The sequence below is a fragment of the Dendrobates tinctorius genome, unplaced genomic scaffold (assembly GCF_039654945.1).
Source record: "Dendrobates tinctorius isolate UK_male_01 unplaced genomic scaffold, ASM3965494v1 ptg000055l, whole genome shotgun sequence".
NCBI classification, from domain to species: Eukaryota; Metazoa; Chordata; class Amphibia; order Anura; family Dendrobatidae; genus Dendrobates; species Dendrobates tinctorius.
The window spans coordinates 6,477,296-6,536,298 of NW_027361723.1; the positions used below are offsets into that span (position 1 = coordinate 6,477,296).

The window sequence follows — 59,003 nt, forward strand, 5'->3', positions numbered from 1 at the left end:
GTGTGCCATGATAACTAGAAAGAGATCAGAATTTTGAATGCAGCTCTGGGTGTGATTAGAGACCTTACAGAAAACTGAAGAAGATTGAATGTCTTCAATAAATAGACCTGGTTGGATGAGAGGCAAATCTTGGATCTCACTGAAGTCTGAGGATGACGCCTTGTGTCCTGGAGATGGTCGCACTTTCATATTTATACTGCAGATTTTGCTCTTTCCTCCATTCGCATCTAGAGCTGCATTCACAGTTCTGTTTCACTAAGTCGCACAGACAGTTGTGATTTACCAGCTCATGTCTAAACGTCCCACAATGCACTGCTCTCTGGTAACTGGAGAGCAGGACAATAGTGAATGCAGCTCTGGGTGTGATTGTAGACATGGGATAGGTAAAGCTAAATATTTGCCCATTTATTTAAAGTTCTAGAAGTTTCCTTTATAATATTTCAGAATCCCAGAACAGTATAATCGACAAGGACATTCTGTTTGATGACATTTATTAACATGACAGCGGTAATAGTCATTCCCTCTGATAAGCTTTATCTGGATCATATCCGTGTATGTCCGATGTCGGAGCCTGGGATACACCGGCAGCAGCCCGGAGCGAGGCGGGTGGCACTGTGCTAAATATACATGGCAAGAGTGGCACTGAGGAGACCGGAGATGGCAATGAGCAGGAAAGTGCCGCCTGCGAGGACCCCGCTGCCACTGCCGAGATACAGGCTGTTCACATCTCCGAGCTTCTCACTGTTGCACAGGTCCGAAGTGCAGCAGGTTTCTGTGGCTGACACAAAGGTGACGTTCATGGAAGCATTAATACAGGCGGCGGAGCAGAACTTATTCATATACGTCATTATAACGCCATCGACTGCGGGAGAAGAAGATAAGAGATGTGAGACACGGGCAAAAAACATACTCCAGAGCTGCACTCACTATTCTGCTGGTGCAGTCACTGTGTACATACATTACATTACTGATCCTGAGTTACATCCTATATTATACTCCAGAGCTGCACTCACTATTCTGCTGGTGCAGTCACTGTGTACATACATTACATTACTGATCCTGAGTTACATCCTGTATTATACCCCAGAGCTGCACTCACTATTCTGATGGTGCAGTCACTGTGTACATACATTACATTACCGATCCTGAGTTACCTCCTGTATTATACTCCAGAGCGGCACTCACTATTCTGCTGGTGCAGTCACTGTGTACATACATTACTGATCCTGAGTTACCTCCTGTATTATACCCCAGAGCTGCACTCACTATTCTGCTGGTGCAGTCACTGTGTACATACATTACATTAATGATCCTGAGTTACATCCTGTATTATACCCCAGAGCTGCACTCACTATTCTGCTGGTGCAGTCACTGTGTACATACATTACTGATCCTGAGTTACCTCCTGTATTATACTCCAGAGCTGCACTCACTATTCTGCTGGTGCAGTCACTGTGTACATACATTACATTACTGATCCTGAGTTACATCCTGTATTATACTCCAGAGCTGCGCTCACTATTCTGCTGGTGCAGTCACTGTGTACATACATTACATTACTGATCCTGAGTTACATCCTGTATTATACTCCAGAGCTGCACTCACTATTCTGCTGGTGCAGTCACTGTGCACATACATTACATTACTGATCCTGAGTTACATCCTGTATTATACCCCAGAGCTGCACTCACTATTCTGCTGGTGTAGTCACTGTGTACATACATTACATTACTGATCCTGAGTTACATCCTATATTATACTCCAGAGCTGCACTCACTATTCTGCTGGTGCAGTCACTGTGTACATACATTACATTACTGATCCTGAGTTACATCCTATATTATACTCCAGAGCTGCACTCACTATTCTGCTGGTGCAGTCACTGTGTACATACATTACATTACTGATCCTGAGTTACATCCTGTATTATACCCCAGAGCTGCACTCACTATTCTGATGGTGCAGTCACTGTGTACATACATTACATTACCGATCCTGAGTTACCTCCTGTATTATACTCCAGAGCGGCACTCACTATTCTGCTGGTGCAGTCACTGTGTACATACATTACTGATCCTGAGTTACCTCCTGTATTATACCCCAGAGCTGCACTCACTATTCTGCTGGTGCAGTCACTGTGTACATACATTACATTACTGATCCTGAGTTACGTCCTGTATTATACTCCAGAGCTGCACTCACTATTCTGCTGGTGCAGTCACTGTGTACATACATTACTTTACCGATCCTGAGTTACATCCTGTATTATACTCCAGAGCTGCACTCACTATTCTGCTGGTGCAGTCACTGTGTACATACATTACATTACTGATCCTGAGTTACATCCTGTATTATACTCCAGAGCTGCGCTCACTATTCTGCTGGTGCAGTCACTGTGTACATACATTACATTACTGATCCTGAGTTACATCCTGTATTATACTCCAGAGCTGCACTCACTATTCTGCTGGTGCAGTCACTGTGCACATACATTACATTACTGATCCTGAGTTACATCCTGTATTATACCCCAGAGCTGCACTCACTATTCTGCTGGTGTAGTCACTGTGTACATACATTATATTACTAATCCTGAGTTACATCCTGTATTATACCCCAGAGCTGCACTCACTATTCTGCTGGTGCAGTCACTGTGTACATACATTACTGATCCTGACTTACCTCCTGTATTATACTCCAGAGCTGCACTCACTATTCTGCTGGTGCAGTCACTGTGTCCATACATTACATTACTGATCCTGAGTTATATCCTGTATTATACTCCAGAGCTGCACTCACTATTCTGCTGGTGCAGTCACTGTGTCCATACATTACATTACTGATCCTGAGTTACATCCTGTATTATACTCCAGAGCTGCACTCACTATTCTGCTGGTGCAGTCACTGTGTACATACATTACATTACTGATCCTGAGTTACATCCTGTATTATACTCCAGAGTTGCACTCACTATTCTGCAGGTGCAGTCACTGTGTACATACATTACATTACTGATCCTGAGTTACATCCTGTATTATACTCCAGAGCTGCACTCACTATTCTGCTGGTGCAGTCACTGTGTACATACATTACATTACTGATCCTGAGTTACATCCTGTATTATCCTCCAGAGCTGCGCTCACTATTCTGCTGGTGCAGTCACTGTGTACATACATTACATTACTGATCCTGTATTATACCCCAGAGCTGCACTCACTATTCTGCTGGTGCAGTCACTGTGTACATACATTACATTACTGATCCTGAGTTACATCCTGTATTATACTCCAGAGCTGCACTCACTATTCTGCTGGTGCAGTCACTGTGCACATACATTACATTAATGATCCTGAGTTACATCCTGTATTATACCCCAGAGCTGCACTCACTATTCTGCTGGTGCAGTCACTGTGTACATACATTACTGATCCTGACTTACCTCCTGTATTATACTCCAGAGCTGCACTCACTATTCTGCTGGTGCAGTCACTGTGTACATACATTACATTACTGATCCTAAGTTACATCCTGTATTATACTCCAGAGTTGCACTCACTATTCTGCAGGTGCAGTCACTGTGTACATACCTTACATTACTGATCCTGAGTTACATCCTGTATTATACTCCAGAGCTGCACTCACTATTCTGCTGGTGCAGTCACTGTATACATACAGTACATTACTGATCCTGAGTTACATCCTGTATTATACTCCAGAGCTGCACTCACTATTCTGCTGGTGCAGTCACTGTGTACATACATTACATTACTGATCCTGAGTTACCTCCTGTATTATACTCCAGAGCTGCACTCACTATTCTGCTGGTGCAGTCACTGTGTACATACATTACTGATCCTGAGTTACATCCTGTATTGTACTCCAGAGCTGCGCTCACTATTCTGCTGGTGCAGTCACTGTGTACATACATTACATTACTGATCCTGTATTATACCCCAGAGCTGCACTCACTATTCTGATGGTGCAGTCACTGTGTACATACATTACATTACCGATCCTGAGTTACCTCCTGTATTATACTCCAGAGCGGCACTCACTATTCTGCTGGTGCAGTCACTGTGTACATACATTACTGATCCTGAGTTACCTCCTGTATTATACCCCAGAGCTGCACTCACTATTCTGCTGGTGCAGTCACTGTGTACATACATTACATTACTGATCCTGAGTTACGTCCTGTATTATACTCCAGAGCTGCACTCACTATTCTGCTGGTGCAGTCACTGTGTACATACATTACTTTACCGATCCTGAGTTACATCCTGTATTATACTCCAGAGCTGCACTCACTATTCTGCTGGTGCAGTCACTGTGTACATACATTACATTACTGATCCTGAGTTACATCCTGTATTATACTCCAGAGCTGCGCTCACTATTCTGCTGGTGCAGTCACTGTGTACATACATTACATTACTGATCCTGAGTTACATCCTGTATTATACTCCAGAGCTGCACTCACTATTCTGCTGGTGCAGTCACTGTGCACATACATTACATTACTGATCCTGAGTTACATCCTGTATTATACCCCAGAGCTGCACTCACTATTCTGCTGGTGTAGTCACTGTGTACATACATTATATTACTAATCCTGAGTTACATCCTGTATTATACCCCAGAGCTGCACTCACTATTCTGCTGGTGCAGTCACTGTGTACATACATTACTGATCCTGACTTACCTCCTGTATTATACTCCAGAGCTGCACTCACTATTCTGCTGGTGCAGTCACTGTGTCCATACATTACATTACTGATCCTGAGTTATATCCTGTATTATACTCCAGAGCTGCACTCACTATTCTGCTGGTGCAGTCACTGTGTCCATACATTACATTACTGATCCTGAGTTACATCCTGTATTATACTCCAGAGCTGCACTCACTATTCTGCTGGTGCAGTCACTGTGTACATACATTACATTACTGATCCTGAGTTACATCCTGTATTATACTTCAGAGCTGCAGTCACTATTCTGCTGGTGCAGTCACTGTGCACATACATTACATTACTGATCCTGAGTTACATCCTGTATTATACCCCAGAGCTGCACTCACTATTCTGATGGTGTAGTCACTGTGTACATACATTACATTACTGATCCTGAGTTACATCCTGTATTATACCCCAGAGCTGCACTCACTATTCTGCTGGTGCAGTCACTGTGTACATACATTACATTACTGATCCCGAGTTACCTCCTGTATTATACCCCAGAGCTGCACTCACTATTCTGCTCATACATTACTATATATAATCCTATTCCTAGCCCCTCTCACCCCTATGATATATGGATGCCCCCAGTATCAGCACCGTACATTTTGCAGTGTTTCCCATGTTAGACAGATACTATTAGATTGTATAATATTACACTACAGAATTTTTTTTTATTAGTTCACTTAGAATATAATAGATTAAAGCCAAAAATTTATGAACTTGTTGAAAATATTGTGGGGGCTAGGTGGTAGTAACAGATATAAGTGGGGTCACATAAGCCTGGGTGGGGTATTGGTTCAAAGCAGTAGCTTAGGTACTGGGGGGATAGAGGGGGCGGTCACCCCAGGCACCGCGCTCTGAGGGGCCCACCTGGAGCTATGCTACTGTTAACTGTAGGGACGTCTGCAATGCGCCAGTACAGTTACACTCTGCATTGGGCCCCCGCCTGTCAACGCTGGATGCCGATACAGTTGAAAGCACTGATGAAAGGCAGCGTCACACTCCCTCTCCTATCATTCCCTCTCTGCACCTAATATCTCTGACGCAGGCACTGGCAGCGGGTGCGATGATGTCATTACTTGGCGCCCGCTGTCCTGAGATGTGCGGGAGCTCGGAGCAGTGAGGGAATGAGGAGCAGAGGTGAGTATTGAATATATTTTTAATTTTTTTTAATAGGGATTCATTATGCTATAGAGTCTGCCTATGGGGAGTGCATTATACTATATGAAGACCTATAGGGAATGCATTATACTATATAGAGTCTGCATGATACTATATGGAGATCTATGGGGAGTGCATTATACTATATAGAGTCTCCCTATGGGGAGTGTATTATACTATATCGAGTCTGCCTATGAGGAGTGCATTATACTATATGGAGGCCTATAGGGAGTGCATTGTGTTATGATTGAGTCACCGTAGGAGGCAGACACAAAAATAGAAGCTACGTCCTGAAAACCAGAGAAGTTGGCAACTATCAGATTGCAGACCCCTGAACCTATCAACACAACTAGCAGTAGCCGTGGGGGGTTCCTACGGTGCCCTAGACCCCTCCATCACAGCCGGAGAGCTAAATAGCCTAAAGACAGAAAAGGAAATCTAAACTGCCCCAGAGCAGACCCCAAAGTAAAAGGCAGCCCCCAACATATAATGATGGTGAAGCAAGATGAAAAAACACTCACACAGATAGAAAGATAGGCTGAGCAAACGATGGGGCCCAAGCTAACTAAACAGAACAGGAAAGGAAGGTTGCTGTCTGCAATCTGCCAAAACCCTATCAAAGACATAAGCCAACAAGCTGATATGGAAAAAGACCCTGAAGCAGCTAGGCTTCAAAAACTAAATCAGCACTCAGGTATTTTCAGAAGACAGAGCTAAAGGAATTCAGCTCACCCCAGCAGGGAATGGCAGAAATCCAGAAAAACAAAGCAAAACAAAGTCAAAGCACAAATGCAAAAAGCCGAGCAGAAAACAGCTTTAGAAGAGCAGGAATTCAGACTGGTCTCCAAGGATCCCACAGAGAAATCACCCGCAGGGCAGAAGGGCGTCGGCAGCCTTATATCCAGTCAGTAACTCCACTCAGCCAGTCATCATCATCAGGCTCAGGTGTTTGATAATTAGGCTCACTACCTTTCTTCACCAGAAGAGGGAGTTCCTCGGGCCTCAGTAGTGAAGGGGAAAATGAACTCACAACAGCATTGTACTATAGAGACCTATGGGGGGTGCATTATACTATACAGAGTCTGCCTATGGGGCGTTCATTATACTATATAGTCTGCCAAATGGGGGGCTGCATTATACTATAGAGGCCTATGGGGAGTGCGTTATACTATACCGAGTCTGCTTATGGAGAGTGCATTATACTATACCGAGTCTGCCTATGGGGTGTGCATTATACTATATAGAGTCTGCCTATGAGGATGCATTATACTATATAGAGTCTGCCTATGGGGGTGCATTATACTATATAGAGTCTGCCTATGGAGAGTGCATTATACTATACCGAGTCTGCCTATGGAGAGTGCATTATACTATACCGAGTCTGCTTATGGAGAGTGCATTATACTATACCGAGTCTGCCTATGGGGTGTGCATTATACTATACAGAGTCTGCCTATGAGGATGCATTATACTATATAGAGTCTGCCTATGGCTCAGGTGTTTGATAATCAGGCTCACTACCTTTCTTCACCAGAAGAGGGAGTTCCTCGGGCCTCAGTAGTGAAGGGGAAAATGAACTCACAACAGTACCTCCCCCTTGAGGAGGGGTCACCAAACCCTCATCCATGTCACCAGGGCGATCCGGGTGAGCCCGATGAAAGGCACGCACCAATCTTTTGGCATGAATATCAGAGGCAGAGACCCAGGAATTATCCTCCTGACCATAACCCTTCCACTTAACCAAATACTGGAGTCTCCGTCTAGCCAGACGGCAATCCAGTACTTTCTCTACCTCATATTCCATGTTACCTTCAACCAATACAGGGTCTGGAGGTGCCACCCCCGGAACAACAGGTTCAACAAACCTCTTCAACAAAGATTTATGGAACACATTATGGATTTTAAATGTGACAGGAAGAGCCAAACGAAAAGAGACCGGATTAATAATCTCCAAAATCTTGTAAGGTCCAATAAATCTAGGCTTAAACTTAGGAGAAGCCACCTTCATAGCAATATTTTTTGATGATAACCACACCATATCACCAACCTTAAACTGGGGACCAATGGTCCTATGTCGGTTGGAAAACCGCTGGGCCTTTTCCTGGGAGAGAGATAACTTATCCACCACTTGGTCCCAGATCTGGTGCATTCTCTCCACCACAGTGTCAACACCTGGGCAGGCAGAAGGCTCCACCTGCCCTGAAGAAAATCAAGGATGAAACCCAAAGTTACAAAAAAAAGGTGACATCAAAGTGGCAGAACTAGCTCTATTATTTAAAGCAAATTCGGCCAAGGGCAAAAATGAAACCCAATCATCCTGATCAGCAGAAATAAATCATCTCAAATATGACTCCAAGGTCTGGTTTGTTCTCTCTGTCTGCCCATTGGTCTGAGGGTGAAAAGCAGAGGAGAAGGACAACTGAATTCCCAGTTTGGAACAGAAAGTTCTCCAAAATCTAGACACAAACTGAACTCCTCTGTCAGATACAATGTTCTCAGGAATCCCGTGCAAGCGAACCACCTGTTGCAAAAACAGGGGCACCAACTCAGAGGAAGACGGCAACTTAGGGAGTGGTACAAGATGAACCATCTTAGAGAACCTATCACAAATCACCCAAATAACAGTCATCCTTTGAGAGACAGGCATATCAGAGATGAAATCCATTGAAATATGGGTCCATGGCCTCTTGGGGACAGGCAAAGGCATCAACAACCCACTAGAGCGAGAACACGATTTAGACCGGGAGCACGTCCCACAGGACTGCACAAAATTCCTGACATCACGAGACAAGGAGAGCCACCAAAAAGACCGACTCACCAGATCTCTAGTACCAAAAATACCTGGATGACCAGCCAAAGCAGAGCAATGAACTTCAGATATCACTCTCTTCTTCCACTGGTCAGGAACATACAACTTTCCACTGGGACAACGCTCAGGTTTGTCCTCCTGGAACTCTTCCAGAGCACGTCTCAAATCGGGCGAGATGGCAGAAAGAACTACCCCTTCGCCTAAGATGGTAGCAGGCTTGGTCACCACAGGAGAATCAGCAAAGAAGCTCCTAGAGAGGGCGTCTGCCTTGACATTCTTAGTTCCAGGAAGAAAAGAAACCACAAAATCAAAACGTGTAAAAAACAAGGCCCACCTAGCCTGTCTAGGGTTCAAGCGCTTAACCGACTCTAGGTAAATCAAATTCTTATGGTCAGTGAGGACCACGACTTGATGCTTAGCTCCCTCCAACCAATGTCTCCACTCCTCAAATGCCCATTTCATGGCCAACAGTTCCCGATTTCCCACATCATAGTTACGTTCAGATGGAGAGAACTTTCGGGAAAAGAAAGCACAGGGATTCATTTTAGATGTTACAGGATCCTTTTGGGACAAAACAGCTCCTGCACCAATCTCAGAAGCATCCACCTCTACCTGGAACGGAAGTGAGACATCAGGTTGCCGCAAAACCGGGGCGGAGGTGAATCTTCGCTTCAGCTCCTGAAAGGAAGAAACAGCCTCCGGAGACCAATTTAACACATCAGCACCCTTCTTAGTCAAATCAGTCAATGGCTTGGCAATACTAGAAAATTTTGCTATAAATTTCCGATAAAAATTAGCAAAACCCAAAAACTTCTGGAGGGCCTTCAAAGAAGTCCGAATATGTTCCACATGAGAATCCCAATCCTTGGAGAAGATCAAAATATCATCCAGATAGATAATCAAAAATTTATCGACAAAATCTCGGAAAATATCGTTCATGAAGCACTGGAAGACAGAAGGGGCATTAGTGAGCCCAAAAGGCATCACCAGGTACTCAAAATGTCCCTCCGGAGTATTAAACACCGTCTTCCATTCATCCCCATGCTTAATGCGAATAAGATTATACGCCCCCCTGAGGTCAAGCTTGGTAAACCAGCAAGCACCTTTAACTCTGGAGAATAGATCAGAAATCAGGGGTAATGGATACTGATATTTAACCAGGGAAACCCCAGAACAATGGTATCATGCAGATTATGCAACACCAAAAATCTGCAATTTTCTTGATGGTCTGGGGCGACCCGCATTACCACCTGGGTCCAAAACTGAGGTTTATTTTTAGCCAAAGGAGTAGCATCAATCCCCCTCAAAGGGATAGGCGTCTGCAGAGGTGTCATCGGAAATCCACAACGTTTAGCAAAATCCAAGTCCATTAGGTTTAGGGCTGCTCCTGAATCCACAAAAGCCTTGGCGGAAAATGTGGACAGGGAGCAGATCAGAGTAATTGCCAGAAGAAACTTAGGTTGAACACCACCAACAGAAAACGTGTGTGCAAAGCGTTTCTCTCGTTTAGGACAGACAGAAATAATATGCGAGGCATCTCCACAGAAAAAACACAACTTATTACACCTTCTGAACTCCTGACGCTGCTCTCTGGACAAAACTCTATCACATTGCATAGGTTCAGACATTTGTTCAACAGGTGGCAACACCTCTCGTGCAGCTTTGCGTTCGCGCAAACGCCAATCAACCTGAATGGCTAATGACATAGAATCGTCAAGACCAGAGGGAACTGGAAATCCCACCATAGTATCTTTTACGGCTTCTGACAACCCCTTCCGAAAGAGAGCAGCCAAGGCATTATCATTCCAGGTAGTAAGTACTGGCCACTTTCGGAATTTTTGACAGTACTATTCTGCAGAATCTCGACCCTGGTTCAATGCCAACAGGGTCTTTTCAGCCTGATCAATAGCATTAGGTTCGTCATACAACAAACCCAAGGCCTGAAAAAATGCGTTCACATTAGTCAGAATAGGATCATCTGGTTTCAAAGAAAACGCCCAATCCTGGGGATCGCCACGCAGCAAAGAGATGACAATTTTAACCTGCTGCGCAGAGCTCCCTGACGAGTTAGGCTTCAAGGCAAAAAATAATTTACAATTATTTTTGAAATTCAAAAATTTAGACCGATCCCCAAAAAATACATCAGGTGTAGGAATCTTTGGTTCAGCAGCATGTGAATGAGCAAGGTAGGCGGAAATTCCCCGCACTTCCACAGCGAGCTGCTCCACACGATCAGACAATTGCTTTATCTCCATTGAGAGAGAAAAAAAATTCCCCCTACGGCCTCAGAGATATAGAGGAAAAAATATACACACTTTTTTTTTTTTTTTTTACAATTCTTTCCTGCTATTGAGTACCCTAGGATCTGCGGTATGGCGGGTGATTCTGTTATGATTGAGTCACCATAGGAGGCAGACACAAAAATAGAAGCTACGTCCAGAAAACCAGAGAAGTTGGCAACTATCAGATTGCAGACCCCTGAACCTATCAACACAACTAGCAGTAGCCGTGGGGGGTTCCTACGGTGCCCTAGACCCCTCCATCACAGCCGGAGAGCTAAATAGCCTAAAGACAGAAAAGGAAATCTAAACTGCCCCAGAGCAGACCGCAAAGTAAAAGGCAGCCCCCAACATATAATGACGGTGAAGCAAGATGGAAAAAACACTCACACAGATAGAAAGATAGGCTGAGCAAACGATGGGGCCCAAGCTAACTAAACAGAACAGGAAAGGAAGGTTGCTGTCTGCAATCTGCCAAAACCCTATCAAAGACATGAGCCAACAAGCTGATATGGAAAAAGACCCTGAAGCAGCTAGGCTTCAAAAACTAAATCAGCACTCAGGTATTTTCAGAAGACAGAGCTAAAGAAATTCAGCTCACCCCAGCAGGGAATGGCAGAAATCCAGAAAAACAAAGCAAAACAAAGTCAAAGCACAAATGCAAAAAGCCGAGCAGAAAACAGCTTTAGAAGAGCAGGAATTCAGACTGGTCTCCAAGGATCCCACAGAGAAATCACCCGCAGGGCAGAAGGGCGTCGGCAGCCTTATATCCAGTCAGTAACTCCACTCAGCCAGTCATCATCATCAGGCTCAGGTGTTTGATAATTAGGCTCATTACCTTTCTTCACCAGAAGAGGGAGTTCCTCGGGCCTCAGTAGTGAAGGGGAAAATGAACTCACAACAGCATTGTACTATAGAGACCTATGGGGGTGCATTATACTATACAGAGTCTGCCTATGGGGCGTTCATTATACTATATAGAGTCTGCCAAATGGGGGGCTGCATTATACTATAGAGGCCTATGGGGAGTGCGTTATACTATACCGAGTCTGCTTATGGGGTGTGCATTATACTATATAGAGTCTGCCTATGAGGATGCATTATACTATATAGAGTCTGCCTATGGGGGTGCATTATACTATATAGAGTCTGCCTATGGAGAGTGCATTATACTATACCGAGTCTGCTTATGGAGAGTGCATTATACTATACCGAGTCTGCTTATGGAGAGTGCATTATACTATACCGAGTCTGCCTATGGGGTGTGCATTATACTATATAGAGTCTGCCTATGAGGATGCATTATACTATATAGAGTCTGCCTATGGGGGTGCATTATACTATATAGAGTCTGCCTATGGGGGGCATTATACTTTATAGAGTCTGACTAGGGGGGTATTATGCTATATAGAGTCTGACTAGGGGGGCATTATAATATATAGAGTCTGCCTATGGCAGGGCATTATACTATATAGAGTCTGCCTATGGCGGGGCATTATACTATATCGAGTTTGCTTATGGGGAGTGCATTATATTATATGGAGTTTGCATATGGAGATTGCATTATACTATGTTGAGGACTTTCTGGTGCATTATACTATATGGATTATATTTAGGAGGCCATAATACAGTGTGGGAGATAATGTGGAGTCGCTGTACAGTGTGAGGGTCATCATAGAGTTTTGAGCCAATATACTGTGCGGGGGCATTATACTATGTATATTGGAGCTGTACAGGGGGACTCGGGACACTATTAAACGTAAAGTGTGCACTTATTGTTATAGGCAGTGGCGGCGAACATATGGCATGCGTGCCAGAGGGGGCATGCAGAGCCCTCCCAGTGGGCACGCGCGCCATCTCCAACTAGAAGACATCGGAGGAGGGGGGAGCAGCGTGTCACAGAAGCTGGAGTCAGCTGCTACGGATAAAGCCTGTGCCCGCTGCTAAAGACAAATGAATATTTACTGCACTGGCAATGAATATTCATTTCTCTTGCCGGTGCACACAGTTACAGCTGCAGCCACCGGCTTCCAGCAGCTGCTGGGTTGTCACGGGTGCCCGCTCAATAAGGAAATGAATATTCTCCTCTCTCCACTCACATAGGTTTAGAGAGGTGAATATTTATTCCCTTAAAGGGAATCTGTCAGCTCATTTTTGGCCTATGAGATGCGGTCACAGCCATCAGGGGCTTATCTACAGCATTCTGCAATGCATTCTGTAATGCTGTAGATAAGCCCCCGATGTAACCTGAAAGATAAGAAAAAGAAGTTAGATTATATTCACCGGGGGGCGTGGTCAGGTGTGGTCCAGGTCCGATGGGTGTCGCAGTCCGGTCCGGCGCCTCCCATCTTCTAGAGCTGACGTACTACTTCTTACTTCTGCCGCGGCTCCTGCGCAGGCGTACTGATCTGCCCTGTTGAGGGCAGAGAAAAGTACTGCAGTGCGCAGGCGCCAGACCTCTCTGACCTTTCCTGGCTCCTGCGCACTGCAGTACTCTGCTCTGCCCTCAACAGGGCAGATAAAGTACGCCTGCGCCGGAGCCACGGCAGAAGTAAGGTGGACGTCATCTCTAGAAGATGGGAGGCACCGGACTGGACCGCGACACCCATCGGACCGGACCCCCGGGTGAGTGTACTCTAACTTGTCTTTATTATCTTTCAGGTTACATCGGGGGCTTATCTACAGCATTACAGAATGCTGTAGATAAGCCCCTGATGGCGGTGGATGCACCTCATAGGCCAAAAATTAGGTGACAGATTCCCTTTATTGAGCAGGTATGCGTGATCGCTCAGCCACAGATGCTGCTGGCACTGGAGCAAAATGCTGCGAGGACGCACAGGGAAGGTAAGGAGAATGTTTGGGGTTTTTTTTATGCTTTTCTCATGGGGGTCATGCATACAAGGACAGAGATGAGGAACCATGCAGACAAGGATGGGGATAAGAAGCCATGCATACAAGTACAGGGACGAGGAGCCATGCAAACAGAATAGGGATTAGGGGACAATGTATACCAGGCTTATACTCGAGTCAATACATTTTACCAGTTTTTCGTGTCAAAATTAGGTGCCTTGGTTTATATTCAGGTCGGCTTATAAACAAGTATGTACGGTATGTTTTTTAATGTGAGGTCATTATACTGTATAGAGCACTACGTGGGCACATTATATAGTATGAAACACTATGTGGGGCCATTATAGAGTATGGAGCATCATGTGGGGCCATTATACAGTATGAAACACTATGTGGGGCCATTATACAGTATGGAGCATCGTGTGGGGCCATTATGCAGTATGGAGCATCGTGTGGGGCCATTATACAGTATGGAGCATCGTGTGAAGCCATTATACAGTATGAAACACTACGTGGGGCCATTATACAGTATGGAGCATCGTGTGGGGCCATTATACAGTATGAAACACTATGTTGGGCCATTATACAGTATGGCGCATCGTGTGGGGCCATTATGCAGTATGGAGCATCGTGTGGGGCCATTATACAGTATGGAGCATTGTGTGAGGCCATTATACAGTATGGAGCATTGTGTGGGGCCATTTTACAGTATGGAGCATTGTGTGAGGCCATTATACAGTATGGAGCATCGTGTGGGGCCGTTATACAGTATGGAGCATCGTGTGAGGCCATTATACTGTATGAAACACTACGTGGGGCAATTATACAGTATGGAGCATCGTGTGGGGCCATTATGCAGTATGAAGCATCGTGTGGGGCCATTATACAGTATGGAGCATTGTGTGAGGCCATTATACAGTATGGAGCATTGTGTGGGGCCATTATACAGTATGGAGCATTGTGTGGGGCCATTATACAGTATGGAGCATCGTGTGAGGCCATTATACTGTATGAAACACTACATGGGGCTATTATACAGTATGGAGCATCGTGTGAGGCCATTATACAGTATGAAACACTATGTGGGGCCATTATACAGTATGGAGCATCATGTGGGGCCATTATGCAGCATGGAGCATCGTGTGGGGCCATTATACAGTATGGAGCATTGTGTGAGGCCATTATACAGTATGAAACACTATGTGGGGCCATTATACAGTATGAAACACTATGTGGGGCCATTATACAGTATGGAGCATCGTGTGGGGCCATTATGCAGTATGGAGCATCGTGTGGGGCCATTATACAGTATGGAGCATTGTGTGGGGCCATTATACAGTATGGAGCATTGTGTGAGGCCATTATACAGTATGGAGCATTGTGTGGGGCCATTATACAGTATGGAGCATCGTGTGGGGTCATTATACAGTATGAAACACTACGTGGGGCCATTATACAGTATGGAGCATCGTGTGGGGCCATTATACAGTATGGGAAAAAACACTGTGTGCACAACTGTGGAGGTGCCGAGGTAGGTTCCCAAACCATATATAGTATAATGAAAACCTGGCACTCAACTTAAATGCTTAAATGGAACAGTTTATTTGTAGTACCAAACAAAACGTTTCGGTCAGTGCAGACCTTCATCAGTTACGTGCTCAAAGATTGTCTGTACTTAGATTGGAGGGCGCTTTTTGTATGTCCCTGTTAAGCCAAATGTCAGTGTGCTGCTGGAGCGCAGTTAAGTCTTATCTGTCTGGCAGGGAAAGCGCAAGCCTGGTCCTCCTGGACGCTGTGTGGACGCACCCTCCAATCAAAGTACAGACAATCTTTCAGCACGTAACTGATGAAGGTCTGCACTGACCGAAACGTTTTGTTTGGTACTACAAATAAACTGTTCCATTTAAGTTAAGTGCCAGGATTTCATTATATTATACAGTATGGAGCATCGTGTGGGGCCATTATACAGAATGGAGCATCGTGTGGGGCCATTATACAGTATGGAGCATCGTGTGGGGCCATTATTCAGTATGGAGCATTGTGTGAGGCAATTATACAGTATGAAGCACTTTGTGGAGCTATTTTATGGTATGGAGCATCGTGTGGGGCCATTATACAGAATGGAGCATCGTGTGAGGCCATTATACTTTATGGGGCTCTATCTGGAGCCATTGCACTGTATTGAGGACTTTTTGCGCCCGTTATACTGTATGTAGGGCTGTGTGGGGATTACAGATGGAGAATCATACCGTGATGGGGTCATCATTCTTTGTTGGGGGAACTGAGGTAGGAGGGTACAGTAGGGTCATCATACTGTGCATATGGAGGAGTTCAGTGTGGGGGTAACATACTGTGTTTGGGGGCACTTTTGTGTTTGCATCATAGTTTATCTGTTTTATTCAATTTTTTTTTTATCCTTTACACATTTACATTAGGCCATTGGGCCATCATCTGCTTTTTACTGCTCTTACATAACATTATATTATTCCACTATAATTCCAAAAGTTATTCATTTTATTTGACAAGGAAAAACTTCCTCAACTGTAGACCTTTTTTAACAAATATTAAGGTTGGCCTGCAACTTTCTGCAAGCTTTAAACTTTGGCCCTCTGTGTATTTGAGTTTGATATCCCAGCCTTAAAGATGTTCTTCTTATCATGATAAAGGGCTACAATTGCAAAGAGGTGGTAAAAAACAACTTAGCAATTTTTTGATTAAAAATCCTCTCCATTCTTAAGAACAGACCTTCACTACAATTGGTGGCTAGTATCTTAGGCTTGGGGTGCAGCACTTACAAGCTCTTTGATATTGACTCTGTAGCGCGCTAATGTACCCGTTGTCTTTCTAATCTAAAATCTCAGTATTCAGGGCACTTTGCGAAAATTAAGTGGGTTTTGGATTGCAGTTTGTGCACTCGGTCTCTAAAAGGTTCACCATCACTGTTATAGGGGAACTCAAGTGACTGTCATAGGGGCACATGGAATTATTACTTTATAGGGGACAAAATGTGGTCACTGTTTTCTAGTGCACATGCACGCGGCATTGGTATATTCTAGAGGGTTGTTTTATCAGCTAGAGGCACACAGTACCGCACTGCAGGTGCCATAATAGGGGCACATACAGCAGCAGCAGCTCAGTATTGGGGTAGCAGCAGAAAAAATAAGTTTTTGCAGGTTGGGGACAGTGCAGGAAATGTGAACAAGTGTGTCGATGCTGTAATCTTTGCAGACAAGTCCTGACTGGAGAAGTTGTCGTGTTGGTCTGGGCCAGATGGAAAAGACTGGAAATGGCTTTAGCTAAATCAGCAGGATCTGCCTCCGGCTTTGGTGCATAGATAGTGTAAGATAGCGCTCACTGTATGTGTTGGGGAACACTCGCTTGGCAACGGGATTAAGGCACACAGGAATGGTTTCTCACTCAGACCATTAGGTTAATTTAAACACGGCATAAAAACGGATAGAGAACAGTCCGTTTCGTTACATCCACGAACATAACAGGACACCAGTCTGTTCATGTAGCAGGTACACCTCTTTGCCTTCTTGCAACCCCCTTGTGTGAGTTTACCTTCCAGGAGCTCCGCTCCACACGCTGACTTCTTGTTATTCCTGGCTTCCAGGGAAGCTGCTTAACTGGGATCACTGTTGCGGATGATGACTTGCTCCACAGGCCAAATCCAACAGTTCCAGACCTTCAGAAGGATGGTAGCTTTCCCCAACACAGCAGTCGTCACAGAGTCTGCAGGCATGTGGCCTTACTAAGTGGTATTTAGGAAGTCTGTCCTCTTGCAGGACCTTCCAACACAGAGACCATGTGACCACCCAACAGTCTCATTACAATGCATGAGCCACAACCCTTGATGGTAGGTAGGTGGTTGGCCAGTCCCACCCAGCTCTCCGGCCAACCCTGTAAGCCCAGCCCCTTATAAGCAAAACAATGCTCCTGGAACTACAGGTCCCAGAGCGACATTTCAGGCTTACAGCATAGAGGACCTCCTCCTCTGTGACACATAGCAGCCATTCACAACAACGCTCTCACAGTAGTGACACATGCATAGTAAAATACACTCCCCATAGGTCTCCATATAGTATAATACACTCCCAATAGGTCTCTATATAGTATATTGCTGTCCCCATAGCTCTCCATATATTATAATGCACTCCCCATAGGTCTCCATATAGTATAATGCAGTCCACATAGGTCTCCATTTAGTATAATGCAGTCCCTATAAGTCTCCATATAGTATAATACACTCCCTAAAGGTCTCCATATAATATAATGCACTCCCCATAGGTCTCCATATAGTATAATGCACTCCCCATAGGTCTCCATATAGTATAATGCAGTACACATAGGTGTCCATATAGTATAATACACTCCCCATAGGTCTCCATGTAGTTTAATGCACCCCCATAGGTTTCCATGTAGTATAATGCAGTCCCTATGGGTCTCCATATATTATAATGCACTCCCCATAGGTCTCCATATAGTATAATGCACTCCCCATAGGTCTCCATATAGTATAATGCAGTACACATAGGTCTCCATATAGTATAATACACTCCCCATAGGTCTCCATGTAGTTTAATGCACCCCCCATAGGTTTCCATGTAGTATAATGCAGTCCCTATGGGTCTCCATATATTATAATGCACTCCCCATAGGTCTCCTTATAGTATAATGCAGTACACATACGTCTCCATATAGTATAATGCCGTACACATAGGTCTGCATATAGTATAATGCACTCCCCATAGGTCTCCATGTAGTTTAATGCACTCCCCATAGGTCTCCATATAGCATTATGCACTCCCCATAGGTCTCCATATAGCATTATACACTCCCCATTGGTGCGCATTTTTTGAGCCCTGAAATAACTGCCCTATCTATGCCTGGAAGTAACATTATGTGCTCCAACTCCCAGATCTGCGATCCACGTCCATAAGCGGGGTAGCGATGGGTGTTAAGACAGATGACACCTACTACGAATGGCCGCAAGTTGGGGTGCACATTGCGTTCCATGGTCAACATTGCAATAAATGTAATAACAGGCGATGAAAACATCGTATCTTCCCCAAAATGGTATCAATAAAAATGCCAGCTCAGGGGACAAAAACGAAGCCCTTACCCAGCCCCAGATCCAGAAAACTGGAAACACTAGGGGTCTCGGAAAATGACAACAAAACTGCCGTGTCTGCGAACTCGTACTGATCTGGAGACTCCTATTGTCAGGTCAGTTTTACAATTTAGTGAACATGGTAAATAAAAAAACCCCAAAAAAACAATTGTGGAATTGCACTTTTTTAACAATTTCACTGCACTTGTACTTTTGAATGACAACATTCATTTTATCATGTGATGTACTGGAAAGCGGGAAAAAAATTCCAAGTCATCCTGCAAAAAACAAGCCGACATACAGCCATAATGACTGAAAGAAAAGTTATGGAAGAAATGGAGGAAAAAATGGAAAATCGGAAAGTCATAAAGGAGTTAAGTGAACTAATAACATCCGCTGCGGTGCAATTTCTGGGACAGAGTGTCTGTCTGTTGTGCACTTACTTCTCGCTGTCCCGCAGTACGGGGTGGTCCCGCTGCAGTTTGTCACCGTCACACAGGGGTCATCCCTGAGCGCCATAGTGCAGGTGTAACAGAGCGCGGCGGAGCCTGAAAGCACAAGAGCAACAGTCATGGTCGGCACAAACAAGACTGACGACAGCGACACGGGGAGCTCCGATCTCACTGGGTACAGCACCCGTCAGAGGGGTGAACAGCGACATCCACAGCGCCCCTCACAGGGGAGAATAGCGACATCCACAGCGCCCCTCACAGGGGAGAATAGCGACATCCACAGCGCCCCTCACAGGGGAGAATAGCGACATCCACATATTATGGGGGGGCACTGTGGATATCAGTGTTATTATGGGGGGCACTGTGGATATCACTGTTATTATGGGGGAGCTCATGACATTCATAGCACCTGAAGAACAGGAGATCTTTCCATTGGGCAGAACAGAGCAATTATTGCTTGTCAAACCAGTAATGACAAAACCGGTCCAGTCACATAGATGACCCCGTGCCTAGAACAAGCAGTGAACTAAAAACATCAAAATAACAGAAACTGGTTCCTAACACAACAAACACGGCATGATGCACTGTGCCGGACTGTCTCCGCCAGATTCCATGGGTCATAGATACAGATCAGCTGCATTAAGTGTACAGATATAGCACCTGCTCAGAAATCCTTCATGTCCACCTGCGTCCTCCACCATCTGGAAGCTCTATGTTACAAAACAAGGAAAGGCAGAACCACTTTGAGGGTTACATTGTAGTAATCGCAGGTACGTGGGATGCAGTGACGAGACGAGAGATGGGATGAACTTAAGATGCAATTTTTATATATATGTATACCTAGGGGCTATCTTGAGTAACCAACAAGCTAACAACAGTTATCCTTGCAGGGATCAAAACAAGAATACACTGGTAACACGAACACGACTACCCGGTCAAGACCGGTCACTATAGGGCCACGGTATGGCCGACTACGGGTCCTGGGTATTAACTACAACGTGTCACTTATCCTCTCTGACGTCCGGCAGAGTGGTGGTGGGTGCTGCTTCGGCGTTTTAGCCGCTGGGCCCAGCCGACGAGGATCTGGTGGAGACTTCGGGCGTTACTACGCCCAGGTGAAGCAGGGGCACAGCGGGACACTGAAGAGTTCCTCCACGTTACGTCTCCCGGCGGAGGCAGGACGGCGTTGCCCGGGGACCGGGGGGTATAGGCCACAGCCACAAGCTGGGGACGGCAGCGGCGGCCGCGAACAAGCCGCAGCTGCGGGCCAGAGCTGAGCTACGGGGCCAGCAGGCAGACCGCAGCTGCGGGCCGGAGTGGAGCGGCGGCAGCGGACAGGCCACAGCCACGTGCTGGAGTCTAGGGGGTGAGTTGGTGTCTCTCTGCTGGACGACTCGGTGCCATCTCTCCCCTGTCTGCGGTGAGTCTCTCTCCAGTCCCTCCAGTCGCTGCTCTCGTCTTCGTGCTCTGGCTCTCGCTCTGGCTCTCTGGCGCCCTCTAGTCTTCCTGCTCCTTCTCTCCTGCTCGGTCGAGTGCCCCCTGCTGGCATCCTCAGCCTTTTTATACTTGCTCCGCCCCCATCCCTTCTAGAACTCTCACTGGTCCGTCCTCTAATTAGATCCCCGGAAACAGTCCCCCTAGGAACCTTGGTGACAGTCCCCTTGGTTCTGGCCTGGCTACACAGCAGGAACTCCTCCTCCTACACTCCCCCATCCAGTATGCTCACCAGTCCTTGGGCGAGGGCTTGGAGAGTCATGGGATGAAAGTTTTTTCTGCCACACGAACTGATCCTGTTCATAGCTTTCGGTGGTTTGCCAGCTGTTGATCGCTCGGAGCATCGTCGTTCGACTGTGGTGGTGTCCTCTGGGGTGGTGGAAGGTGGTGGGTCGACCGGGTCAGCTGGAATATTATTTCTCGAAGTGTCCGTCTGGACCGTTGGAGGGTCTTCATCGTCGTCCTCATCCCATACTACTGGCGGAGGTTCTGAGATCTGAGGAGGGGCCTCGGGTCGTGCGTGGTCGGTGGAAGTACAGGGTCATAACATATTACGGTGTACGGTATGGGTAGGGTGGTCCCCGTCTTTTTCAGATTGTATTTTGAACACTGGTCCATCAGGGCTTACTCGGCACAATACCCGATAGGGACTTTCTTCCCAGCAGGGTTCCAACTTGCTTTGGGGGCGCTGATCTCGTACGAGTTCCCGATCTCTGGCCTGGAGGTCGATGGATCGAGGCGGAGTCTCCCCTGGGTGTTCCAGTTTTGTGTGGACGATTCGGTGCAGGGTTTGCAGCCGATACCGGTGATTCCGGACCCACAAAGAGACCCCCGTCCATGGTTGTTCCCCCTCCGGATTTAACTCCACCTCCATGATTCCCTTGCATTCCCTGTCAAATAGCAGCGAGTATGGGATGTAGCCGGTGACTCGATGTACCCGGTTGTTATAAACCCACACCAGTTCAGGGATGTATTCGGGCCAGCGGGCCTTTCGGTCGCTTTCCAGGGTGCGTAACATTTGGATCAATGTCCAACTAAATCGTTTGCAGGCCCCGTTGCCTTGAGGGTGGTACGGAGTGGTTCGGGATTTATCGATACCATATAGACGGTGTAATTCTTCCATTACTTTTCCCAGGAAGCACACACCCTGGTCTGAATGGATTTGATGGGGGCAACCGTATACTTGGATAAAGTTTTTACAAATCGCGTAGGCAGCCGACTCCGCGGTTTGATCTCGGGTAGGGGTCACCACGGCGAATTTGGTGAAATGGTCCACCATCAGTGTTCATACACCTGGTGCGCGGGGCCAAAGGTCAAATAGTCTATCATCAAGAGTTCGAGGGGTGCTGTCGTTACTATTGTCTGTACTGGGGCCCGTTGCGCAGGTGGTTTAGTTAGCTCACACAGGCGGCACGCACGACAAACTTCTTCCACTGCGGTCTGCAAGCGAGGATGGTAAGCTATTTGCTGCAACCACTGAAAAGTCTTTTGAGCCCCAAAATGAGCCCCCTTTTCAGGGGCCTCGCAGGCAAGTTCACTGAGTTGGGCTCCCGGTATTACTACCTGCCATGCTATCGCTGATGTTGTCTGCGACACTGCTTTTCGGTACAATAGTCCTCCTTTGATTACCAATTTCTCCCATTGACGTAGCATTAGCAAAGTGTCCTGAGTCAAAGTCTGCCTCTAAGTGTCGTTAGGTATTTGACCCGTGGCCACCCATTGACGCAGGGGCCCAGTCTCTCCATCTTCTTGTTGCTGCTGGATCCATTTATCCCAGGATTGTTCTAACATGCCCCTTGTGGGTCATATGTGGGATTGTTCTCGGGTGGCAGCTGTGAGTCCAGCGGGGGCCAGAGCGAACGGCGTCTCTTCTCCTTCTAGTTTGTCGACTCGGCTTCGCCCCGGGGTCATACGTCGAATCCTGGAGAGGGTGTCAGCATGCACATTCTTCGCTCCCCGTTTATAGATGATTTTGTATTTGAACTTGGCCATGTGGGCCACCCATTGTGGCTCCAGGGCCCCCAGTTTGGCATTGTCGAGTTGGGCCAGCGGGTTGTTGTCAGTTCATACCACTACCTCAAAGCCTGCCAGGTACTCTGCGAAACGCTCCACCATGGCCCACACCACCGCGAGGAGCTCGAGTTTAAAGGAGCTGTAATTGTCGGGATTACGTGTTAGGAGTCGTGGAGTGATCGACTGCCATAAGCGATAACTCTTTCTTGGCTGTCTTGGACTTGTGACAATACAGCTTCTAGCCCGTGTAAGCTCCCATCAGTGTGCAGTATGAACGGCTGCGAGAAATCCGCATAAGCTAGCACTGGGGCGTCTGAGAGTGCGGTTTTGAGATCTCGGAAGGCCTCCTCCTGCTGTTCTCGCCACAGAATCTTCCAACCATTTGCTCCGGCAGGGGTCCCCTTCAGCAGGTCAGCAGGGTTCGGGCTCGACAGGTGAAATTGTTTGCGAAGCAACGGTAATATCCGGCCAACTCCAGAAAGGCTCGTACATCTTTTACCCTCTCGGGAGTAGGCCACCCTTGAATAGCGGTGACCTTTTCCATGGACGGTCTAACACCTTTGGCGGAGACGGTATGTCCAAGGCATTCGATCTGCGTACGGAACAGGTGGCATTTCTGGGGTTTTACCTTCAACCCGTACTTTTAAATCCCACCGAGCACCTGCCCCAACCGCTGCAGGTGGTCCTCAAATGTGGCGGCATAGATAATAATGTCGTCCAGGTATATCAACGTGGCCTCGAAGTTGAGATCTCCCAGACACCGCTCCATTAGCTGCTGGAAGGTCCCTGGGGTGCTGGCCAGCCTGAATGACATACGATTAAAGTCAAACAGTCCCATGGGTAGGATGAATGCGGTCTTGGCGCGGTCTTCCTCTGACATTGGCACCTGCCAGTACCCGCTGGCCAGATCTAGGGTCTAGAAGTATGTGGCCTTTCCCAGGGTGGATAGGGACTCCTGTTATGATTAGGTAAACGAGGAGGATAATGGGAAATAGATTAGGCAACCAGATAACCAGAGAGGTTGGTAGCTAGCGGATTGCAGACCCCTAAACTGACAACACAATTTGAATTAGCCGTGGGACGTACCTACGATGCCCTAGACGCCTCGGCACAGCCACAGAATTAACTAAGCCTAAAGAGAGAAATGGGAAAGCTAAACTGAGTAGAACCCCAAAGGAATAGATAGCCCCCGAACATATACAGTATTGCCAGTGAGACAAGATGAAGCACAAAACACAGGCAGAGAATAGAGTAAGCAAATGATGGGGCCCCCAGGCCCCCCACTAGATCAGAACTCTGGTGTGAACTGGTTACTAAAAAGACTAACATACGCTGTGGCATATGGAACAGGGTCCAGCACATGTCCCGACAGGGAACCAGGCTGAAATAACACCAGCTAAGCAAAAATCAGAGACAAGCAAAAATGGATCCAATGCAAAAAAGATTCAAGGAGACAAAAAACTTATCTGAAAGATGCAGGACGCGGAGCAGGAGACAATCAGACTTCAAAATATGCTCAGGAAGCAAACCAAATCACCGGCAAGAGCTGAGGGAAGGTTGTTCACTTAAATCTCCCCAGTCTGTAACACCTGACCTCCAATCATCCTGCTCAGGTGATTGACTTCTGTCAGCTAGACCAGCTCCATTACCAGGAGCAACCACCAAAGGGAGCCCAAACTCAGAAGCCAGGTCAAAAGTGTTCACAACAGACTCCTCTATCCGGGGCAGCGGGTACGAGTCTTTGATGGTACAGGCGTTAAACTTTCAATAGTCCACACAGAACCGCAAGATGCCATCCTTCTTGCGGACCAACATGACGGGGGTTGCCCAAGGGCTCTGGCTTTCTTGGATAAGTCCGTTCCACAGAATTTGGCCCATTAGTGTTTTTACCTCATGGTATAGTTGTGGGGGAATCTGTTGATATCGCTCTCTGATAGGAGCCGTTCCTGCAGTGGGAATGCCGTGCGTGATGGCCATGGTATATCCGAAATCGTCCTCATGGTTGGCGAATACCTCCTGGTACTGGCCCAAAAGCGCTACTACCTGGAGTATTTGGGCCAGGGTAAGGCTAGAGTTCTGCTCACATTTTCTCCAGGATGGTTCGGCCCTTTTCTGTGGCCGAGGACCCGGTGGTCTGAAGAGATTGGATAGATGCCGCCCATGGGTCCCCTGCCTGCACTCTTAACTGAAGCACCTGAGTCGGAAGCACCTCCTCTAGAGGTCTCACCAGTTTCGCCATTTCGGCCCGCGGTTTCAAGATGATGTCTTGGTCCCTTTCCGCACAGTGGCCAAGGTGCGGGCCACCAGGTCTCCAGGGGGTAGGCGCTCCGAGAAGCACAGCTCCACCTGCATCTTCACTCCTTCCAGGGGCACAGGGGCCCAGATAGGCAAAGCCACTACCGTCTGCCCTGGCGGCAGCATGAGTGGAGGGGCCGCTGGCGCGATCACTTTTCCCTTTCTACTGGCAGTCCTGTAGGACTCGCGCTCCCCGCACCAACTGCTGGAAGACCTGTCCTTGGGGCGTGCAGGAGTTCCACTGGCTCAGAGTCTCTTGTGTGGGTTCATTGAGGAGTAGGCTGCCGAACTCTCGCAATATGTTCATACCCAGTGTAACCAGATGTTTGTCGTTTGCGTCTCCCTGGGTCAGAATCACTCCTCGATGGCCGAGTTGTTTGCTGCATAACGAAATTTGCATCCAGGCTACTCCGACGACAGGGACTGTTAGTTGGTTGGCGGCTAACAACTTGATCACGGACCCCCACTGAGGTCTCACTGCTTTGGGAAAGTGCTGCCGAGAATACAGTTGTGGCCAAAAGTATGGACACCCCTGCAATTCTGTCAGATAATACTCAGTTTCTTCCTGAAAATGATTGCAAATGCAAATTCTTTGGTATTATTATCTTCATTTAATTGGTCTTAAATGAAAAAAAAAACAAAAGAGAATGAAGCAAAAAGCAAAACATTGATCATTTCACACAAAACTCCAAAAATGGGCCAGACAAAAGTATTGGCAACCTCAGCCTAATACTTGGTTGCACAACCTTTAGCCAAAATAACTGCGACTAACCGCTTCCGGTAACCATCAATGAGATTCTTACAATGCTCTGCTGGAATTTTAGACCATTTTTCTTTGGCAAACTGCTCTAGGTCCCTGATATTAGAAGGGTGCCTTCTCCAAACTGCCATTTTTAGATCTCTCCACAGGTGTTCTATGGGATTCAGGTCTGGACTCATTGCTGGCCACCTTAGAAGTCTCCAGTGCTTTCTCTCAAACTATTTTCTAGAGCTTTTTGAAGTGTGTTTTGGGTCATTGTCCTGCTGGAAGACACATGACCTCTGAGGGAGACCCAGCTTTCTCACACTGGGCCCTACATTATGCTGCAAAATTTGTTGGTAGTCTTCTGACTTCATAATGCCATGCACACGGTCAAGCAGTCCAGTGCCAGAGGCAGCAAAGCAACCCCAAAACATCAGGGAACCTCCGCCATGTTTGACTGTAGGGACCGTGTTCTTTTCTTTGAATGCCTCTTTTTTTCTCCTGTAAACTCTATGTTGATACCTTTGCCCAAAAAGCTCTACTTTTGTCTCATCTGACCAGAGAACATTCTTCCAAAACGTTTTAGGCTTTTTCAGGTAAGTTTTGGCAAACTCCAACCTGGCTTTTTTATGTCTCGGGGTGAGAAGTGGGGTCTTCCTGGGTCTCCTACCATACAGTCCCTTTTCATTCAGACGCCAACGGATAGTACGGGTTGACACTGTTGTACCCTCGGACTGCAGGGCAGCTTGAACTTGTTTGCATGTTAGTCGAGGTTCTTTATCCAACATCCGCACAATCTTGCGTTGAAATCTCTTGTCAATTTTTCTTTTCCGTCCACATCTAGGGAGGTTAGCCACAGTGCCATGGGCTTTAAACTTCTTGATGACACTGCGCACGGTAGACACAGGAACATTCTGGTCTTTGGAGATGGACTTGTAGCCTTGAGATTGCTCATGCTTCCTCACAATTTGGTTTCTCAAGTCCTCAGACAGTTCTTTGGTCTTCTTTCTTTTCTCCATGCTCAATGTGGTAAACACAAGGACACAGGACAGAGGTTGAGTCAACTTTAATCCATGTCAATTGGCTGCAAGTGTGATTTAGTTATTGCCAACACCTGTTAGGTGCCACAGGTAAGTTACAGGTGCTGTTAATTACACAAATGAGAGAAGCATCACATGATTTTTCGAACAGTGCCAATACTTTTGTCCACCCTCTTTTTTTATGCTTGGTGTGGAATTATATCCAATTTGGCTTTAGGACAATTTTTTTTGTGTTTTTTCATTTAAGACAAATTAAATGAAGATAATAATACCAAAGAATTTGTGTTTGCAATCATTTTCAGGAAGAAATTGAGTATTATCTGACAGAATGGCAGGGGTGTCAATACTTTTGGCCACAACTGTAAGTCTCTGGCATGGTCGTCACTTGTGACCCTGTATCTACTAGGCATCGTACGTCACGGCCTTCGAACTCTGCCCATATCACTGGACACTTCGCAATCAGATCTTCGGGACTTCCACCACCCCACGTCATGCTCCCAGCTCATAGCCCTGTAGTTTAATGGCCGCCGGGGTGGGTATCTCCCACGCCGCGGGCACTCTCAGGCGAGGTGGCCAGGTTCTCCACATTCATAACATTCCCAAGGCCGTGGGGGCCGACCGCCCCTGGGATTGCGAGGACCCCAGGGAACCAGGCCGTTCACTCGTGGCCTCGGCCCTTCTCTTCACCTCGGCCAGTTTGCCCCTGATGTTCTTCAGCTCCCCTTTCATTTCTTCCACCCATTGGGGCTCTCCAATGGCATTCACGGAGACCTCCGTGCTCTGAACCTTCCCCACGGGGACTGTCAGCCCCTCTTCCTGCTCCCACGCATGCCCCTGGCTCCACACCTCGGAGAAAACCATACGCGGGTTTACCCGGATTTGCTCCCGTAATGCCTGCTTAGTCAGAGGGTCTCGGAGTCCGGACACTAAAAGGTCACATAGGGTGATGTCGATGGGTCCCACACCTACGCCGTCCTTCCGCTCGATAGCCGTGTATAATTCCTGAAGGATGTTCATGAACTGGGTGACCGTCTCCCCTTCCCCTTGCATAGGACTGAACAACCGGGTTCTCAGCTCCCCCACATTCATCGGGTCCCCATGAGTCTCCTCCAATATTTGTAAGACCCTTACAAAGGTGTTGCGCTGTCCTGGGAGTCTCAACATTATGGAATCCCGGGCCTCCCCATCCAATGCCATAAGGGCTACCTCTGGTTCTAAGTCAGGGATCATCGGATGCATTCTAAATAGCCCTCGCATCCGTTCCGTCCAGCTCCACAGCATGGTATTGGTGCCGGAGAACCTAGGCAGGTTGCTCAGCATAACCCCCAAGGATATGCTTAACCGGGGCCCACTGTTGCCCCCCAAATCCATGGCCCCTCCTTGGTCTGCGGCATCTCCGCTCGCGTTTGGAGACTGCATCGTGCCGACTACGCCAAATGTAGTAATCGCAGGTACGCGGGATGCAGTGACGAGACGGGAGACGGGATGAACTTAAGATGTAACCTTTATATGTATATATACCTAGGGGCTATCTTGAGTAACCAACAAGCTAACAACAGTTATCCTCACAGGGATCAAAACAAGAATACACTGGAAACACGAACATGACTACCCGGCAAGACCAGATCTCTATAGGGCCGCAGTATGGCCGACTACAGGTCCTGGGTATTAGCTATGTGGGAGAGGGGGTCCCAGCTGTCCGGGTCGGAACCAAGGGGACCGTCAACTGGGTTCCGGGGAAAACTGTTCCCGGGGGACAGAGTTCAGGGACAGACCGTGGAGACTGACAGGTGGACTGGGGGGAGGAGCCAATACAAAAGGGGCGGGGAACACGAGTCCCAGTGAGTCAGCAGAACGAGACAGAAGTAGCAGGAGATCGTGGGAGTGACTGAGAGCCAGAGCGACTCACCAGAGCCTGGAAGGAGGCCAGAGACAGGAGAGATACTTCCCCTGGACATCAGTGGGACGGCGCCGAGATGACCATCCGAGAACCGCTGCCCCGCGTTGACCAGCGGCCGCCGCTGCCTTCCTCCAGCCCGCGACTGCGGCCTGCCCGCGGTCACCAGAGGCCGTTGCCGCCTCGCTCCTGCCCGCGGCTGCAGCCTGCCTGCGGACACCAGCGGCCGCCTCACTCCAGCCCGCGGCTGCGGCCTGTGTCCCACTGCCCGCAGCCGCTCTGCCCTCACCCGTGGCCACGTCAAGTTCAGTGCCGTCGGCCGCCACCACTGTCCCGCTCCGGTCCATGGCAGGGGCCGAGCCTCTGCTTGTCATGAACTCCCCGTCGCAGCTGCTAGCTGCACAAGTGGCCTGCCACTCGCCACCCCGCACCGCTACCGCTTACCCCAGCCCGGGGGCCACGGCCCACTCATCCAAGGACTCTTCTGGGGCCGGAGATGCCCCAGTGTCACAGGAGCGTCGGAACGCTCGAAGACTACATCGACTCTTCAGCAGCTGGGCCCAGCGGCTGCTCCGCCGAAGAACCACCGTCCAGGACACCGAGGGACGTCAGGACGGCTAAGTTGACTACACTGTGTTCCAAATTATTATGCAAAAAGAGTTTAGGAGTGATAAGGTTAGAATTTTTTTGTTTGTCATTTAAACTCATTGATGGTGATGTGTGTCAGGGCTCTTTATATCACTGAAAGCAATTGCAGATACCTGTGCAAATTAGTTTGGCAGGTGTGTCCAAATAAAGGCAAGACTACTTAAGAAGGCTGTTCCACATTATTAAGCTGTTCCACATTATTAAGCAGCTTACATTTTTTGCCAAAATGGGAAAGAAAAAGGATGTGTCGGCTGCTGAGAAGCAACAAATTGTGGAGTATTTAGGTCAAGGCATGACTACAATCAACATTGCCAAGACACTTCATCGTGATCATCGCACAATCAAGAAGTATGTCGCTGATTCCCAGCGCACACGTGTGCGTGCTGATAGGGAAAAATTGAGGACTCTTTCCAACAGGCAATTGCGTCAGGTTAAAAGAGCAGCTGCAAAAATGCCTTGTCATAGCAGCAGACAAGTTTTTGAAGCTGCTGGTGCCTCCAACGTCCCCCGAACAACAAGATGCAGGGTCCTTCAGAGGTTTGCAGCTGTGCGTAAGCCATCCCTGTCGACGACCTCTATCCACTGCACACAAGCAGAAACGGCTCCAGTGGGCCAAACGATACATGAAGACTGACTTCCAAACTGTTTTGTTCACCGATGAGTGCCGTGCAATGCTCGATGGTCCAGATGGATGGAGTGGAGGATGGCTGGTTGATGGACACCCCATGAAAACACAGCTAAGGTGCCAACAAGGAGGAGGTGGAGTAATGTTTTGGGCTGGAATCATGGGGAGAGTTTGTCGGCCCCTTTAGGTTCCCTGAAGGGGTAAAAATGAACTCCATAATCTATGTCGAGATTCTAAAACAGCACTTCCTGGCATGGTTCAAGAGGAAGAACCGTGCTTTCCGCAGCAAGATCATTTTCATGCCTGATAATGCACCGTCTCATGCTGCAAATAACACATCTGCATCTCTGGCTGCTATGGGCATAAAAGAGGACAAACTTATGGTGTGGCCACCATCTTCCCCTGACCTCAACCCCATTGAGAACCTCTGGAGCATCATCAAAAGGAGTGTCTATGATGGCGGGAGGCAGTTCACATCTAAGCAACAGCTCTGGGAGGGGATTCTGTCCACATGCAAAACAATTGAAGCACAAACCATCCAAAAACTGACAAATTCAATGGACGAGAGAGTTCAGAAGCTTCTTTCGAACAAGGGGTCCTATGTGCAAATGTAACATCACCTAGAATAAAGTTTTGACTTGAAAACTGATTTCATTTTGTAATAAGCTGATAATGCTTATAATTTTATAATTGACCATTTTTTTGCTCAAAATAAAAATAAAAAGGTTTAAAACTCTGCTGTGCATAATAATTTGGAACATGCATTTTGAGTGTTTCTTATTTTTAAAAATATACTGTTTTCATAGGCAGTTTATTCAAAAAATTGCAATTATACTAGAATAGTAGATGACTGGAAAATAACAATGACTGCAATTCATATAGGTAATGTAGAGAAAATATGAGGAAATATGTTTTGCATAATAATTTGGAACACAGTGTATATAGTTAAGGACCCTTAGTCGGCCATACCGCGGCCCTATAGTGACCGGCTCATGCCGGAAGTAGTCGTGTTCTACTCTGCTTGTGTTTACTTGTTTTGAGCCCCTGCCAGGGCAATCCTTGTTACCCCTTTTGGTTGGTCAGGTTGAGACTGAGGAAAGTCACCTCTAGGCCTATAAACGTTATTATAAAAAGCACCAAACCGTCTCGCGACTCGTCACTGCATCCTGCGTACCTGCTTGTACCACAACTACAACGTGTCACTTATATTCTCTGACGTCTAGCAGAGTGGTGGTCGGTGCTGCTTCGGTGTTTTAGCTGCTGGGCCCAACCGACGAGTATACGGCGGAGACTTCGGGCGTTCCTACGCCCAGGCGAAGTGGGGGCACAGCAGGCCCCTGAAGAGTTCCTCTGCATTGCGCCTCCCGACAGAGGCGGGACGGCATTGCCCGAGGACCGGGGGGTGTAGGCCGCAGCCACAAGCTGTGGATGGGCAGCGGCGTCCGCAGGTGGCGGCGAACTAGCCGCAGCCGTGGGCCGGAGCCGAGATGCGGGGGCAGCGGGAGGCAGCGGGCAGGCAACAGCCGCGAGCCGAAGTCGGGCTGTGGTGGCCGCAAGCGGCAGCGGGCAGGCCACAGCTGCGGGCTGGAGTCGGCGGTGGCAGCCACAGGCGACAGCGGGCAGGCCGCGGCCGCAGGCTGGAGTGGAGCGGCGGCGGGTGCGAGGAGCGGGGTCGGGCGGTCGGTATCTCTCTGCTGGACAGCTCGGTGCCGTCTCTCCCCTGTCTGCGGTGAGTCGCTCTCCTGTCCCTCCAGTCGCTGCTCTCTTCTTCTTGCTCTGGCTCTCGCTCTGGCTCTCTGACACCCTCTTGTCCTTCCTGCTCCTTCTCTCCTGCTCGGTCGATTGCCTCCTGCTGGCGTCCTCAGCCCCTTTTATACTTGCTCCGCCCCCATTCCTTCTAGAACTCTCTCTGGTCCGTCCTCTAATTATGTCCCCCGGAAACAGTCCCCCTAGGAACCTTGGTGACAGTCCCCTTGGTTCTGGCCCGGCTACACAGCGGGGACTCCTCCACCTACACTATCACCCTACTTTTCTAGCATAGATGGATACGAAAGTCAGAAAAACAAGCACCAAGTCAATTTCATCCTAGGATGGGGCAGGGTCTTGATGACAGACCACTATTATTTTCTATCCCTAGTCTACCTTCCAGGGTTTCTAGCAACCAGCAAGATGTACTACAGTGTAGACCAGTGGTCCCCAACTTTTCTGACCGAGAGAGCCACATTCAGCTCTTGGTGAGGGTCGCGAGCCATATCCAGCTCCTGACCCCCTCACAGTAGGGGCAATCAAAGCCACCATTATGAGTATAATGATAACCAAAGTGTTAGGGCTGGTGGAACGCATCAAATAATAAAGAGATGGTAAGAGGTGCGTTCGCAGCCCGGGGACCACCGTGTAGAGATGACAACTACTGCTCGGTAATGGCGGACAATAACTGGCGGTATAACTAGTAAACACGGGTTAACTTCACCCAGTTAATAGGAAGCGGACTCAGTTGCTTCACAGGACCGAGATACTGCTGAGTCAGCGCTAGTGTTGTGGTCACAGGACCCTGCCCCAAGGACACGGGGTTAGAGTCCCTCTAGACCCACTAGCGTTTGGCGCCGCTACAGCGGTGCCTGGACATACACAACTTAAAGATAAAGCACACTAGGTGCAGACAGCACTACACTGGTGGACGCCACTAACTAGCCTAACCTTATGGCTGGAAAGCGCAATGTTTGCACACGGCGCCGCACTGACGGTTGCTGCTTGACACAGTATAGTAGTGCAGCCCCACCACAAAGTCCATACCGATCATTTCCCAAGGCCTGTCCGCTACCGGCAGGGGGTAAAGTAGCCCAGCGGGCCACTGCCAAGAGGACCTATTCTGGGCGCAAGAGACGCACGCTGAATATAGTCCCTGACTTCACAGGCCATATGCGGCCACCAGTACGTCCTCGCCAGAAGCTCAGAGGTCCGTTTTGTCCCGAAATGTCCACCCACCCTAGACGAATGAGACCAAGAGGGGACCTCCAGTCGCAGACGGGCAGGGACAAATGTCTTGCCCGGAGGTACTGACTCAAGTGCGACCGGAGCCACGGTCCTCAGGCTCTCAGACGGGACGATCAGCCGAGGCTCCTACGATGACACCACGGAGAGGGAGAGAGCATCGGCCCGGATGTTCTTCTCACTGGATAGGAAATGGAGGGTGAAATGGAACCGGGAGGAAAACAGGGACCATCTAGCTTGACGAGAATTTAGCCGCTGGACAGTTTGTAAATACACTACATTTTTGTGGTCCGTGTAGACTTGGAAGGGGTAGCGAACCCCCTCCAGGAGATGTCTCCATTCAGAAAAGGCCAATTTCCCCGATGGAATAGTTCCTTTCCGCCGGTGAGAAGGTATTAGAAAAGTAGAAGCAAGGATGCTTCCGACCTTGAGCATCCTTCTGGAACAGGACCGCTCCAGCAACGACGGGTGAGGCATCCACCTCTAAAATAAACGGTTTATTTACATCGGGGCAATGTAAAATGGCAGAATGAGACTAAATAGAGGGGAAGTCCTTGGAGACCTCCTCTGACCACAATTTAGGATTTACTCCCTTCTTGGTGAGGGTCACCAAGGGAACTACCAAGGTTGAGAAATGGGGAATGAATTGGCGGTAATAGTTAATAAAACCCATAAAGTGCTGCACCGCCTTGAGGGAATGAAGTTCCTGCCAATCCATAACCGCCTGTAGCTTGGTAGGATCCATGGCCAATCCCTGGGCGGAGATGATATAGCCCAGGAATGGCAAGGACTCCTGCTCAAGCACACACTTCTCCAATTTGGCGTAGAGGGAGTTTGCCCATAGGTGGTTGAAAACTTTGTAAACATCTCTCCGGTGAGTCTATATCTGGAGAGTAGATGAGGATATCATCCAGATAGACTACAACTGAGGTGGTGAGCATATCCCGGAAGATATCGTTCACAGTCCTGGAAGATGGCCAGAGCATTACAGAGCCCGAAGGGCATCACCAGGTATTATAGTACCTATCCCTGGTGTTAAAAGCCATCTTCCATTCGTCCACCTCACGGATGCGAATCAGGTTGTAAGCCCCCCCACAGATCAAGTTTAGTAAACACTCTCGCTCCCCGTAGCCTATCGAACAGTTCCGATATCAGGGGTAGAGGATACTTATTCTTAACGGTGATAGCGTTAAGACCCCTGTAATCGATGCAGGGACATAGTTCTCCATTCTTCTTCTGGACGAAGAAGAATTCCGCCCCTGCTGGTGACACTGACTTCCTAATGAATCCCCTTGCCAGATTCTCCCTGATATACTGAGACATGGTCTCTGTCTCTGGGAGAGATAGGGGATAGACTTGACCCCGGGGAGGCTCAGCACCAGGCAAGAGGTCAATAGGACAGTCGCAGGGGCAGTGAGGTGGAAGAGAGGAGAGATCTGCGGAGACTTCAGTGGAGGCAACCTGAATACACTCCCTCTGACAGCTACCCTCACATTTACTCCACCCAAGAATTCTCCCCAAGGACCACTTAGGGCACCCCTAAGAAAACCTCGTCAATACCTTCGGGCATGACAAGGAGAGATAGCGTCTCCTGATGGGAAGGAGACAGCGAGAGTATCAGTGGGACGGTCTGGTGGGTGATCTGAGAGGGTAGTGTCGCTCCATTCACCACTCTGATGGTGACTGGCTGAGGTAGTAAAACCAGAGGAATTGCGTGCTGTTGGGCGAAGGCAGACGACATGAAATTGCCCTCCGCCCCGGAGTCCACGCAAACCGCCACCGCCAGAGTGGAAGAGCCAAACTCAAGCGTCCCCTCAAAGGACAGCTTGGAGGAAAACGTTGCTGTATCTAGTAGGTCTCCTCCAACAGCCACTAGAGGCAAGCGTTTTCCTGGCCGCTGTGGGCACCTGTTGGCAGGGTGACCAGATTGCCAACAAATGTGACAGACCACAGTGCTGGCGCGGACCGGGACTTGGATCCCACGCGAGAATTCCCCATGGCCTCTTGGAGCTCGGATGCCCGATTGGGAGATTCCGGAGGTTTAGCAAAGTGGGTGCCAACCTAAACCTCTGCCTACACTGGGACCGCTCCAACCTTCGCTCCGAAAAACGAAGGTCTATGCGGGTGGAGATGGTGATAAGCTCCTCCAGTGTGGTGGGGGGAATCTCCCTGGTGGCCAGGGTGTCCTTCACATGGTGAAAACGCCAGCAGCTGGAGCACGGTATCATGGGTGACACGCGGTCCCAAAAAGACCTGCTTCAGAGTGCCCAAGAACTGCGAGGCACTCTGCACCACATGATCACCACGCTCCCACAGCGGTGTGCCCCACTCCAGAGCCCTGCCCGACAATAGGGAAATAATAAATCCCACATAAGCCCGCTCGGAGGGGAATCGTGCAGCCAGCAGCTCCAGCTGTGTGGTACACTGGCTCACGAAACCCCTACAAGAAGCTCTATCGCCCGAGAAATTCTCAGGCAATGGGAGGCGGGACAAAGTTGGGACAGGGATGGCAGGGGACACATGGGAGACAGCCTCTGTGGCTGCCTGAACAGCGAACGCGGTAACATCCACAGCTGAGGCTGAGCGCTCGAGAGCCACCAACCTGCCCTTCGGCTGCTGGATGTACCGCTGCAGTCGCTGTTCGTCCGCCATTACTAGCCAGACCCTGGCGCGAGTATAATGTTAAGGCTGGCGGAACGCACCAAATAATAAAGAGATGGTAAGAGGTGCGTTCGCAGCCTGGAGTCCACCGTGCAGAGATGACTACTGCTGCTTGGTAATGGCGGACAATAACTGGTGGTATAACTAGTACACATGGGTTGACTTCACCCTGTTAATAGGAAGCGGACCCAGTTGCTTCACAGGACCGCAATACCGCTGAGTGAGCGCTAGTGTTGTGGTCACAGGACCCTGCCACAAGGACACGGGGTTAGAGTCCCTCTAGACCCACTAGTGTTCGGCGCCGCTACTGCGTTGCCTGGACATACACAACTTAAAGATAAAGCACACTAGGTACAGACAGCGCCGCGCTGGTGGATGCCACTAACCAGCCTAACCTCATGGCTGGAAAGCGCAATGTTTGCGCACGGCACCGCACTGGTGGTTGCTGCTTGACGCAGTATAGTAGTGCCTTGTGCTGGATGGCACAGTTAGGCGCTAAGTGTGGTGCAGAGGACTGGATGCACCGTGGTACATAGGCAATGCCACCTGTAGGCGCTGACTTATCTCCAATACCCTATACACATGCACAAACAGAGGGAGGGAGTCTGTCACCAGAAAGCATACATCCATCTTCACACACACAACTACAAAATACTGTCTATACTAGCGCATGGCCGAGCGGCCATGCAAGCCTTTTATAGCAGTGTCCTTCCAGGACTTTCCTGATGGTCCAATCTGAGCTGGAGAAGGACCTGAGCATGTGACCTCCGATCTCCAATGAGAGATCGACCCATGGACATGCTCAGTAGACCGAAAGGAGGACTTAGTCCCTGGAGTAGCTCGCTGCTGACCTGCATGCGTTGCTATAGCTGGATTGAGGTGGCAGTAGCAACCAAAGCCACAGTGCTAGTCAGAGCAGAGCGCCGGGATCGACAAGTCTGCAGAACTGCCTCCTCTGAAGCCGAAGAGGAAAGGGAGACCGCCGAAGGCCAGGCCTGGGATTCCTGCTGTGCAGTGACAGGAACCTGACGCCTAACACAAAGCTTTTCCACAGAAATCACCCCAAAGCAGTTTACCTAGATCCAGAGGTCCTCGCAATACCCATTCCATATTCTCCCATCACACTGTCTCATCCTGTTTCAGGCTCCTCCTCTGACAGGTAGTATCATCCTGTCTCCAGAACACCATACTTAAATTATCTCTAAAGCCCTAAGACCAGTGTATTTGCAACCAGATCTGCTCTTCTGTGCAGGGCTACTCACAAAATTCACCATTTTGAGATGTGAACCTCATACCTCTTTACTAGACCTGAAGCTAATGCACCAAGCAAGCAGACACCCGCGAGCCACAATTCATCAGATCACGAGCCACATGTGGTTTCCGAGCTACAGGTTGGGAACCCCTGGTGTAGACATACAATCTCTGCTCAGGCCTTCTTTATGACCATAAATGTTTCCTCCACCATCTGGAAGCTCTGTATCAGAATGCAGATTTTACGTCTAATCAGATGCCTAATGATCGTATGTAATGCCTCTGGCCACGCAGACCCACAAGGAACAATATAAACCCCTAGAAGAACTTTTGAATGTTGAAGGAACTTCAAACTTCCTGGTTGGATTGGGACTCAGGAGTCAGGACTACTTATCAGATTTGGGATTGTCTACCTTATCTGTCTTTTTCCTTCATTACTACATTAATCACATACCCACGTCCTTACCTAGTTGGGCCATGCTGAGCAGCAACACGACGTTAACCACAAGGGTCTCCATCTTCTGTAGAGCCAAGCTCTTTGAGTGTTCCTTGAGAAGATTTCTTACCAAGTGAGGTGTTAGACACCAGAAATAGAGAGTTTTATGTGAACAGGATGGACCAGGTTTTTTTTTCCTTCCATTTGTTGCACATTCTTGTGCCTCACTGATAGAAAGGTTTAACTTTCATCCTGGTGACCTCTCCCACCTGCTGACTCCATTGTGTCGTATCACTCCCTTCCTTTTACAAACACGACAGATTTATATTAATGTAGAATTTAGGTAAAGTGAGGTGTTTCTGACAGGTCCATACATTATCTGTATGTAATATTGTATGAGGGGCGACGCTCATGATTGGCAGGATAACGGGGCTCGGAGATGTCAGGATAAGTTGTGATGACTCTTTCTAGGGTGGTAATAATTTCATGTTAATAATATTCTCCCGGTCGGTGCGATTACAGAAATGCCTTATTATTATTGTTCTATCGATGGAGCCTATTTTTGGAGTACCGAGGGGCAGTTTTTATGGATACCAATTTGAACAGATTTTATTGCATTTTTTGAGGGAAGGTGCAGTGACAGAAAAACTCTAATTCTGGCTGTTTCGAGTTTGTTTTCTTTACGGCATTTGCTGTACGGTTTCATTAACTTTACATGTTCATGGATTGGACTTTTGCAGCATAATAATAACAAATGTTTAGATATTTTTATGCAATTTCTTTATTTTTTTGGAGGGGGTGAAGGAAGTGAATCAAACTTTAATGTCTTTTGTATATTTTTAAAAACTTTACTGTTTATTTTTTCTTTTCAAGTCCCACTAGGGGACATGAACCTGTGATCTACCGTATATATTGTAATACTTTAATATTGCAGTATAGAGTAAAATGAGCTGAGCTTCAGAGCACTACAAATATAGAGATGACATTGGTCTTATGTAGGTGTCAGTAACTGGGGGTGTGTGGTTGCCCCTAGTTGTCAGGGATTTATTATATACCACTTTCCAGTTCCAGTTAGGAACTTGCAGCTCTCTGGTGCCCCCCTTAACCTCAAGTCAGTCAGGGAACTACAACTAGGATAAGTAGTCGCCAGAAAGGCTGCCTTGTTGTGTACTGGCTATTGGGCACTCTGCAGTAAGAGCAGTATGTATATCCCCAGTCTCCGGCAGGAAATACACACATAACCGTCCGTTCTGTAACTGCCAGGGTTTCCCAAATACTCCAGAACACTTTGCTGCCACCAGCTCCTTGTTATATATTAAAACCAATATCGGGTCAGGAGCCCACCCAAAAGGTAGCGTAATTAGTGCGGAGGTCGTGGCGGTAAGTTTATAGAGCAAGGAAAAACGAATCTAGTAAATTTATAGATTTACACCAGAAAATATAGGCAGTGTTTATACATATGTAAAAGATGTTACAAAAGAGACAAGATACAGTATATACAGACAATTATAAAATAAAATTGATTAAAATAAGAACTTACACATCTCAGTCAATGGCACGCCGTGTGGAGGAGGGGGGAGGGGAACCTTCCTAGAGCAACAGGTCACAATGCACAGCTTTCTATAGCTGATTCCCTCGGCAAAAGACAGCTTCTTTGTCTGGGCCTCTGAGCTTTATACCTTTGCCCAAAACCAAGGGTCTCCCCCTCGATGACCTCACAGGGTGGGCTGGTTATGCCCCCTTTAGAAAGTTACTAAAAAACTTCTATTTGTCATAACTCTGGGTGGAAAAGTCAGAAAGAGACAACAGCGGTATCATTTTACTTATTACGACATTACCTTTCTTTTGATACCAAACATCGTATATCTATGTGTGTGTTACTGGGTAGCATATACCCTTTATTCAATTTCTGGTGGGCGCAGAAGCCAAAAAACGCCGTTATGAATAGTTTTAATCATGGAGATTTCAAAAATATAAGTTTCCTGCCTCTATGATTATCCAGTATTATTATATTCGAGTTTCAATGAACAAAGGAGAGTTTAAACTCATGTGCTAGAAGAACTGCCCTTAACCAATTAGGGTCATAAACGGTTCCTGTGCTGTGTTGCCAGGCATACCATGGTCTCACATTACACCAGCTTGTATAGCTGGAGGGAGGGGGTGGGTGGACATTCCAACAGGGAGAAAGAGGGAGGGGAAGGAATGTAGCATGAGGAGCTCAGTGTTAACTGCACAAACTAAGTGGGGGTGGGACAGCATGTCATTCCAAAAACCAAGGAGCTGCAGCCGATAGCGCTGTATGTGTAATCAAAACAATGGAAAATGATTCATATTTTCCTGACAGTAGGTTCCTGACTGCCTGGTAATCACATCGCACCTCTTAATTATCTCACTGGTGGCTGATGGGCATTGAAACTAGTGATGAGCGATCATACTCGGTAATGCTCGGTACGTGCCTGAGCATCGCTGTACTCGCAGTGCTCTCGCGAGCGCCGACCAATGCCGGGATTGTTCGGTGGGAGTTCGGGTCCACACCCTGTATAAGGATTCCGGACTTTCTTTTGTGCCTGTTTGCCCTTATCCAAGGTGGAGTCTTGTATCTTGCCTTGTCATGGAACTTCCTATCTGTTCTGATTATTTAAATCCGGGCCGTGTGTTCCTCTTTGCCTGAGTATTTTGTTGCTGTTGGCTCTTGAGCGCCTGCCTGTCTACTGGTGGACTCCCTGCTGCTGCTGCTCGTTACTCGGTGCTCTGCCTCTCCACGTTATGCTGCCTACAGTCCTCTGTGCGTCATCCTGATTCTGTCTGTGCTTAACTACTGCCTGGACTTTTAGTGTGGAACTATTGGCCTCTGGATCTGCTGTGGCCTGTAAACAATCCTGCCATCACCATCTCCTCTAGGCCTGTGTTTGTTGGGCTGGGTGCTGGACTTGTGCGGGACTTTCAGCCCAAAAAGGTACATATAGTGACCTTCTCCTGTTAATGCCACTGTCATGCCGCTCTCACCTCATTCCCCCGAAGCCGGGACACAGCGCCCAATGTCCTCTCTTCCGGCATCCCAGCCGGTCCGGGGGTCCCATTGGGTGTGCACACGCACCTCTCTCACTTGATTCTATGGCTGCACGTTCGACTCCAGGGCTTCATCACCCTCCAGCCCTGACTGCGGCCGTTCCATCTCTGACATCTCTATGACATCTCTATGGTCCTGGAGGACCTGACCTAGAAGTCCCAACACACATGCCCTATATCAGGCTGCTTCTTCCTGTAGGTGGTGCCTGATTAACGTTCTGGCTTCCTTGCTAGACCTACTTGGTCTCTGGCCACATCTGAACTCAGGTCCCTTGCCCTGTGCTCTGATGTGCTTCCCAGCACGCGCTCTGCTTTGCCTTGTACCCAGGAATAATTCTCTGCATGCACTCTGCCTTGCCTTGTGCCCAGGCGTGCTTCCCAGCACACTCTCTTGCAACAGCCCTGGTAAGGGGCCATTCCGTTCACTGTTATCCACCCCCATGCAGCGTCCACAGCTGATTGAATAACCACAGACAACAGGTCTCAGGGATAACAGCTGCTTCACTTCAGCAGAACGGGGAGATACAACATGGAGTAATGGTAACAGTTCACATGGGGAATCCACGGCCCATACAGTTCAGGATTGGATTCTGACACAGAATTAAGGTTCTGGAGCTTTAAGAACCTGGATTAGTTAGGAGCAGGACTTGCAGGTAATTATAAGAGAGTTCAAAGTCAATTGGTGGTAGAAAGGCAGAAGAGGGAATATATGGAATATGTGCAGACCTGACATCCCGGATTCATGTCCTCAGCCGGTCACGGTACGTGCAGAAATATACTTGAAGTAAATGACGGATAATTTGCGGTGAGGCGGGGGACCCTCAATTTCCTCAACACGCGGAGCAATAGGTTCTTCTGTACACATTTAGTGAGACCTAATGCTGGAGAAGCACGCCTTACACCGGACAGCGGGGACCCAGGGTAATAAAAAGGTTACAAGTCTTCAGCCATCTTGGCTGTAGCAGTCAGGGGAAGATCCAAGGCATAAGGCCTGGCTGTAAGTCTTGAGATGAAGAGAAGGATGAACCTCCAGGCTTGGAGACCCCTCACATGAGGTCTGCTCTTGGTCACATCTTCAACCAGACTCCTCAGGGAACCTTCCAGAACCCTGTCTTGTCTCCACACTGGAGGTAGCTCCTCCCACTGAACCTTGGTGACCGGGGCACCGACCAATAGGATAACGCTCAATTCTTGTGTCAGACTTCACATTGTGAGATTAATATATAAATCATGAATATATGAGATTAGTGAGTAATGGATTCATTTAAACTATACAACAGTAAAAGGATAACTTAGGCGTGAGTTGAGGTGTACAAAAGCTACTCACAGCCAGGGTTACTTAAAGGGGAAAACCAAGTCTTGACCAGGTCACTAAACTCTGCTTTGCCTTGTACCCAGGAGTGCTTCCTTGCACACGCTCTGTTTTGCCTCGTACCCTGGCGTGCTTCTCATTGCACGCTATACGCACTCCTGTACCCAGCATGCACCCGTGTACACGCTCTGCACTATCCTGTACCCTGCATGTCCCCGTGTATACGCTCAGCACTATCCTGTGCCCCCATGTCCATGCTTTACACATTCCTGTATCCTGCGTGTTCCCGTCTTCTCCCTGCTGACACGGTCTCTCGCGTCTTCTGTGAGCCGGTCACCTAGTTCCAGCAGTCGTGGTACTTTACCCCCCTGGGCCTGCCCCTGACGCTCCCTGTATAGGGGGTGGTCCTCACTAGGTCAGCTCGCCCTGGGTGGGTTGGTATCATGACCCAGAGGGTCCACTCCAGTAGTCGTCACAGTATAATCAGGCCATGCACCCTGCTGGTACCTCGGCCACTGCCAAAAAGGAACTGGTCTTTCTACAGGAGAATCAGACTAGGATTATGTCCTTTTTGAAATCTATGGAATCCCGCTTTTCGGCCTTACAGTCCTCTGACCCTGGGAATGCCTCCCTGTTGGCCAGTTTCCCACAAGAGCTCACTCAGCAATACGACACTCAAGCCTACATCCTCAACTATATGGCGTCGGTAGATAACAGACTCTTTTCCCCTACAATCTGTTGCCTCCTTTTCTGCCCAAGCCTCGGTCTCGCACCCGCTGCACCGTCTAGGCAAACCACCTCGGTATAGTGGTGACCCTAAGCTGTGGGGGGGGGGTTTTTGAATCGATGCCATCTACATTTTGAGCTTCTGCCGCAGCAATATCCCACCGATCATGTTAAGGTGGCCTTTATTGTTTCCCACTTAGAGGGGGAGGTGTTAGCATGGGTGAATCCCCTCTGGGAGCGTGATGACCCTATCGTCTCTCAGCTCTCCACCTTTTTGGACACCTTCCCCAAGGTGTTCAATGAGCCTGGTCATCTGGCTTCCACAACCGAGTCTCTCTTCAACCTCCATCAGGTTACTCTGTCTGTTGGACAATATGCCATCCATTTTCGCAATTTGTCCTCCAAACTCGGTTGGAACAATGAATCCCTCATAGGGGCCTTTTGGGGAGGCCTGTCCGGTCGGATTAAAGACGAACTGGCGAGTCGGGATACCCCTACCTCTTTGGAGGACTTAATCTCTCTTGCGACACGCATTGATCTGCACTTCCAAGAGTGCACCCGTGAGGCAGTCAGAGAAAGAAGACCTCCTCGTCTCTCCTCGTCTACTCGCAGTTCTCCTCAAATGCAATCCATGTTATCTTCTGCGGGCCCTGTATCTGAGCCTATGCAGGTGGACCGACTCAAGATGGCTGAACGGCATCGTAAGGAGAGGCTTGCACAAGGACTCTGCTTTTACTGTGGGAGTGCTTCTCATCTCCTTCGCTCCTGTCCCGAGAGGCCAGGAAACTCCGCCGCCTAGGTCTGGTAGGAGAGGCCTCCCTAGGTGTATGTAAATACTCTCTCCCCCTCAACATGTCTGTCTTGCTGAATTTTGGTTCCAAATGTTATTCTGAGGAGGCTTATGTGGATTCAGGTGTGGTAGGGAACTTTATCAGGCTTGAGGCGGTTAAAAAATATCGGATTCCTGTCAGGTCCCTGGAGACTCCTCGGCTGGCAAAGCTTGATGAGATGGAGCAAGGAACCATACAGGCTGATTACACACAGCCCAGCCTCATGTCATCACAACAACGTGGATTGGGTGACAATGAGGAGGAGGAAGAACAGGAGCTACTTTCATGCGCTATAGATGGTTGTACAAGCACAACTGTCATACCGTTTGTTCAGCGTGGATGGCCTGAGGACTGGGAGGAGGAGGACGACGACACCGTGGTCAGTCGTCCTCTTGGTGAGGACACGGAAGGCTTGCCTATTAGCAGTCTGGCATTCATGGCTGACTTTATGTTGCGCTGCCTTTCCCGTAAGGCTACTTTCACACATCAGTTTTTTGCCATCAGGCAGGATCCGGCTATTTTTAGAAAAAACGGATCCGGCATAAATTTTGGAGAACTGTAGAAACGGATCCGTTTTTTTGCTGGATCCGTCTAGCAGGTTATATCTGTTCCTGGGGGCTGGCCAATTGGATCTGAGCATGCGCAGACTTAAAAAAAATGGATCCGGTGGCTGGATCCGTCTTTTTCTGGATCCGGCGCATTCCGGCGCCCATAGACTTTCATTGTAGCAAAAAGCTGGAAGCGCCGGATCCGGCGCTTCCGGCTTTTTCGCCGGAGACAAAAAACGTTACAGTAGCCGTTTTTTCCAGACGCCGGAATGAGACAAGTTGCCGGATCCGGCAAAAAACGGATGAAACGCAATGCCATCCGGCACGATCCGGCGCTAATGCAAGTCAATGGGGAAAAACTGGATCCGGCATTGCATTTTGCCGGATCCGGTTTTACAAAAAAAAGTCGGATCGCGCCTGAAGGCAAAAAACTGATGTGTGAAAGAGGCCTAACCTTTGCATTCTCAAAATTTTGGGTGACACTCATTACTGTTTGGTGACACTTCTAGACCCATGCTACAAGGAGAACTTTGGAAAAAAGAAATCGGAAGCGCTCCCTTCTGGTGGAATGAGTCCTCAAACAGATGTCAGATGTGAACTATTCCTTCGGGCGATGTTCAGAATGGTGAAGACACTTTGTATTTGTCAAATTAAATTTATTTAAAAAACATGATTAAAGATTTTTTCATGCTTGTGATAATTAAAAAAGCATAAAAAAACTTGAAATAGGTATTAAAATCACAACATATTTCTGCTCTAAAAGAGCTTTCTTCAGGTGTATAAAACAAAATGACTTGTGGGGAGTTTTATATACACCCCTATCCAATGTGGGTGCGGTTGCAACTGTGAAAACGTTTGTGTGTTTCCACTTATCTGCAGCAAAATTAAGTGTCCAAAATGGACCCACCCATTCTGATCAGAGCTTCTGAAAAGGATATTTAGTAAATACCTTTTCTAAAAGGTATGTAATGTCACCTTACTGAGTGGAAAAAAATAATAATAACAATAATAATAATAAATAAATAAATGATCCTATTATTGTTTTTTGTTTTTCTTTATAAAAACCCTACAAAAATATTTCGGCCCATATTCAGTTTGCATAAACCTCTCCTTCTTAACATATGTGTTATATGTGGGTTTCTTTTAAGCATTGAGGGATTAAATTCCCACACCAAATTGTGCACAAGGGAGAGAGGAAAAGGATTCTAAAGACAAATCTCTGTTGGTGCAATCGCAGACAATAGTCATACTTCCCAACTTTTGAAGACGGACGGGAAAGAGGGACAAAGGTTGCGTCAAATTTTAGGCCACGCCCCCCGACCATACCCATTTCACAACTAGTCACACCCATGTCCATGCCCCAACCACACCCAGAGAAAGAAAGAGGGGAAAGAAAGAACAGAGAGAAAGAGAGAGAGAGAGAGAAAGAGCAGAGAGAGAAAGGGGGAAAGAAAGAAAGAACAGAGAGAGAGAAAGAGAGCGGGGAAAGAAAGAGAGAACAGAAAGAAAGAAAGAACAGAGAGAGAAAAAAAAGAAAGAGGGGAAAGAAAGAAAAGAGAGGGAGAGAGAAAGAAATAGTGGAGAGAAAGAACAGAGAGAAAGAGAGAGGGGAAAGAAAGAACAGAGAGAGAGAAAGAAAGAGATAAAGAAAGAAAGAAAAAGAGAAAGAACAGAGAGAGAGACAGAAAGAACAGAAAAAGAAAGAAAGAAAGAGGGGAATGAAATATAGAACAGAGAGAAAGAAAGAAAGAAAGAGGGGAAAGAAATAAAGAACAGAGAGAAAGAAAAAGGGGAAAGAAAGAACAGAGAGATAGAGAGAAAGAAAGATGGGAAGGAAAGAACAGAGAGAAAGAAATAAAGGGGAAGAAAGAACAGAGAGAGAGAGAGAAATAAAGAAAGATTAGAGAGAGAAAGAAAAAGTGGACAGAAAAAAGAACAGAGAGAGAAAAAACAAAGAGGGGAAAGAAAGAACAGAGAGGGAGAGAGAAAGAGGGAAAAGAAATAAAGAGCAGAGAGAAAGAAAGAACAGAGAGAGAAAGAAAGAGGGGAAAGAAAGAACAGGGAGAGAAAGAAAGATGGGAAAGAAAGAAAGATGGGAAAGAAAGAAAGATGGGAAAGAAGGAAGAGAGAAAGAAAGAGAACAGAGAGAGAAAGAAAGAACAGAGATAGAAAGAAAGATAGAGGGGAAAGAAAAAAGAAAGAACAGAGTGAAAGAGAGAACAGAGAGAGAGAAAGGAAGAGGGGAAAGAAAGAAAGAAAGAAAGAAAGAAGAGAGAAAGAAAGAGAGGAAAGAAAGAATAGAGCGAGCGAGAAAAAAGAAAGATTAGAGAGCGAGAGAAAAAAAGATTCTATAAAGATACTATAGCAGCTTGGCTCCCATTGTAATGCCCACGTGAGCCTCCCAATGCAGGACATATCATGATCCGCTCACATGGCCGGCATCCCCGATTCCAAGGCGATCCTGCTGTCTGCGCTGTCGGAGGAGGACACAGTGATGGATCTGAAGCATTCCCTGAAGTGCCTCCATGGTTCTGTCACAATCTCCTCCCAAAATTACCTCATTTCCCGTCAGCTTCTAGCACGTCACTTCAGGTGGAACTTCACATGCGAATTTTAAAGTGCTCTCTCTCAAAATCTGGACTGTCCCACTGGATCCGGGACAGTTGGGAGGTACGAATGCTCCCCACCATACACCTTGTACACGCATGGCTCTGCACACCTCATACACATACGGTTCCGCTTTGTATGCCTCGTACACACACGGCTCCACTCCATAAACCTCGTACACATGCGGCCACGCTCTGTACACCTTGTACACACATGGCTCCACCCTGTAAACCTTGTACACATGCGGCTTTACTCCATACACCTCGTACTCACGTGTGTTATGAGCTCATTTTCTGCTCCACCAGTTGAGAGTTCTCCTTCCGTTCTCCCTCTGGTGGTGACAGGAGGTAGTGAGGTTGGTTTAATTGGTAGTGATCTGCCAGCTGGTGAGGAAGATAACGATTGGATGTCTGGAGTATCAGACTGGATATAAGACAGCTGACGCCCTATCCTGGTGCTGGTGATTCAGTCTGCTTCTCAGGTCTTGGACTCAGGTCTGTTCCAGTCTTCTCAAGTTAAGTTTGTTTTTGCTAATGTTCACACTTGCTCTTGTTGTTCAATTGAGTTTTTTGTGTGGTCAGCCAGCCCAGCTGGGCTGTGCTGAATTTCCACTCATATTTATTTGTATTTGCCAAATTGCCTTTTTTTGTCCCTTATAAGATGGCCTCTTTTTGCTCTGTCTCAGAATATTTCAGAGTGCTGATATAGTGGGAGAAGTCTAGTGACTTCAGGGTTAATTTTGCTATCAGTTGTGTTGGACATTTTGGTAGGGTTTTTTGCAGATTGCAGTGTCTTTCCTTTCCTGTCCTTTCTAGTTAGTTTGGCCCCATTGTTTGCTCAGCCTATTTTCCTGCCTTTGTTTGTGTTTTCATCTTGTTTCACCGTCAATACATGTGGGGGGCTGTCTTTCCTTTGGGGTCTGCTCTGGGGCAGTTAGTTTTCCTCTTTTCCTGCTTTAGGCTTATTTAGCTCTCCGGTTGTGGCGAGGCGTCTAGGACCACCGTAGGAATGTTCCACGACTGCTGCTAGGTGCGTGTTAGGATCAGGGGTCTGCAGTCTGCATAGTTACCAACCTCTTTGGTTTTCTGAGACTTAGCTTGTGTTGTTTTTTATTTCCTCCTCGGCGATCCGTTCATAACACACGTGTCTCCACTCCGTACACCCCGTACACACATGGCTCTGCTCCGCTCTGTAAACACACGGCTCAGCTCCATACACTTTGTACACACAGTGCTCCGTTCCATACACCTTGCACACACACGGCTCCGCGCTGCACACCTCATACACACACACGGCTCCGCTCTGTACACATCTCCGCTCTGTACACCTCATACACACGTGGCTCTGATCCGTACACACACATCTACACTCCGTACACCTCGTACACTCACAGCTCCGCTCTATACATCTCGCACACACGCGGCTCCGCTCTGTACACCTCGTACGCACGCGGCTCCGCTCCGTACACCTCATACACACGTGGATCCACGCTGTACACCTCATACACACACACGGCTCCACTCTATACACCTCATACACACACAGCTCCACTCCATACACCTCATACACACGTGGCTCCTCTCCGTACACCTCGTACACATGTGGCTCTGCTCTGTACACCTTGTACACATGTGGCTCTGCTCTGTACACCTTGTACACATGTGGCTCTGCTCCGTACACCTTGTACACATGTGGCTCTGCTCCGTACACCTCATACACACACACGGCTCCACTCCATACACCTCATACACACACGGCTCCACTCCATACACCTCATACACACACGGCTCCACTCCATACACGTCATACACACACGGCTCCACTCCATACACCTCATACACACGTGGCTCCTCTCCGCACACCTCGTACACATGTGGCTCTGCTCCGTACACCTTGTACACATGTGGCTCTGCTCTGTACACCTTGTACACATGTGGCTCTGCTCCGTACACCTCGTACACACACACGGCTCCACTCCATACACCTCATACACACGTGGCTCCTCTCCGCACACCTCGTACACATGTGGCTCTGCTCCGTACACCTTGTACACATGTGGCTCTGCTCTGTACACCTTGTACACATGTGGCTCTGCTCCGTACACCTCATACACACACATGGCTCCACTCCATACACCTCATACACACGTGGCTCCTCTCCGCACACCTCGTACACATGTGGCTCTGCTCCGTACACCTCGTACACACGTGGCTCGGCTCCATACACCTCGTACACACACATGGCTCTGCTCCATACACCTTGTACACACACGGCTCCGCTCCGTACAGCTTGTACACACATGGATCCACTCCATACACCTCGTACACACACAGGGCTCCGCTCCGTACACCTCGTACACGCACAGCTCCGCTCTGCTGCATAGCCCATACACACACGGGTCTGCTACATCCACCCTGTAAACCCCTCCTGACCCCACACATAATAAACTTTCCCTCACCAGCATCATGACAACCAGCACAGCAGAGTCCATGATCATGTGACTCCTGACTCCTCCCCTCCTGTGACCTCATCACAGGTCCTGTGTGCACAGAAGCAACAGCCTAGCAAGTCATCGCAGGCTGTGGGGGGCGCTGCGGGGGGTCTCTGGGAGGGTCAGGATGGGGTCGGTGCATGGGGGGGCGTGGCGGCTCAGTGCAGTGCAGGAAAAAGAGTCCTGCTCAGGACAGCGAGACAGGCAGTCAAAAACGGGACTGTCCCGCCGGGACGCTTGGGAGCTATGCAATAGTCTCGTGTGCTGCAGAGCCTCCACTGTCCCAGAGACACTCTGCAATGGGAGCAGTCCTGATAGAAAAAAAAAAACGTCTCAACCCAAGTAATGAGGGACCCAGTTGGTATAGGGGAATATATAGTCAATTAACTATGGGATAACCTAATGTTTATGATTTAGTTTGACAAATACGGGGAACAGAGCAAGCTAGGGCGCCCCTAGTGTTAGGGACAGGAAGGAGCCCCTGGTCCTGAGACACCCAACAACAGAGTCGTGAAACTATAGCATTCGTTGGTGTCCAAAAACACATGCAAAGATGCACTTTTTTTACAGCTGCGTTTTTCCTGCCAAGAGATGCAGAAATAGTGCACAGATCTCTGCATCCAAATACTTAATGTGTGCACAGACCCTAATACATTTCAGGTAACATAGTAACAATGTTATTAAGGTTGAAGGGAGACTTTAAGTCCATCTAGTTCAACCCATATCCTATCCTAACCTAATACTTTATTCTGGGACTTATGGTCGTTGTGGTGTTTTTTGTGTGTTGGCATTACAGAATGCTGTAGATAAGCCCCTGATGGCGGTGGCTGCAGCTTATAGTCAAAAAAATAGGTGACAGATTCCCTTTAATGCGGATAAATGTAAGGTCATGCACTTGGGTAGAACGAACAAGATGTATAATTATGTGCTTAATGGTAAAACACTGGGCAAAACTGTCACTGAAAAAGACCTGGGTGTATGGGTGGACGACAAACTCACATTTAGCGGCCAGTGTCAGGCAGCTGCTGCAAAGGCAAATAAAATAATGGGGTGCATTAAAAGAGGCATAGATGCTCATGAGGAGAACATAATTTTACCTCTATATAAGTCACTAGTGCGACCACACTTAGAATACTGTGTACAGTTCTGGTCTCCGGTGTATAAGAAAGACATAGCTGAACTGGAGCGGGTGCAGAGAAGAGCGACCAAGGTTATTAGGGAACTGGGGGGTCTGCAATACCAAGACAGGTTATTACACCTGGGGTTATTCCTAGGGGTGATCTTATTACAATGTATAAATATATGCGGGGACAATACAAAGACCTAATGATCTTTTTACTCTTAGACCTGTGACGGGGACAAGGGGGCATCCTCTACGTCTGGAGGAAAGAAGGTTTAAGCATACTCACAGACGCGGATTCTTTACTGTAAGAGCAGTGAGACTATGGAACTCTCTGCCATATGATGTTGTAATGAGTGATTCCCTACTAGAATTTAAGAAGGGACTGGATGCCTTTCTTGAAAAGTATAATATTACAGGGTATATACACTAGTCTCCTTAATATTGCGTTGATCCAGGGAGCTAGTCTGATTGCCGTATTAGCAATACAAATGTTGTTTGTCTATTTGCTGGCGGTTATTTTTCATCCGGTCATGTGATAATTGATGTCATGATTTTGGTGACCACTCCTTTTTCGGTCACATGATAACCAGTTTGCTGTTCCTTAGCAGCATTGCTTGTCTTGTTGCGGGAGGTCATCTTCTTCCGGTCACAGGACGACCAGCTTTTGGTTTCTTAGTAACCTTATTGTTTGACTGACGGCCATCTTCTTCTGGTTATATGCCGTTGCATTTCCTGTCTCCATGGACGCCATATGTTTCTAATAACGGTGTCAATGTTGTATACACACGGTGTCATGGTGAAATTCTGGTCATGCCAGATTGATTGTGGATCCGGACACGTCTTTTATATTGATTGGTTAATTTTTATGCATCCCTCTTTTCTTATTGGTCAAGTTCTATATATATACTTACCTGTCTCTGATAGGCGCCACCCCCTGATGAAGGCTTAGCGCCGAAACGCGCGTCGGGGCTGGGTGTCTATCCCCAGAGACCAGGATTAACTTATACAGCACACTTTGCAAGTTATACATTATTTATGGTTTTGATATTGTTTATGGGATATCGTTCTCCTGGTCAGCAGACATACAGATCACTTTCGTGACACCTTTTGCGGTTCTTACACTTGTATGGTCTGCATAGGCATACTGACACTTATTTTTCAATTACACTGGGCACATTTTATTTAATGATTCACACATGATATATGAGCACTGATTGATTTTTTGCATTGCACATTTATTATAAATTATGATACACGTCACTAATTCATAGTGTCACATCTTATATTATACATTTTTTATTGTTTATATAGAATAATTTTTATTTTTATTTTCATTTTTTATATTTGTATGCACAATTTTTTACAACTGTATACTGCTAGGTGTATGTATGTCCAATAGGGGTAGTATTGCCCATAATTTTTGATACAATTTCTTCAATAAAAGATTGTTATATTCCATACATTGATATCTGTTTTAATACCTGATTTTATCTGATTGTAATAATAAACATTATACTTTATTCTGGGACTTATGGTCGTTGTGGTGTTTTTTGTGTGTTGGCTTTAGTAAATTACGACTGTCCCTATAGCATTTCCATTGTGCTGGCAATTCATATATATATATATATATATATTTGATCTTACATTATATTATTTTATTATAATTATTGATTGTATTGCTGGCTCTCCTTATTTCCTTCTTTGTGCGGTGGTTAATAATTGCTGTGTTTTGCACAGGTTTCAGTAAAGAGATGGATTACAAAGCTAGTGAACTTACCCAGCTGGGAAGGATTAATCAGGTTTTCAACAATGGGGTTGATGGTTTATGTAATGATGGTCAGAGTAATGTTGATTTTGATAATTCAATTAAACAATTGTTGTCCAAGAGAACAAAACTTTGGTGGAATATGAGATTTCTTGAAAATTATATCACCAAGCAAATTATTCCTAGAGGTCTCTGTATAAATATTATTCCATCATATCCGGCGGATGATGAGAATTTTATTAAAACATGGGAGGAACTGTGCAGTAGCACATCCAAGAGATTTATGGAAATGTTAATGGAATCTAATAAAAAAAAATCACTGATCAAATGTGATAAATGCTTGAACTATTAAAACGAGCTAAATCTGAATTATCTGTTGAACGGTTTCAAGAGATGAATGGAAACATGGATAAATATGTGGAAACATTGGTGAAAGGTATACAGGAAACTCCGATGAATAAATATAATCGAGATATAAAGGACTTTCAGACCAACAATGTGTATAGATGGAGAAAATCGACACAGGATCCACAGACAGCACGCACTCGATCTACGTCATCAGTTTCGTCTATGAGTGATATATCTGCCAATTCTTCCTCCTCCTTCAATATGATGACTAGGTTCCGAGCTAGACCAAAACAAAATCAAGAACAAAGACAATTTCCGTATAGACGTAATAATGATGTTTCACCTGGTAAAGACAGACATGATCTAGGTAATTAATTTGAGTGAACATGAATTATCTGAGATTGATTTACATGTACTGTCAAAAGGTTTGTCCTTTGAGGGCAGTTGCAGGACCTCTCTTACCTTTCCCGGTGCCCGCGCTCTGCAGTATTCTGCTCTGCCCTCAACAGGGCAGAGCAGTACGCCTGCGCCGAAGCTGCGACGGGAAGCAAAGAAGAGGACGGCATCACATGAAGATGGTAGGCGCCGGACCGGACTGCCCCTGGGTGAGTATAATATAACTCGTTTTTTTATCTTTCAGGTTACATTGGGGGCTTATCTACAGCATTACAGAATGCATTATAGAATGCTGTAGATAAGCCCCTGATGGCGGTGGCCGCATCTTATATGCGAAAAAATAGGTGACAGATTCCCTTTAAAGCTTTTTGCCATTTATCAGCCCAAGCTTCTAGTTGACATAAATCCTCCTGTAATATAAAATTGTCCTCCTCTGTATTGATTACCCTGCAGAGTTTAGTGTCATCTGCAAATGTTGAAATTCCACTCTCTATGCCCCCTACAAGGTCATTAATAAATATGTTAAAAAGAAGCAGGCCCAATACTGACCCCTGTGGTACTCCACTGCTAACCGTGACCCAGTCCGAGTGTGCTCCATTAATAACCCTTTGTTTCCTATCCCTGAGCCAGCTCTTAACCCACTTACACATATTTTCCCCTATCCCCATTGTTCTCATTTTATGTATCAACCTTTTGTGTGGCACCGTATCAAAAGCTTTTGAAAAGTCCATGTACACCACGTCCACTGCATTCCCTTGGTCCAGTCCGGAACTTACCTCTTCATAGAAGCTTATCAGATTAGTCTGATAGGAACGGTCCCTCATAAACCCATGTTGATATTGGGTCATGAGGTTATTCTTCTCCAGATACTCCAATAGTATCTCTTAGAAAACACTCCAGGATTTTACCCACAGTTGAGGTTAAACTTACTGGCCTATAATTTCCAAGTTCAGTTTTTGTCCCCTTTTTGAATATTGGCACCACATTTGCTATACGCCAGTCCTGTGGTACAGACCCTGTTATTATGAATCTTTAAAGATTAAAAATAATGGTCTATCTATGACTGTGCTTAATTCCTGCAGTACTCGGGGGTGTATCCCATCCATTCCGGGGATTTGTCAATTTTAGTGATTTTTAGACACCGAAAAAAAAAAAGGGTTTAAATAATAGAGTGACACACTGGCGCTAGTCCACTTGGCCCAGAAGAAAAAATTGGGTGTTCCCAGATGCTGCTGGTGATTGACAGGTTCTGTGCTAATACCTGCTAAAAAGAGACAAGCTTAAAATAGTAATTACACCGCGCTATACTAGGAAAGACAAGGGTTAATATTAGACTACTCACTTGATAATGTATAGAAAAAACAAGATGTCCTGGAGGCTGGTTGCCTGGTCTTGGAAATATGGATAGCTGGCACCAAAAACTGGGATGAATAGATGAATGAATAAATAAATAAATCCTATTTTTTTTTTTTTTTTTTTTAGAAAATAAGCTACTCACTTGTTAGTGTATAGAAAAAACGCAATGTCCTTAAGGCTGATCACTTTGTCTTGAAAATGTAAGTAGCTGCCAATAAAGTGAATGAATAAATAGACAAGTAGAGTACGCTTATCTTACAAAAAGGGGGGGGGGAACCCGTTAAGGGTTAAAAGAGATTCTGCTAGACTTACTTATTAATGAATCCGACCATAAGTGCATCCAACCTTGGAACTGTTACTGGGATATTGGCTGGCACATGTCCCCTAATCCTGGTTTAAATATAATTACTAATAAAAAAATGTGAATATCAGAAAAAAAGCCAAAAGGTACCAAGGAATAATGATAGATGGTTCGGGTGGAGGCTGAGGCTAACCTTGCCCAATGCTAGTGGCTGAATATCCTTAGATAAATCAAGAGCACCTGGTACTAGACTGTTCTATGCAGAGGCAGACCTGTGACATGGGTGAGGGTTAGAGGAGGCTTGTGCTCGCTGGTATAGTGCAGGGAGGGGTGGCACTTACTTGGAAGCTGGAGGTCGGTGGTGCAGTCAAGCGTGCTAGATGGGGCGGGTGATGACCGCTGCTGCTGGTGGTCAACCCTGATGAAGAGAGACATTCTCTTGCAACGCGTTGGTTTTGTGCCATTAGCCAGCCACCGTCCTTTCCCAGTGTGACGTCACGCTACACCCTGCCCCCACCACACGCCGACCTCCTCAGCGCCGCTCACGGCCGGAGCACGCGAGGTAGCGGCGATCCGCACTGCTTCACTGCCCAGCAGCAGCGGTCATCACCCGCCCCATCTAGCACGCTTGACTGCACCACCGACCACCAGCTTCCAAGTAAGTGCCACCCCTCCCTGCACTATACCAGCGAGCACAAGCCTCCTCTAACCCTCACCCATGTCACAGGTCTGCCTCTGCATAGAACAGTCTAGTACCAGGTGCTCTTGATTTATCTAAGGATATTCAGCCACTAGCATTGGGCAAGGTTAGCCTCAGCCTCCACCCGAACCATCTATCATTATTCCTTGGTACCTTTTGGCTTTTTTTCTGATATTCACATTTTTTTATTAGTAATTATATTTAAACCAGGATTAGGGGACATGTGCCAGCCAATATCCCAGTAACAGTTCCAAGGTTGGATGCACTTATGGTCGGATTCATTAATAAGTAAGTCTAGCAGAATCTCTTTTAACCCTTAAGGGGTTCCCCCCCCCTTTTGTAAGATAAGCGTACTCTACTTGTTTATTTATTCATTCACTTTATTGGCAGCTACTTACATTTTCAAGACAAAGCGATCAGCCTTAAGGACATTGCGTTTTTTCTATACACTAACAAGTGAGTAGCTTATTTTCTAAAACAAAAAAAAAAAAAATAGGCTTTATTTATTTATTTATTCATTCATTCATTTATTCATCCCACTTTTTGTGCCAGATATCCATATTTCCAAGACCAGACAACCAGCCTCCAGGACATCTTGTTTCTTCTATACATTATCAAGTGAGTAGTCTAATATTAACCCTTGTCTTTCCCAGTATAGCGCGGTGTAATTACTATTTTGATTTTTAGACGCCGCCATACTTCCTGCTGGGTTAAGCAGGTGACATTTAATGGAGAATGTTATCCGTCATGCAGTGGTGGGATTCAAATTTTTAACCACAGGATCTGTGTTTGTGCGTAGGAAAACCACCCCCATTTTAAGCCACACCCATTTTAATCCACACCCATTATTAAGCCACACCCATTTACACGCACCTTTTTCTCAAACATATACAAGTAGGGGCGCAGTCAAACAGTTGAAAAAAAATAAATTGGAATGAGATCAGAACAGTGCAGATTCTGGCCAGCGGCTCTCCTGACCCGAGTGTGACAGCTGCATATATTTCTATGCAGCTGTCTCACTTGACTGTCTGGCTGGCCAGGCTGTGCACTACATGTCTGCGTCCTAATGGAAATTAAAAGTAAAAATCACCATACCCTTCCTGCAAACTGGTGTTACTCATGTCCCATCTATGTCAAGCAATGATGATTTTAATTGCAGGGTTAAATTGGCATATTTCCACAACTAGAACACCACAAAAAAGAATGGTTCATGAAAATATCACAACCACAAGTATAATCGACAGAGTAATAATAATTTATTAATGTATAGTACTTATAAAATCACATCAGAACTACAAAGTGCCAAATCCCCAATAGGCAGCACAGGTCCCCAATAGGCAGCATTGTTCCCTAATAGGCAGCACAGGTCCCCAATAGGCAGCATTGTTCCCTAATAGGCAGCACAGGTCCCCAATAGGCAGCATTGTTCCCTAATAGGCAGCACAGGTCCCCAATAGGCAGCATTGTTCCCTAATAGGCAGCACAGGTCCCCAATAGGCAGCATTGTTCCCTAATAGGCAGCACAGGTCCCCAATAGGCAGCATTGTTCCCTAATAGGCAGCACAGGTCCCCAATAGGCAGCATTGTTCCCTAATAGGCAGGCACAGGTCCCCAATAGGCAGCACAGGTCCCCAATAGGCAGCATTGTTCCCTATAGGCAGCACACATCCACAATAGGCAGCACAGGTCCAAAAAAGGCAGGCACAGGTCCCCAATAGGCAGCATTGTTCCCTAATAGGCAGCACAGGTCCCCAATAGGCAGGCTCAGGTCCCCAATAGACAATGTATAGTCACTGCACACGCTGATTGTACTTAATGTGAAGTAAATTTATTGCTTGACAGTGAGGAAGCGACATCAAACTGGTCCCCAATATGCAGCATTATTCCCTAATAGGCAGCACAGGTCCCCAAAAGGCAGGCACAGGTCCCCAATAGGCAGCATTGTTCCCTATAGGCAGCACACGTCCCCAATAGGCAGCACAGGTCCCCAAAAGGCAGGCACAGGTCCCCAATAGGCAGCATTGTTCCCTAATAGGCAGCACAGGTCCCCAATAGGCAGGCTCAGGTCCCCAATAGGCAGCATTGTTCCCTATAGGCAGCACACGTCCCCAATAGGCAGCACAGGTCCCCAAAAGGCAGGCACAGGTCCCCAATAGGCAGCATTGTTCCCTAATAGGCAGCACAGGTCCCCAATAGGCAGCATTGTTCCCTAATAGGCAGCACAGGTTCCCAATAGGCAGCATTGTTCCCTATAGGCAGCACACGTCCCCAATAGGCAGCACAGGTCCCCAAAAGGCAGGCACAGGTCCCCAATAGGCAGCATTGTTCCCTAAAAGGCAGCACAGGTCCCCAATAGGCAGCATTGTTCCCTAATAGGCAGGCACAGGTCAGGCACAGGTCCCCAATAGGCAGCATTGTTCCCTAATAGGCAGCACAGGTCCCCAATAGGCAGCATTATTCCTTAATAGGCAGCACAGGTCCCCAATAGGCAGGCACAGGTCCCCAATAGGCAGCATTGTTCCCTAATGGGCAGCACAGGTCCCCAATAGGCAGCATTGTTCCCTAATAGGCAGCACAGGTCCCCAATAGGCAGCATTGTTCCCTAATAGGCAGGCACAGGTCCCCAATAGGCAGCACAGGTTCCCAATAGGCAGTATTGTTCCCTATAGGCAGCACACATCCCCAATAGACAGAACAGGTCCCCAAAAGGCAGCATTGTTCCCTAATATGCAGCACAGGTCCCCAATAGGCAGCATTGTTCCCTATAGGCAGCACACATCCCCAATAGGCAGCACAGGTCCCCAAAAGGCAGGCACAGGTCCCTAAAAGGCAGGCACAGGTCCCCAATAGGCAGCATTGTTCCCTAATAGGCAGCACAGGTCCCCAATAGGCAGCATTGTTCCCTAATAGGCAGCACAGGTCCCCAATAGGCAGGCACAGGTGCCCAATAGGCAGCATTGTTCCCTAATAGGCAGCACAGGTCCCCAATATGCAGCATTATTCCCTAATAGGCAGCACAGGTCCCCAATAGGCAGGCACAGGTCCCCAATAGGCAGCATTGTTCCCTAATAGGCAGCACAGGTCCCCAATAGGCAGCATTGATCCCTAATAGGCAGGCACAGGTCCCCAATAGGCAATATTGTTCCCTATAGGCAGCACACATCACCAATAGGCAGCACAGGTCCCCAAAAGGCAGGCACAGGTCCCCAATAGGCAGTATTGTTCCCTATAGGCAGCACACGTCCCCAATAGGCAGCATAGGTCCCCAAAAGGCAGGCACAGGTCCCCAATAGGCAGCACAGTGCTGCACAGGTCCCCAATAGGCAGGCACAGGTCCCTAATAGGCAGTACAGGTCCCCAATAGGCAGCACAGGTCCCCATTAGGCAGGCACACGACCCCATTAGGCAGGCACAGGTCCCTAGTAGGCAGCACAGCACAGGCCCCCAATAGGCAGGCACACAGGTCCCTAATAGGCAGCACTGCACAGCACAGGTCCCCAATAAGCAGCAGCACTGCACATATACATACAAATGACCTGGTGTTGGCCTGTGTGTACCACAGGCTGAAGTTGAACTGAAGACTGAAGTAAATAATCCCGCGGTGAGGCAGGCGGGCGGCGGGCCACGGTCACCACACACAGACTAGTGTCCTCCTGTCCAGGCTCAGGCGCTCAGCTCACTGGGCAGCCGCAGCGGCGGGTAACTCCTGAGTCCAGTCCAGCGAGCTCCAGAGTCTAGTTACCCACCAATTATAGCCGCACTGTGCCGCAGGAATCAGTGCACCGGCAGCGGGGGCCGCCGGGGTGTGCTGAGCTGCTCTGTCCAGTAGTCAGCGGACAGAGAGCAGCACGTCAAGTATCAATGCGCGCGCGGTATCCGGCAGGAAGCAGAGCAAGAGTAATCCTCTGCTCCTTGCCTGCAGGCAGCGCCGCCAGCAA

At 47.4% G+C, this 59,003-nt stretch overlaps 1 protein-coding gene across 1 annotated transcript; it reads right to left on the reverse strand.

The window, feature by feature from the left end:
* Positions 1-474: 474 nt before the first annotated feature.
* On the reverse strand, positions 475-49,095 carry LOC141091678 (prostate stem cell antigen-like). The gene is made up of 3 exons (XM_073577373.1): positions 49,044-49,095; positions 19,392-19,496; positions 475-862 (listed from the first exon to the last, which is right to left on the reverse strand). Exons 2-3 carry the CDS (start codon positions 19,465-19,467, stop codon positions 618-620), a joined length of 321 nt encoding a protein of 106 aa, XP_073433474.1. The 5' UTR covers positions 19,468-19,496; positions 49,044-49,095; the 3' UTR covers positions 475-617.
* Positions 49,096-59,003: the final 9,908 nt, after the last annotated feature.

Bases quoted from the DNA above. Each gene is read 5' to 3' on its own strand.
- LOC141091678 (XM_073577373.1), bottom strand. From the start codon at position 19,467: ATGGCGCTCAGGGATGACCCCTGTGTGACGGTGACAAACTGCAGCGGG. The intron at 863-19,391 runs GTAAGTGCACAA...CTTCTCCCGCAG, and splicing joins GTACTGCGGGACAGCGAGAA to TCGATGGCGTTATAATGACG.